Source organism: Mytilus edulis, chromosome 4, assembly GCF_963676685.1.
Source record: "Mytilus edulis chromosome 4, xbMytEdul2.2, whole genome shotgun sequence".
Taxonomy (NCBI): Eukaryota; Metazoa; Mollusca; class Bivalvia; order Mytilida; family Mytilidae; genus Mytilus; species Mytilus edulis.
Genome location: NC_092347.1, coordinates 20,229,210 through 20,301,298, shown reverse-complemented (window position 1 = coordinate 20,301,298; position 72,089 = coordinate 20,229,210). Strand labels below are relative to the sequence as shown.

The 72,089-nt window shown below is 32.5% G+C and overlaps 1 protein-coding gene and 1 pseudogene across 1 annotated transcript; one reads left to right on the top strand and one right to left on the bottom strand.

The window, feature by feature from the left end:
• Nucleotides 1-15,759: 15,759 nt before the first annotated feature.
• On the bottom strand, nt 15,760-31,105 carry LOC139519160 (sialidase-like). The gene is made up of 8 exons (XM_071310995.1): nt 30,950-31,105; nt 25,603-27,154; nt 22,767-22,811; nt 21,382-21,432; nt 20,289-20,450; nt 17,411-17,509; nt 16,397-16,426; nt 15,760-15,940 (listed from the first exon to the last, which is right to left on the bottom strand). Exons 1-8 carry the CDS (start codon nt 30,993-30,995, stop codon nt 15,880-15,882), a joined length of 2,046 nt encoding a protein of 681 aa, XP_071167096.1. The 5' UTR covers nt 30,996-31,105; the 3' UTR covers nt 15,760-15,879.
• A 4,393-nt stretch (nt 31,106-35,498) lies between these two features.
• On the top strand, nt 35,499-56,970 carry LOC139518602 (uncharacterized; annotated as a pseudogene).
• Nucleotides 56,971-72,089: the final 15,119 nt, after the last annotated feature.

Genomic DNA, 72,089 nt, shown 5'->3' with positions numbered 1-72,089 from the left:
AACTGTGCTATTACGTTTTTTCTTTTTCTTCTTTTTAAAAGTCTTTAACTAGACGTCTTTTTCAAAAATTACACTCGCCTAATAAGCTTTGTAGCAATTATAATAAACGCACAAAATGTATCATTTAAATAAAAGCAAAAAACAAAAGTTCTGATTATTGTAATAAAAAGATCTGCAAATATGTGTAAAACAAAACAAATTAAACTTCAAAAGTTACTCTCCATCCCGATCCATATCTTGAAAATTCAAACTATTCAGAGTTTGACTATTAAACACCTTTCTCCTCTGTTATAGCTAGATACGAATTAATACTACTTATTATACCTGTATCTACCCCGTTTATGTACCTGATTACGGTTAAGACTGCTAAAAATCCTATGGATTAAACAATAGGAAAGAAAAAATCTGTCAACAGAAGCAAAACTGATTACAAAAAGAAATACAATGCTGAACATGTTATGTTATGTATACTTTTAAATGAAATGATATTTAAGCGCTTACTTTTAAAAAAAATACGAATACCTTTTCCACAGACGTCTTAGAAAATCCAAAAAAAACACACGTGTCCCTTATTTCATTCAGTTTCAAGAATGGAAATCGTGAATGTTTCAAAGAAACAACAACCCGACCATAGAGCAGACAACAGCCGAAGGCCACCAATGTACATTTGTAGCTAATTTTTTATATACAAAAAAAAAAAAAATTGTCCATAGTATGCTTGAATCATTTCACTAAAATATACAAAGAAAAGGACGATTTTTCTTGTTTCCTATTGTTAATTTTCCATTTCTGTACGGTAATAGTAATTGGTATAAATAAGTTAGCTGTTTGCAAACCTTTGAATTGTTTGGGACAAAAAGGATTTTCAACCCCCAGGAATGCATTAACTTAGTTGTGTTTAGTAATCACTTTCGGAATGTTTTATCCTCAATGCTCCAAAACTTCGTCGTTTATTTGACCTTTTTACAGATTAGATTCTAGAGTTACTGATGATTCTTTTTTTTAACGAAACTTGTGTCTTGGGTACACAATAATAATCCTGGCATATTTGATAAGTCATAAAACTATGTTGATATATCAAAAACATTCAAAGCCAGTTAAAATTAGAGAAAAAAATAACAATAGATATATTGTTGACTGCTGTACCCCTATTTTTGACATTTTTACCTATTATGTCTGTTTGTTTTGTTCACGCATCGGTGACTATATAATGGAATTTGATGCGACTGTCATACAAGTGAGAGGTTTAGCTAGCTATAAAACCAGGTTCAATCCACCATTTTCTACATTTGAAAATGCCTGTACCAAGTCAGGAATATGACAGTTCTTGTCCATTCGTTTTTGATGCGTTTTGTTATTTGATTTTGCCATGTGATTATGGACTTTCCGAATTGATTTTCCTCTGAGTTCAGTATTTTTGTGATTTTACTTTTTGTTACAAAATAGAGGAACAATTTGGTGATAGCAAATGAGGTTGGTATCTTTCTCTGAAACAGGTAAGATTATATGATGGCAGTGTGATCTCTGTCTGCGGTTAAGGTACATGGAACTCTGGAAATGTCAATGTATGCAAATCCTTTATGTCTTTTTGTCATCATTGAAGTCGTATCAATGTAGATTATATGGTATTACCAGCCTAATCAATTCTTAATGAATATTAATGGACATTTTAACGGATTTGTCTGACGTCCGTGGGAACAGTATAACAGTTCTGTTTTAAGCATTGTCGCTAAAAGAAAATAATAACTTATTGATAAAAAATCTCAGTCGAAAATATTTATACCTACACATTGATAAAGCATAACAAAAATAATGTCCAAGTATTTAAGCAATACAAAAAGTACTAGTATATATTATAATGTATATGAGTATATAAAAATGCTATAAAAATGACAGTTACTGCACAGCAATGAATTATATCTCAGGTCAAGTAGCATCCTGGGCAGTAGGAGTTTTAGTAACCTGAATTTTACTCAAGCTTTTAGTAGGGGATTGATAGTCGCTATTATCGTGAAAGCGAATCTCAAGGTATTACAGGAATCATATTTCTTTATCGTGGTCAAATATTGTATGGTAACAAAAATTTAGAATCAATATAATCCTTAATAAAACGTTTAGCAAACAGTGAGATCGAGGAAAAGTATGTTCAGCAGTAGCAAGACCAAGTTGAATAAGCAATTCAGTATGGGATCCCAACCTACAAAGAAGACGAGCAAACGTTATAAATAATACAAAGAAGGTCTGCAAGGTATTAACAAACAGGTAAAGGTACCACAACACATCATTAGTTGAAACCATGATACAATGACCAACATTATAGGCGAGAATTGAAGAACTCTTGGCTATTCCTCATATATATAATTACAATTTGCAAACTAAGAAGATTGATGTTGGTGACAAACTTAATATATCACACAGATTATAAAGACAATCTAATGTTCATTCCTGTCAAATACCATTGTCAAGACATGCATCAGAAAAGAATAATTCTACCAAGAACGATAAGAGATTGGATCATCTCATCACCCTCGGTGATCACTGCAGACAGTCGTGACTCGCTCAAGAGACAACTTCGTGCTCATTCAAGTCATATTTTTAATTGCACAACCTTTCAATGATATGTGCTGCACATATTTCATGTTTTTCTCCTGTAATAAATTAATTTGGACTTGTTAAATTTGCAAGCGCACACCAAATAGTGACAGGGTAGTCAACCTATTGACAGTGATCACTTAGTGGTAGAAGTAAAAACTATCGACTAGGAAAAATCAATTTATTACTGTCACTTACAAAGGATTAGGTTCAGTAAGACCCCTTTTTGGCCCCAAAACAGAGCAGTTTTACAAAATTGTGAATATGTAATCTTTTAGCTATTTATTGGAAAGAAGAATGCTTCTGCTACACAAATATGGGCTGTTATTGACAATATAATGCACATATATCGGGTACTAGCATCATACAGTCATGCTAAATTACTGAAATCTTCACAATATCAGCATTTTAGTTAAATTTTAGACGGTTTCCGTTTTAAATGAAAGTGGCCGCATTCATGTTCATTCATAATATTGAGATGTAAGTTGTAGTTGATGATAATACATAACACATATAAAGGTTGCAATACACAGTTAGAAGTTTAGTTTCGCATTATGGCCCCTGTGAATTTTTTAAATATGAAAGTTTTTGTACAATAAAATTGATTTTTAGATAATTGAAGAATAATATAGCCTTCTTAGTGGGTTTATATGAACATTTAGATTGGTTTTAACATGTTTTATAGGCCATTTATATGATTGACAGTCCGTATTTTCCTATCCGTACCGTCCTTAGGTCCATAAATTATTGTAGTGTTTATCAACAAAGATTTTGCGCTCGATCTTTTCAATTCAATTTTATGGAAAAACGAGCAGAAATGCATATGATTTTTTTTGGACCACTTGATAGATATAAACCTATGGATTCAGGAAAGGTATCACTGTAATTGATTGAAATTTTCTTTTAGACCACATTTTGGAGACATTTGTGACATGTTCACCCTCCTTTTTTGCTATATTTTGTATCTTAAGAAATACAGATTGTTGCCATGGTTACACCCAAAAGGGATTATATTTCACCCTTATGACCATTAGAAATCAAATCTATGGAAGATTTTCTTTCTATGAGTATATACATGCATAACACAAATATAAAGCCTTCTTTGTTAGGCAGGAGGGGAAAGAGGGTTATTAAAAATTATGAGTGTCAATTTTAAGTTTTTTTCCTAACTGTGTATTGCTACCAAAGGTTGAGGATGAACACGGATGCGGCCACTTTCATTTTTTACAAAACCCAACTGAAAAGTGACATTTTTTTGGCATATTTAATAGATTTTTCATATTTAAACTTATATCGGAGCGTTTGTAATGACTAAATCAGTTAAAATCTTTCACATAAACTAATTGAATCAATTGAAATAGACACTTAAGTGATTAAAAAGTGTCCAAAATCTTCCGTTAGATGAACCTGAAATTTGAGGCCACAATCGGTCCTTACTGGACCTACTCCTTTGAACTTACCATGAAAACTAATACTGTTTCTGCGGAGAGCAATGTTTTTTCTCCATATTGTGCTCATTATTCTTCATTTTATTGCACATTTATAAATGCATTTGTTTTGTGCGATTATCACTAGACTAAAAGTGAAATTTAGTTCGATATATGTCATTTTTAAATCAATAATGGGCTACCTTTTCACTCATTTAATCCCCTAAATGCTGTATTGTATAATTTGATGAAGCAATTTATTTTGAATTGAAGCAACACATCACCCTAAATTATTGTTTTAAATTGGGGTCCTGTCACAAAATGTAGTGATGTGGATTGACCTTGTACATGGAATCTAATGAACAAGATAAATCATTATGCAAAAGTAGAAATTAATTTGTTCTTGCACAAAACATGACATATATGGACGTCATTTGGTCGTCTATTACACTTCTAACGACCTTCTAATTTACTCCACTACTAAACTCGAAGGGTAAAAATAATTCATAACAGAAAAAAAAATGGCACAAAGACAAACAAAACCAAAAAGCACTGCCATATAACTGAAAGGTAGAACAACTATAACGTCTTTTTCTGCTGTGCGGAAGTCATTTGGCTCTGTTTAGATAAGTTTAATAACATGTATTCCTAGGGGTATCAGGCTCTCTGCATTCACCAGAACATGAGTAAAAAATACCTTGCAAATATTGCAGTCTTATTGTTGAATCCCGTAGATAGATGTCTCATTTTCGATATTGGCATGATTTAGATGATGCTTAAAGTTTATCTCCAGCGTACATGTACCTGGTAAAGATAGACCCAGAAACACGCATTGGCGCAAGCCAATCACATATCATAAGGATTTATTTACTAGAACAGTGTGTGTACTTCTCTGGGTGGACTTTCAGCAAGGGAATTTAGACCATATAATTAATGCTTCGGTTTTCACATGATACATTTTTTTGTCCAATTTTTCTATTTTCATCAATGGGCGCCTGTCGCCGTCATAAACTTTCATGGCAATCTTCTCATCTGAAAACAGGATCATCTCGAGATTATTTTGTTAAGAGGTTACAATCATTTATGCCTGCCTTTTACATGACTGATGTGGCTACGGAATGGATATATAAAATTCAAATTATGTTTTTGCTTATAATATATCGGAAATGAAAAATCGATCAATCACATGCTTTTTGCATTAAATTGCTGTATTTACCAAATGTTCGCTGTTGATTTTGTTATTATCTTGAAACCCCATAATAGATAAAGAAAAATTGTCAACAATTTCACAACTAAGTAATTGACAGCCGAAATTGTCAAAGACTTCGTCGTGTTTTTTTTTTTCTTTTAACCGGTTTTATTGGATGTTTTTTTTTTATTTGTTCTTTTATATTTGTTTTTGCTATTTTACTTACTGTCTTGAAAGTTGTAAATATACAGAGAACAAAATTTGAAACAAGAAATTATCAGCAAGAAAAAAAATAAAGTACCGGGAATCACTTGACTCGATTTAGAGATGACTTTCTGTCTTCATTTAAAAATGTACTCAAAGTGGAAAGATTTCTGGCCTTTTCTCAATATTTCATAATTTAGACTCATTCCGATTTTTTTTTTGTCTCATATTTGACTTTAAACATATGAAATTTTAACCACAAATGAAATGAAAAGAGATTTTATCTGTTATGAAGAAATGAATTATTATATATTATTCCATAAAATACATACTGAATATTTTTGACTATGCATTATTGAATATTCAATTTCTCAAGCGTTTAAAGAAATCATTTTAGTGGTAAAGTTTTAACTTAACAATAGAAAGAAATCCTGGTGAGTTTTGTGTTAAGGTAAACACTAGGTTGTTGTTGATTGTTTGTTTGTTGGTTGTTTTTTTGTTTGTTTTATATTTATCGTTCATCAACATAGAAATGTTTTTCCTATCGAAGGTCGAAGGTTTCGCCGGGCTCTCCGGCTTTATCCACCAATAAATCTGACCGCCACGAAATAGCCTAAATGCGGTACTTAAAAGTGGCGCTAAAACACCAAAAATCAAATCAAATCATAAAAATGTTTTGATATTTTAGATAATTATAATAAAATCTTAGTTTGGCATGACTGTTAGTGATGACCTTCTGTGGCTTGCCAGTTTGAATATATTTGTTAACATTTTTGGTGGTTGATATTCTATATATAAGCAAATGACACTTTAATGAGTGCACTTTCTAGATCTTCAATTTGGACATTTTTGCCACAATGGCTCAGTAGATTGGAGGTTTTCTTATTATTCAATTGTCTCTAAAGATCATATCAGTCCCAGTTTCCATACCAAAAGACAAACATAAATAACACATTAAAAGGATAACACGTGAATTTCCAGAAATGTTGGATAGTTCTACAAATCACCCTTCTCAAAATTCACGGGTCCTCCGACAAATATGCACAAACATACTGGACAGACCACACCCACCTTCAACTTCCTGAATCCTCCGGTAAAAAGGCGTTCAAACCAAGATAGATTATACCCATCTACATCTTTTTGACTCTGACAAATAGGTGTGCAACCAAAGACAAATACTTAGAAAAACGCATAGTGCATATTACATGACTTGGTAGTCACAATATGTAGAGGTGTCACAAATCTCTCTGTTCGATGATAATATATATTGTAAACAAATCGAATTTATGTAAATCTATAACAACTATTAGATATCAGAAACTTTTCAATATCAAACACAATAGAAATTGGTATACGTTTTACAAGGGTTTCAACAAATAACAATCCGAACAAAAGCATGGTGGGCGAAAATAAAATCATATTTGAATCGATTATTAAGACGTAAATGTCTTCTTTTATTTATTATTTCCTGGCTTTGCATTAAATAAAAAGGGTCATCAAAACAATTAATGTATAAGAAGGTTTATGTTATTCCCAAAGATCTTTGATATCCAGTCTCGTTATAATCGTCTTATCTCGCGATAAATCGTTATAAGAATCGTTATTTCGTATTATGTTTAGTATTTTATAGATTCCTGAGTTAAAGTTCTTGTGAAAAAATACGACATTTACTTTTTTTTTCTAATCACCAGGTGACATGTCTGCCTGCGGACGGTTACCTTATGAACTACCACATTAAAATTAAGATGAGTGTTCAGTCTAGTACAAATCAGGATAAGCGTTTTGAACTTTTGCTCTGTAGACTGATGGTGTTTACTTTTCCATAATTAAAGTTCGCCAAGATCGAATACAACAAGTCTAATATGTCTGGTTTTCATTTATACTTCTATCCTCTCAAGTAAATAAAATAATTGTCAATTTTACACTAAGTTAACCTCAATCGAGAAATTAATCGCAGAAGATTCATTCCTCTGTAAGCAAACGGAAATGCTATTATCCCTGTTGGTATGTATACGTAAATTAAACACGTTCTTTGATATCCGTCAACCTTGAGCGAGATCTTAGAAATCTTTGAATAAACTCTATGACAATTACAAATTTTGTATTGTCCATTTCTTAATCTTTTTTAGCTGCTTGAAGAATAGCATATTCACTATGATTGGACTCGCTAACGAATTATGACGGAGCAAACACGTTTCGTGTAAAAATACTACTTAAAAAATCGAACACAAAATGCTCTGGGGCTGTTTCAACGAAGCTGCCATATAGGACGTGTTTTACGATGCTCATATAGGAAACGTCTTATTCCTAAGTCATGAAACAAAATCCTCCTCAGATAAGACATGTCGAAGATGTGTCTTCCACAAGTCTTAAGATTCTTAGACATAATTATCTTAGGACGCATACTTTGACATGGCCCCTGAAATACAAATGACGTGAAAACGAAGCAATCTGCGAGGTAAAAAAAAACATCGTATAAATAAATATTAATTGAACACTAAAATGAAATAAAAATGTAACTAATTTTCAATTTCTTAGTTTTGATTATCCGTTTTTAGATTGTGACGTTCCCTTAAACACCATCGTAGGTTGTTTATATATTTCAACTTGTTTGATTCGCTAATGTATGTAACCACGTTTTGATATTAACGAACAAAATCTCTGTATTACTGAATAATTATTTTTGATATCAATGAAAGATACCTCTGTATTACAGAATAATTATTACACCGGTCTTTTCGGTATCACAAAGGAGTAGGTTCAGTAAGACCCCTTTTTGGCCCCAAAATATAGCAGTTTTACAAAATTGTTAAAATGAAAACTTTCAGTTATTTATTGGAAAGTAGAATGCTTCTGCTACATAAATGTGGACTGTTTTTTACAGTACAATGCACATATATCGGGTACTAGCATCATTAAGTCATGCTAAATTACTGAAATCTTCCCAACTTTAGCATTTTAGTTAAAGGTTTCCGTCTTAAATGAAAGTGGCCGTATTTGTATTCATTCTTAATATTGAAATGTAAGTTGTATTTGATGATAATACATAACATATATTAAGGTTGAGGATGAACACGGATGCGGTCACTATCATTTTTGACAAAAATCATCTGAAAAGTGACAATTTTTGGCATATTTGATAGATTTTTCATATTTTAGCCTGAATCGGAGCGTTTTTAATGACTAAATCAGTTAAAATCTTTCACATAAACTTATTGAATCAAGTAAAATATACACTTAAGCGTTGAAAAAATGTCCAAGATCTTTCATTAGATGAACCTGAAATGTGAGGCCAAAATCGGCCCTTACCGGACCTACTCCTTTGTCAAAACATTTACTAAATCTTATCATCGTTACATGACAATCGTGGTAAATATCAGTCAACGTGCAGACAAATTGTACGATCAAGTATTTCACATTCCATCATTGATGGTAACATTCTATACAAAGCATATAAATGATAGTTATACATTTGTCAAGTCATGTATGTACCAACGCAACATATATATATATGTTGCCAGAAAAGTTTCACATACCAAATAATATAAAGGGTTTGTACAAAGTAATGTTGTCACAAGTATATGCACAATGGTTTTAATTTTTGTAGACAATTTGAGCTACCAAAACTCTAGCAAACTGTGCTGATGAAAGATCTACAACTCTTATTTGTATGTTGGGTAAAATATATTTATTTTATCTTCTTTCTCACTTCGATTTTCTTTTCACTTCAGTTTATTAGAAGGGTTTACTTCACAAATGTAAACAAATTGAATGCTTAACGAATTTCGAAGTTGTAAAAGGAAAGACAAAAACATTAGAAACAGAAATAAAACGAAAAGGCAACTAACAATAAACACTGAACTAAAACTGCGTATTGAGAGACACAAACGAAACCAAAAACGAGATTGTACTAACTTAAAGATGCTTCATGAGTAAAAAGTACATTATGATAGTCTAAGAGCGGTACACATCTTGCTACTCATTAAAAATAGCGATCTTCTTAATACGTCGCATTTGTAGCCACCAACCAAAAACAAACCTTTCTTCTAGCAGGTGTCGTTGGTAACCGTCTGCCATAATCGTATTCTGCTTTCAAAAATGTGATCGGTTTAGATCAGACAGTATCGTCTTTTAAGGTAGCACAATACAAAGATTTTATAACTTCAACTCCCATGTTTTAAAATGTTGTAACTTTCTTAATAATGCTTGAAAATTTATAAAAGTGATAGTTTTGGATAGCTAACAGATTACTTTTTCAAATTAATGCAATGTTATTATTATGTAACAATTATGTAACCAATTATAATGTTAACTATGTCTAAAATATTTTTCACCAAATTTCCACTTTCAAATGAAATTAGCTTCGGCATATGTATTCCTAGAGGGTTGATTTTATTACATGTTGTTCCTATGGCCATTATCTACAAAAGGGTGTCTCAGATTTCAAATAGAATGTATAGATCAAATTTTTCACCTAATTAAACATTATCTTCTTTTATGTGGTTAGGATGTTTACACTAATTAGAGATTTATGAGAGAATGGAATACCATAGGGACAATTTGAGACACCCTTTTGAAGTTCATGATGTGTTGATTAAGATTTTGTTAAAATTTTCTGTATAGTTAAAGAGATGATAGAGCTAAATTCATTCAAGTGAACTAACCGAGATTTTGTAACTTATTACATAATAATTGATTACATAATGATTGCATAATAAAAATATTGCACTCATTTAAAAGATTAATCTTTTATCTATCTATATATACCTCTTTTTATTATTTTTCATGCATTCATAAGAAAGTTACAGCATTTTAAAGGTTAGTGATTTGAAATCTTTGTATTGTGCTACCTTAAATGGTTGCAAATTTTGTAATCCCGTACTTCTTCTTCAACCACTAAGGGACCACCGTCATTGGGTAGACTATCTTGTCACTGTTTGGCGTGCGCTTGCAAACTTAACTAGTTCAAAAATAACTTTAACAAAAATGAAAAATGTTGTGCTATACATAACATGTATACATGGTGATAATAAAAAACATGGGACATGCAGTAGTCAAGACTTTCTGTGGCGCGTACCAAGGCAAGTAAGGTGTTCCAATCCTTTATTGTACGTGGATAGAAGGACTCTTTCCTGTTGCTGGTCTTCCAAGATAATATTTGGAATGAGTAAGCGTCCATATGCCTTGATTATCTGTCTAGTGGTTTACGTTTGTCGACAGCATCAACCCTCACTTCCTCATTTGAGATTTTATATAAGAGGGTTAGTCTAGCATTCTTTCTTTTCTCATGTCTAGTTTGTGCTCTTTTGTTGGTGAGGATCCCAAAATGAACTTGCATATTCAACTGTTGGTCTTAATAAAGCTGTATGCTAGTATGCTTTTCCCTTGATCTCATTGTTAGCTATATTAAGTTTCGTGTAAGGAATCATATTGTTCAGTTCACTTTCTGACAGATGTTATTTATATGAGCACCCCACTTAAGATCAATTGTTATGGTGACTCCTAGATATTTGGCTGATGATAAACGTCAGGTTCTTAATTGTTACAATCGAGGATGTTATTATTAAGTATTGGTTCCTTCTGTTAAGATGTCAGGATGGAACTGCATCGTTATTTCGGTCTTCTTGTAGGATATTGCTTTCTAATGATACAGTGATGTTTGCAATGGTGTCATCTGCAGATAGCCTCACTATTGATGAAATGTTTTCCGGCATATCATTGATGTACAAGAGGAAGCAGATTGGTCAAAGTAAAGATCCCTGTGGGACTCCGGACTCTACATTTTTGAAGTCAGAGACGTCTCCTCTTCAATGACAACGCTTTGTGTTCTATCAGAGAGAAAGCATTTTATCAAAACATTTTTTTTCTTTAATTCCATAATGGTACAGTCAAAGAACTCGACTAGTTGGGTTTCGCATGACAATTGTTTTATAAACCATGCTGCATTTTGTAAAGGCTGTTATATCTATCTGCGTGATTCATTATGTGGCTGGTGACAATATGCTCCATAACTTTGCAGCCGATGCAGGTAAGAGATACAGATCTATATTTGATGGTTTCAAATCTTTTGGCTTCATTTAAAACTGGCATACATTTGCTGTTTTCCATATCGTTGGTACTATTCCAGTTTCATATGATCTTCGATATATCATTTAAAACTGGTGTAACTTGTAAAGCCAACTCTTTAAGTACTCTAGGTGTCAAGTTATCTGGTCCTGCTGCTTTATGTGCTAATAGTAGCTTTTTTTATTCCATTTTCTGTTATGGTAATGGGTGTTGCTGTTTAAAGTTCCCAGTCATTTTGCATCTATAAAATTGAGAAAGGAAATGGTGAATATGTCAAAGCGACAACCACCCGACCATAGAGCAAACAACAGCCGAAGGCAACCAATGGGTCTTCAATGTAGCGAGAATTCCCGCACCCGTAGGTGTCCTTCAGCTGGCCCCTAAAATATGCATAATAGTACAGTGATAATGGACGTCATACTAAACTCCGAATTATACACAAGAAACTAAAATTTAAAATCATACAAGACTAACAAAGGCCAGAGGCTCCTGACTTGGGACAGGCGCAAAATTGCGGCGGGGTTAAACATGTTTATGAGATCTCAACCCTCCCCCTATACCTCTAGCCAATGTAGAAAAGTAAAACAATAACAATACGCACATTAAAATTCAGTTCAAGAGAAGTCCGAGTCTGATGTCAAAAGATGTAACAAAAGAAAATAAATAAAATGACAATAATACATAAATAACAACAGACTACTAGCAGTTAACTGACATGCCAGCTCCAGACCTCAATTAAACTGATTGAAAGATTATGTCTTCATCATATGAATATCAGGTACAATCCCTCCCGTTAGGGGTTTAGTATCATACTATCATAAAATATATGAGAAGAACATAACCCGTGTCATGCCAACAACTGTTTTTTTTAGAAATAAATGTGTTTAGTTCCGATGCAAAGACCCTATCAGTGAATCAATGTTAAAGCCAAAATATGCAATCTTTAATGACCTGACAACAGTATCGTAACTATATCCCCTTTTAATAAGTCTATTTAAAGGTTTTGTTAGTTTCTGAGTTTCTATGTTTGTATTCTGAGTTGGTAAATTCTTCTTTACTGGAAAATGCATCTTTGAACTGCTGATTTAATATATTGGCTTTATCAAATGAATCTTTGTGAAGTAGGCCATCTGATTTTAGTGGTGGTATGTAACTTCCATCATATTTTTTTATGTTTTATATATGACCAGAAGCGTTTCATACATTTTAGTTTTTATTTCATGACTTTCTCTCCTTAGTGTGCCTATGTCTTCCATATATCTTCAGTATGCCTTGCGTATTTGTTTCTGTGCCTCATGTTACAGTTCTTTGTTTAAAGTTGTCGTTTGCGTTATTTGATTTCTGGTTCCTTTTATATGCACATGTCTTTCTTTCTAATAAGTCTACGGACATATATGTGTTGTTATCCATGGGCAACCGTTTTAGTGCTAGCTGTTTTGTGTGGAATATTTCTTCATAGCTCAATATACGGTTAGTAAATGTTTACATACAATGTTATTTTTTTGGTCTCTAATTTATAGTTGTCTCATTGACAAACGTTCCCCGAATTCTTTTGTTTAAACGATTGTTTTGCATTATCGTTGATAATAGTACCAAATAAAATTAAATAACAACATGCCATCCTAATTAAAATAAATGGTAATTTATTGTCTTCAAACTGGAAGTACATTATTTAAATGAAATTGTTTACCGGCACATTTTTTCATAAATTCAAATCATGGTTCAAAGAAACTTCTCGTCTTGTGGTATTTCCCATGGGCTTTAGTCTTGGGTCATTTGAATGCTTTGTTATCGCAAGCCGTTTTAGTTTTACTTCGATGTACAATTGTTTTCCACTATACCGTTATAAGGTGGCATGTTAACCCCTCTTTTGTAATGTTCGAAAAAGTTTGAAATAAAAGTAAGCATGATAAAGAAAAAATATAGTTTTATGTCTACAAATTACCACATAGTCTTTCACCTTCATGTCAAATATTCAATGTTTACTTGTATATCAAAATGCACATATTCTTAAGCATAAGATTAATTAAGAGCTTCATGTGTAAAAAAACTAAGATTGATCATAGTTAACATGACAATTAATTACTTTCAGTTTTATATAACATTATAAAATTAAGTTACTGTTCTAATTTTTATATCTCGTTTATTATCATTAATAACAAGCTGAGAAATATTCTCATGTAAATGATTGTACTAAGACAAAACGTTAAAACTATGAGTATGAAAATTAAAATCAAAAGTACTGAAGTACTGAACATCGGATGACCGCAGGTTCTTGTCGATGGTCAAAAGCACATGTCACAGAAACAGATCACATCTCTTTATCTGAAGCTGGGGTTAATTTATAGAGATATTTTTTCTGCTTAAATGATGAATAAATGACAGGTCATTCAACCTCACCGTATTAACTATTATATTGTAGTGCAAGAAATCAGTATACCTTGGACTATTATACTAATATAATAAAAGTCCCAGAGAATACACTGGTTTGTTGTAATATATTATATTAATATTACGGTTGCATATATATATGATTTTCATCTATTTGTATATGATCCTTCTATTCTACTATTATTATAGTGCAGTGCAAGTGCATCGTGGACACTCTTCTGTAAAAAAAAAAATCGAAGCCTTAGAGGCTGTAAAAGCAATTGCTGCCATGTTAATGTTTGGGGACTTTTATTTTTCATCCACATATATAAGAATTAAACCTGACAGGACAGGAGTGCTGTCTAGTGAAAAGCAAGAAGGGTTTAACTTTATATCAATAAAAGACTTCAGCAGAAATCATTTTTAATATGTTTCATATTTCACAAGGAGACAAGTTTACCAGCTAAAGTTGGGGTTAATTATACATGTGCTGAAACATATAACTAAAAGAAAATAATTATGGATTATCCCCTGGAAGTGTTTGTAACTGGGCAATAATTTCCTTTATTGATTTAATTTTAACAATTTTCATAATAAATTTAAATTAACCATTCAGTTAAAACATTTCACCTTTCCAGACGGTAATGTTGAAAAACGGGACAGAAATAAAATATCTTACAAGACACAAACATGTAAAAAAATAAATATATATTTCAGCTTACTAAAAATTACTAAATATATTTTCATAGTGTTACTTTGACATCATTTCTGAAAATTAAGTCCACACATAACTGTTCATCTGATATGTGTCATGATGACATCCTCATGCGATACGAGAAGTTTTTTTGAAAATTTTCAGTACTAGATCAACAACTGAAAAGATTCCATGTTTTGTTGAAACATCGTGGGACGGAGAACAGAAATTATCGCAGTATAAAAATGCACTTTTTCACTTGTATTGACCGCAGATCTATTATTTTTACAGATCGGTTGAAAAACCAAAACTAATTTGCATAATTTATGCATAATGGAAATTTAGGCGATAGCAATTATACATCGATATAACCTCAAGGTCATCGCGATGTAAAAAGAGCCTGTTCTTTGTTCATCTCTCAATATTACCTGAAGTTTATGTCTCAAGTGTATCCAAAGATATCGACCGGGCGAGACATTCATGTGAAGTCAAGGTTGTTGAATGCCCATAGTGGTAGTGAATCTAATCCATGCACATTTTGTTATAACATTGTATGATATATATGATGTTGAAATCGTAGGATATTAACCACAAGGCCCAACATGACATGAATTGAACAGATCGCGAAACGAATAAAAAGTATGTTATGCTTTCCTAATGCAAAACATAAAACAATCATGTTTACCATATTCACTTGTTCAGTGTTTCTTGGTTAAAAACATTGATATTTTTTACGTTTTGGAAACTTATCATAATCGTTTCAGGTTCCCACCATTATGGTTTCGTTATTAACACTATATCAAATTGAAAATGTCGCTTCACGTTATATAGAAATAAATAGATTTGGTGTATTTACTGTCTTCTGATTGGTTAAAAGTATTAGTTTTATTTTCAATGTTGTCAATTTTTATGGCGACACGCCCACTCTGACGTTGTGTGTTCATTCACCAACATGTGTGTACGTTGTTATTGTTAATGTAAATAGTATAAAAAGTTCTTTGCGCCTTAATTTTAATAGAAATTTATTTATAATGAATGGCAATAATTTATTTTGAATTTATTGACCCATAAATTAATTTTATGGGTCAATAAATTCAAAATAAATAATAGCCATTCATTAAGTGATGTTGAATGTTGTGAAGAGCTGGACATATTGATACATACGAAATGCAAAGACGACTGTTTATAAAGAGGAGTGTGCTAGAAATGAAAACAAGTTTTTCTTTTCAGTTTTAGTACAAAAGAAACAAATGGAAATAATATATTATGATACATCGTAAGAAAAATATCTATTCAACAGGATAAGGCATTTTAGTGGCTGTCCGTGTAAACACGACTCAAGGTAACTGTGGTTGTGTCTGTTTTGACCTGAATGATACAGCTGGGACCATTTCCAATCTACAATATAGAAAATAATATTTCAATTTTACAAATGTCTTTAAAAAAACAAAATTAAGAAACGCCAATACGTTAAAAACAGAAATTACATCTGATAATGTTGAGAAAAAAATCCATCGTGAATCACTGAATGCGAAAGGACAAGTTCAGATATGAATTACGATATCTTCTTCATGGTAAGTTTCTTAGTTTAATCGAAGAATTAAAATCATTTAATTAACAAAAACATGTAAAATTATTATGAACTGGCTGTTCGAGTCTCGGATCCAATACAGCTCTAATATATAACAGGGCAGAAAGAGCAAGTAAATACCTCTATAATAAATAATATGTCATCAACGATAACAGACGATTAACCTGTGCAATGGATAACATTAGGCGTTATTTTAAAAAAAATTCTAGAATCACATTTTAATTTATGTTTTATCACTGAGCGTGCAACCAAAATAAACTTACAATTTTTTGTCTTGTCTTGTACTATGTTTCCTAAAATTAAGCAAGATGCATATATAATACAACAACAAAAAATATATTCAGTCATCTCAAATTTTATTTATTTTGATTTGGTTTTATTTATGTGTTGATCTTTGCACAAACTTAAGGTCCTTTACGTTAACAGAAAAAAGTTGTACGCATACGCTATGTAAAAAAATTGGGAATATAATACACATCTGGGTCTAGCCTCCGTTTCAACTGATGTTTGTTCTATTGTTTTTCTGTATAACAACTGCCCGAAGGGATTGTCTTTGGCTTCTATCTGTTATAATTGTTAACTAATTGTTAGTACAAATAAAGATTTTAGTTTTCTCCTTTGAATAGTTTCAAATTTAAGTCATCACGCGGATTTTTCTTTTTATATATATATATCTTTCTGTATCGATATGGGGTCTGCGTATTGTTGAAGGTCTAACGATATCTTGTAGCTGAGAATATCCTTGTTAAATGAATAGTTTTCAATTTGGTATGTATACTATATATCTAAATTTTTACATACAACAAATTGAAACTACAAATGATTAGGTAAACGATGAATATGACACAACATCATAATTGAGATAAATATGGTACCAGTCCAATTCACGTCAAAGTTCATAATTATTTTCATGCAACTTTACCAGCAGGAGACATACATTCTATAGAATGCACTTTTAAACTGAAGCAGACAACGTACAAGATATCCCAAATATTTTATTGTAAAAAACATTCTAATAATCTGTCCTAGTACAGTAGTAAATTGAAAATTTCGCGCATTCCTTTCATTTATACCAAAATTTCATCCAATTGACGATGATAATAATTTGTAGTTTATCGTATATAAGTTGTTACACAACATCTCGATTTAGTAGGATTCTTATACTACTACTATTTAAAGACGTAAGCGACGAAATTATAATTGAATCATCATGTGGAATACATGGAGTACGGTGTTCTTTGGAGCTGAAATTGGCACAAAGTTTTATTCATACATACTTTCCCTTTCCACCTATGTCTTTTCCACCTTTGCCTTTTTTGCCCTTTCCTTTTTTATCCAGTTGATCGTCCCTCTCAATTTTTTCTAGTTCCAGTTCTCTGCAATTTAATTAACATTAAGTTTGTCATTTTTATTTTTTATGTAACCTAATATTTTTCTGATATAATTTATTATTATGTTTATCTAATTGAATAAGCCATATATAAAACATGTCATTTACAGTATATAATAATGTGTTTCATAACGAAATTTTAACAAGTAAAATGTGCATTGGCGTATTACCTCTCAGACAAGATTTCAAACCAGAGACTTTTTAATAACTCGAAGTTTGTTCAACTTTTAATGCATTTTGGGTTTTTTTCGAAATAAAAGGTGAGGCGTAGTATCCGTCAATAAGACAGCAATCCAACGACATTAAGATATGACGACAACAACTGACGTGGTTTCGAACTTTTGACTATGAAAATTTCATTTTCTTCAATCTGCCAAGAACATATTTCTTCTACGTTACTAAGCTTGTCTAAGCATTCATTTCTGTAACCTCTTTTGTTTGTTGGCTTCTAATTGTATCAATCTGCTGAGATAAACCCCTTTCAACTGATTTTTATAGTTTGCTTTTTTGATTATTTTACTGTAGTTTCATCACCTCTCAGCCTAAGGGAGGAATTATAGTGGGCCTTCAAATTAGCTAAATTGTTTAAAGTTAAAAACTTTATATATCTCGTAATGAGAAGCATTCAAATTATTATACAGCTATGCATTTGAAATTATAATGTGAGTTATACCATTAAAATTTATAGATTTCTGTGTGATTGTTGTAATAATAAGACTTCAATTGATTCACTGACTTAATTGCTAAATAAAAAATGAAAAGGAAACAAAAGATCAAATATGAACGTTTAAACTCTGCAATGGTGTGCAATATACTCATTAGACATCTACAATCTGACTAAAAGCATTACTTCATTTAAAAAAAAAGGGCAAAGTTCGATGATGCGATAATATAATCGATAGTCGGTTGGTTGCTGTCAACTGATAGTCACAAATAATCGATTGATAATTTCAACCGATTACCCAACACTGTTATTTTGTACATATCATTTCGGGGCCTATCATAGCTGACTATACGATATGGGTTGAAGGCCGTAAGGTGACCATACATTGTTAATTTCTCCATCATTTGGTCTTCTTTGAAGAGTCGTTTCATTGACAATCATGTCACATCGTCTTTTTTATTTAGATTACACAAATTCACTTTTATGGTCTTATAATTTATTTTAGAACTGGATGCTTCTTTTAGTAAATTTATTGGGTTATTAAAGTGTTGACCGAATATTAGTGTGTTTAAAAAAAAATTGTGTGTATGATTACACATTAAAATCCCAATACCAAAACAAGCATTCATTTCGCATAATTATATTGGTATGCTATTAAGACCATGAACATTTTTTGTCCTTTTTTTTTACATGTGCACTTTTTTGTTGACGCACGTATCATCACGAAAGTAAATTAAAGTTCATTTTGATATGAATATTAATTTTTAATGACGCGCGCGATTGCTGTTAGCCAATCAAACTGACAGATTCTCGTTAAACATGCATATCATGTAATGATAAGTACATGAACATCTAAATATTATATAACTGTTTTGTGCGTCTTTGAATTGTTGTCTTATTTTAGTATTATATATCATGTTGTTAAATTCATGTTAAAGGGTGAGAATTATTTAACAGCTGATGTTTAATAATTCAAACCTTTACATGTATTTATAACTAAAAAAAATAACATCATGACATATGTTCTTTAATGAGACAGTAGTTCAAAGACGCACACAAAAGTTCTTTATTTAGACGTTCATGAACTTATGAATTATATAACCATAAAAGTGAAGTATGGAATTATAAATGTAAAAAAGAATATTTTACTTTGGAATACCAGTATCGTAGGAACAATACAAATACTTAATGTGAAATATCAACATATCAAAAGCTGTGATTCCTGTAATCATAATGAATCGAACAAATCTGTGATCAAAGGGGCACAGTAAGTTCCCAGTCGGAATGCAATCTTACTTGACGTATTATGTTTACTCAAAACGAATTTATGAATATTAAAAAAAACCACTGTCAGATGGACCTTACAAATTCGAAATTCTTCTGTATATACATATTTAACATATGAAAGCCTTCTTCAATAATAGCCAACTGTCCAACGAAATCAGTGTATTAAATAAAAAGTAAATTTCTTCTCTTAGGTGCGCTGTTATAGTGAAAAACTAGTATTAATAAAAAAAATAATAATAACTTCTGCCATGTGCAATTACAACTAACTAGACAGTAAAAAGGATATTACTAAATGAATTTTACGAGTCTAAAATATGGTATTATTCATAACAGAAATCGATATGTAAGAGCTCTATCAGGATGTTATCTAGTAACTATATGTAATAGTAAGCTTGCTTTGTTTCTAGTGTTAGTAAACAAGACAGCTCTTGGTGCATTCGTCAGCCGATCGAATACAAGTGTGTCGTGACGAAAATATATGTCACTTGAGTTTACAGGAATAACTGTTACAATCAATTAAAAAAATTGTACTTCTTTATTTTCTTAACTTTTACTCGTCATGTTCAAAAGATTTATTATCAAGTTATTCCGTAGAGTATAAATATATATATTTGTTTTTATATCATTTTATGACATACCACTTATTATAATTAGTCTAGTACATTTGTACTATTAAAGGTATTAATGTAACATACATCGATGATTATTATTATCGCGTTAAATTTTGACAATAGAATTTCTAAAAAATTGAAGGTTCGTATAGAAAATGTCTATAGAAAAGAAGCTGTAATTCCTGTTCAGAAAATATACTTACATTTCACATTGACCTGGAATCAGTTCTATTGTTACTACATTGAACACACGTTTTGTTGGTAATTCTGGACAGGACCCGGATGAGACCACTGTCTGGTCATCATTCAATTGTTGGTTTGCTTTGTTGATATATTTAAATGTTGCCTTTGGCCGGTATTCTTTCCTATAATGGAAAATTGTGAGAAAGATTTGTATACGCAATATATAAAGCACCTTATCCTAAATGTTAGGCGATTCAATTTACTTTAATTTTATTAACAATTCAGTTTTACTATTAATTTTCTGCAGACATGTTGGAGTGTCTAGTTTTCTTGCTTTATTCTCAAAATTAACACAATAGAATTTATGATTCAGCATAAATTCGGTTATTAGTGTAAGCAATGTGTGTCATTGACCGTGCTACTTTTTGTCTAATGTGGGTTATCACTTATCCGATTGATCACGCGCAGTATGACTGCGAATGCAATCTTTTCAATAGCTACATTCAACAATAGCAGATGTATATTTGTTTTGAGGATTTCGCTGCGTTTACTTTAGATATGCGTCATTTTGTCGCATATTTCAATTAGCATCCAAAACATTTGATATTGGGGGTCTCTGTATCCCAGGACCCACCACACAAAAAATAATGAATCTCTGTATCCCAGGATTCATTTTATTTTATTTTATTGGATGCTTCATTTATTGTAAATATTTAGTTATCTATCTAGTTAGTTATCTAGTTATCTTTTGTAGTCTGCCAATATGAAAGGTGACTACGTTCATTTAATTATCTATCTGTTTGCTATATATATATCTTAACTGTTTATCTAGTTATATGTGTTTATAATTTTGTAGTTTGTAATAAAGCTGTGGCCAAATACTGCCAAAACTGTGTTTCTGATATTTGCGCATCAATAATAAACATTTATATAAGCGTATGAAGTTTTACGTTCATAAATATATTAACGGGATAGTGTTTGTTAAACAAATACACATCAAACACAATGGATTTGATAGTTGCTGTCAATGAGTGTTTATTATTATTTTTTTTTAAATCACCTAATAGATATTTAGGAAAGTTAGTTAGTTTATTACTGAATAGTGGTACGTACATGTGTTTCTTTGGTTTGGATTTTCTGCCTTTGACTTTTCCTCTATTGTCTCTGAAATACATATAAACATGATAATATTCAATAACCTATAACTTCTAGTTTAAAGGGGCACTAGCTATGAGATATATAAAAAATCTAATTCATTATTTTGTTTGCTCAATCATTAATGAAATGCAAATATCGAAATAATAATTCGCTTTTAGCAGCCAGTATGGTTCAATTTTGTCAAAATAAGCTAACAAAACATTGATTATGAATTATTCACTTGCAAGTGAATACTTCGACTAAAGTTATTTAAAGGCAAAGAATGTCAACATTGAATGTGAAACAAAAGTAAATCATTTGATTGACTGACTCGTTTCACAAAAACTCATTCGTATACAGGTAAAAACGATGATAAACATATATATTTCATCTATAATATGAAATTAAATAGACCTAGAAAAATCAAACAGCACGAGTTTGTTTAATCTATTTATAACTATATTTATGTTTACATCGCTTATATGGTCATCGGATGACTTTAGAGGTCAACTCGATATTTAATTAGATGGCATCTAGACTAAAATACACACGAAACGAAGCTACGTATTTTCATGTCCGTGCCCTGTTAAATGGTTATTTAAGACTTTTAATAGTTTGAATAAATGTTTTACATTGTTATAAATCTAATATTAGAATTTGATTAAAATCGGTGAACATGAATTCGACAGCTAGTGCCCCTTTGAATGAACGAGTTAAAACACGATCGAAATAATTTGGTTTATATCAGTTATCTTGTGGATCCATCGTCCTGAACATTCATGAAATATTTGTCACTGGAAGTTAAGCAGTCAACAAACAATATTGTTCGTTTCCTGTTTAGCTGACTAACTAACTCCGGTAACGCGAAAGCCTAATAGTCTGACATTAAAAAAAACTACAAAGCTCAGTTGCTGATAGATCATTACACCAACGTCCCGTTAATTCAAAAACCTATTAATCCGACAATCCATTTGTCCGAAGACCGATTCATTCCAGATAATTATTATTATAATAATTAATTTTGGTGATCACTGATTTTTTCACTGTCTAAGTAAACCTTCTAAAAATTCTTCTGTGACCACATTCTTATCATATATTGAGATTCTTCAGTTGTTTTGCAAAGTGTGGATACATTTATTGCATGTCGATATTCAAAACGGATAATATATTTATGTATTATAGTTTGGAAAAAAATACGTTACATGTTTCGTCTGAATGAGATTGAACGAGAAAAACGTTGATATGAAAACGATGGAAGCTTTATTTTGACATACAATTGTTTGGTGCATTAATGTGTATGCAATACTTCATTACATTCTTGCTCAAAACTTTCCTGTTTTTATCTGTTAAATTTGACCTACCTGTCGTCTAAATCTACGTCTTTAATATCTGCAGGTTCTACCACACTGTAAAAATCATCATTGTCTTAATACATATAACAAAATTCGTGTGTCTTTTTAAGTTGTTAATTCGAAAATACAAAATGTACCATACTGGTTTTACATTTGCCGTTTCTATACGACATTGTTTTTCTTCACATGTATGCATACGGACGAACATATTTTTTAAATTATTTTCTTTTTGTCGCATCTTTTCTAATTATTTTCCATCGACTATCATGTACATGTAGATGTACATAATAATATCGAGAATATCATCATCTTGATTAATAGTAGTTCTGGAAATATAAGTTAACACGCATTTACATCCGAATCTTTTTAAAGTTATGTTAAGGTCAGCCTGTGGTTGACAGGCTCAGACATTATTTGTTAATTATGTCCCGTCACTTATCGCCCCCAGTTTAGACAGGCTATGAAAAAAACGAAAGTCTGAAACATACCCAAATACTTAGTCAACAGAAATCATTGAATACTGTCGATAGTTTAGATTTGGAAATATTAGCTCAGAAATATACTGTTTGGTGATTTGAGCTTTTTGTTTGTATCTGTTGAAATTTTCTTTATATTTGTCAAGACTCGGGCAGCTTTTGAAAAAGATAATGTAAATTATGTAAACAATTATCAATATATGGTAACATTAGATGTCTTGTATGGCCTTTATTGTACATGTGTTACAAATGTTAATGTCTCATTGATGTCGCTTTGTATAAAAGAACACACAACATAATTAGATTACCTGATTCGCAATATGTATATTCATCAATATATATGTCGTGTACAAGTTGCGATTTTGTACAGGTTATAACATGTACAAAAATTGTGTACATGTTATAATTTGTACAATGCCAAAATACCAGATATAACATGTACAAAAGTACCTCATACATGTTATAACATGTACGAAATATTGCTTAAAAACGGTTTTAACTTGTACAAAATTTGAAGAAGAAAAAAATACATGTGTATGTATCTAATATTATAACACATGCCATTAACCTCAATAATATTTTCACTTTTTTTTTTATATTGTCCATTCATGAAAATGTCTGATACCTTTTTGATACAGTTAATGACCAGTTTAAAAGTTTTTTAAATAACTTAATACCTTAAAGACTTTAAAATACACAACAAGTTATGTTGTCAATAAACATTATTCTGTATTCTTAAATGGGTATTCAAACAGAAGAAGACTTAGAAGCAATATTTGGAGCAAGTTCTGTATCCAATAATACTGATAGTGAAGACCCCTTTACCGAGACAGAACATATCGGCACTTAAATTTAAATACTGACACAAACACTGAAACTGATGGTGAATTGAATGGACAACAATATACAAACAGTTGAAACAATGGTAATTGAATGAATTGATGCTAACATAGTTAGTGAGGAAGTATCAGCATGACCATCTACTGCTATACTTTCTCAAAAGAGGGCGCTTTCAGGTGGTGATATTCCTGCTTTCAATACCAGTGAGGGTTTATCGAAAATTTCAAATATTGACATCAAACGTGAACGAAAGAGGGCTTTTTGGGGTTAGTAGGTAATAGCTGAAGCCTTGACAAAAAACTCAAAAACTAGATTAACTGTTCTCTCCCAAGGCGTTATCATTCCCATTCCTTCTATTGATATGGGCCCTGCCGATGAGAAAAAACATAACAGGCGGCATGTTTATGAATATTAATGAAATTGGTGCATGGCTATAAAATTGGAACTTAGACCTTAGTTGGACAACTGGAGTAAAAGAAACAGGTTCAATTTCTTGGAAATGCAGCTTTAAATGTGTCTGAAGTCCCAATGAGTGATATGAGTGTGAGAGAGATGGTGCGCAAGATATCATTAATTCGAGGGCAAAGTTTTGTGCATTGTCAGTGTTAGAAAGGCAGTTGTAAGTATGGTAGGTTTAAATATAGACGAATAAAAGTTTTGTGCAACTCAAAGGTGTCACATGTCTCTATCTTGTAGCAACAAGTAAAAAAATCTTGTTTTTAAAATGTATGAAAATGAGATATTTTATGCAAAGTGTAAATAATGCACCTTCTTTTGCATTTGATTATTGTTCCTAATTATTTGATAAATTTTACGTGAATGTATATTCTGCTTTATTATTATTTTTTTAAATTTTGTACAGGTTAAAACCATTTTTAAGCAATATTTTGTACATGTTATACATTTGTAACATGTACGAGGTACTTTTGTACATGTCATAACTTGTATTTTGGCATTTTACAAATTATTATAACATGTACAAAATTGCATCTTGTACACGACATACATACTTTTCTAATTGTTTTCTCATTACACTATTTATAGCGGAAATGTCGAATTTCCAAAACATAGCTTACTCTTTGACTCTTTTAATTAATGATGCAAATAATAGATGAAAGTAAGTAAATCTCATTTTAAATAATAGGTTTTGAAAAAGGAAAATTTCATACCTAAATGAGGATATTATAAATCTCAAATCAAATTAAAAAAACATATTTCTATCGCCATGAAAATTTATAAACTCCTCTGTGAATTAAAATTATTACATTAATTTTATTATTTCAGACAAGTGCACATTTATAAAGGCATTTACATAAAATGATTTTTACAAATATCCAGAAAGTGCTTTAATTTATTATCATTTTTTTCTCTGAAAATAAAATTAGGATCAATACAACCTCTTTCGTTAAAAAATAACTAGTGTCAGATTTAATTTACGCAAAGGCAAGAAATTTGTTGTATTTTTCTGGTCGTTTGAGCAATGGAAATATATTAACATTAATTGATTATACAGTATTTGCTATACTTACATTTCACATTCTTTTGATTCAATAATGAGTATGTTATCCTCATATCGTGTTGGTAAATTGGGGCATTCTGTAGTGGCTGATTGATCTACAGAAACAACTGGCTTAGGTCCTTGTTTACTTCCGGTATCGTCTGGCGTAGATCCTTGTTTGCTACCAGTTTCAGCTGGTTTAGGAGGAATTTGTTGATTACCGGGATCAGCTGGTTTAGAAGGAATTTGTTGATTACCGGGATCAGCTGGTTTAGATGCTGGACTTACGCTATTATCTAGCTGTGATCCTTGTTGTTTGCTGGTATCTACCGGCTTAGAGGGCTGTTGTCGATTACTGGGATCAGCTGGCTGAGATCCTTGCTGTTTTCTTGTATCAACTGGTGTAGAGGGCTTTTGTTGGTTAATTGGATCAGCTGGTTTAGCTGCTTGACTTCCGATATCATCTGGCTTAGATGCTTGTTTGCTGGTATCTACTGGATTTGCGGGAATTTGTGGAGTACCGGTATTCGCTGGCTTAGTTGCTTGACTCCCAGTACCATCTGGCAAAGATCCTTGCTGATTGCTAGTATCTGCTGGCATAGAAGGTAGTTGGTTAGATGGATCAGCTGGCATCGATGCTTGACTACCGGTATCAACTTGCTTAGATGCTGGACTGCTTATATCATCTGACTGAGATCCTTGTTGTTTGCTTGTGTCTACTGGCTTTGCGGGATCTTGTGGACTGCCAGGATTAGCTGGTTTAGGTGCTTGACTTCTGGCGTCATCTGCCTGAGACCCTTGCTGTTTGCTGGTTTCCAGTGGTATAAAAGGTTGTTGTTGGTTAATGGGGTCAGTTTGTTTAGATGATGGACCTCCGGAATCAGCTGGTTTGGATGCATGACTTCCAGCATCATCTGGCCTAGAACCTTGCTGTTTGTTTGTATCAACTTGTGTAGAGGACTGGTTAACGGGATCAGCTGGCTTAGATGCCGAACTAATTGTATCATCTGGACGAGATCCTTGCTGTTTGATGGTATCTATTGGTTTGGATGGAACTTGTAGACTATTAGGATTAGCTGGTTTAGATGCCTGACTTCCAGCTGTATCATCTGAATGAGATCCTTGCTGTTTGCTTGTATCTACTGGCGGTGAGGAACCTAGTGGATTACCAGAATCAGCTACATTTGATGCTTGAATTCTAGTATCATCTGGCCTAGAACCTTGCTGTTTGCCTGTATCTACTGGCGTAGAGGGCTCTTGTTGGTTAACGGGATCAGCTGGTTTAGATGCTGGACTTCTCGTATCATCTGACTGAGATCCTTGCTGTTTGCTGGTATCTACTGGCTTAGAAGGTTGCTGTTGTGTAATGGAATCAGCTGGCTTCGATGCTGGAACTCCGGTATCAGCTGGCCTTCCGGTATCATCTTGCTGAGATCCTTGTTTGCTGGTATCTACTGGCTTTGAGGGAACCTTTTGAGTACCGGTTTCAACTGGCTTAGAGGCGTGACTTCCGGTATCAACTGTATTAGATGTGTGTGGGGGGTCGACAGGTTTTGTCCCAATTTGTTGTATTAACATCACTTCTGGAAGTAAGATTCACAAGTTAGGAAAAGCTGTTTATATCGTTCCCACCCTCTCTAAATTTTATCTGATTGTACTTGTAGTTGTATTTTAGTCTTGCACTTCAATAAAGCTTTTGTTTCACACTATATTTCCAATCATTCATGAAGGTTTGAAAACTTAAAATGTACATGCAGCTTTAAAATAGTCTTTTATTCACTACCAAAATTATAGGTCATAGCTTTCATGTGATATGCTCGGAGTTGCAAAAGTATTTTGAGTATGTTGCCAAATTAAAATTACATATTTATAAAAATGTCAAGAAAATTCAAAACGATGTAGGACAAATTTCGAATATTTTGTAACCAATTATAAAACGTATGGTAAGATCTTTATTTTAATTGTCTGTAATTTTCAATTTATATGTAGTAGATGTATTAAGATAGAGAACACTTTTTTTTTACAAAATGTGAAAATGTTCAATTTTGTAACCATAATAATTTATGTCCGCTGTGTCCAGGACATGTACAATGCAAAGACCAGTATATAAAACCGTCCAGTTTAACGACTCATGTTTCATGAATTAATGAGCAAGTGTCCAATAGCAAAGCAATGAACCCATTAGTAGAAATCTGTGCAGTATAACAAGTCAACGATACTTAGGTATATGTCAAATATCAATAAGAATCTGGTAAATCTACCACTTCAACGATGACCAGGTGTCCGTCAAATATCGATTAGAGTCCGACCAGTCTACCAAGTCAAAAATCAGTAGAAGTAAGATAAGTCTACCAAGTCATGAGCAACGGTTAGCATGTATATATATGAAGTCTAGAAAGTCAACGATCAGGTCTTAAATTTAAACGATAAAATTCTGTCCGTATCGCAAGTCATTGATATGTAAGTATCAGTGCACTCTTTAGATACAGTTAACTACTCGCCAAAAGTTAAGCAACACCTAAATTTTTTTGCTCCTATTTTTTGTTTTAAAATTAAATTTGATACTGCTTTGAATCCACATATTTCTTTAATCTATTGTTAATCGACAGGTAAGAATTCAGGTACAAATTCTATTCCTAGGTACCTTAAACTAGAGGCTCTAAAGAGCCTGTGTCGCTCACCTTGGTCTATGAAGGACACAGATGGATTCATGACATAATTGTGTTTGTAGATCTTACTTTACTGAACATTCTTGCTATTTACAATTTTCTCTATCTATAATAAACTTGGCCCTTTAGATACAGAAGAAAATATTTTGTAAAAATTTACAACAATTTACCAAATTAATGAAAATTGTTAAAAATTAACTATAAAGGACAATAATTCCTTCAGGGGTCAACTGACCATTTTGTTCATGTTGGACTTAATTTTAGATCTTACTTTGCTGAACATTATTGCTGTTTACAGTTTATCTCTATCTATAACAGTATTCAAGGTAATAACCAACAATGGCAAAATTTCTTTAAAAATTACCAATTGGGGGCAGCAACCCAACAACCAGTTATACAATTCATCTGAAAATTTCAGGGCCGATAGATATTGACTTGATAAACAATTTAACCCCTCGCCAGATTTGCTCTAAATGCTTTGGTTTCAGAGTTAAAAGCCAAAATCTACATTTTACCCCTATGTTCTATTTTTAGCCATGGCGGCCATCTTGATTGGTTTGCTGGGTCACCGCACACAATTTTTTTAACTAGATACCCTAATAATGATTGTGGCTAAGCTTGGATAAAATTGACCCAGATGTTTCAGAGGAGAAGATTTTTGTAAAATATTGCAAAAATTTACGAAAAATTGGTAAAAAATGACTATAAAGGGCAATAACTCCTTAAGGCGTCAAGTGACCATTTTGGTTATGTTGACTTATTTATAGATGTAACTTTGCTGAACATTATTGCTGTTTACAGTTTATCTCTATCTATTATAATAATATTCAAGATAATAACCAAAAGCGGCAAAATTTTCTTAAAATTACCAATTCAGGGGCAGCAACTAAACAACCGGTTGTCCGATTCATCTGAAAATTTTAGGGCAGATAGATTTTGACTTGTTTAACCAATTTTAAACCGTCAGATTTGCTTTAAATTTTTTTGTTTCAGAGTTATAAGCCAAAATCTATATTTTACCCCTATATTCTGGAGATGCTTTTCATATGACTGCAAAATGGACTTTTATGTTCTGGATTGGACTATGACGTGTATAAAATATCACGATAACATACCCGGGATATCGATGAGCCACATTTTGACTATCACAATCTTGCAACTAGACCAATATTCATTGACGATAATGCTAAGCCACACAGAGCACGCATTGTTTCAGATTATTTACGCAAGGAGGTAACTGACACTATTCCTTGGCAACCAATGTCACCGGATATGAATCTCATTGAGCATGTCTGGGATGATACTGGTCGAAAAATCAACAACAGGATTCCTCCTAGTAAGAATTAACAGGAATTACGAGCTGCAGCCTTGATTGAAGAATGCAAAGAATTCCTGTTAGAACATTAACGCGGCGTGGTTCAAAGCTTGAGACGACGTGTAAATTAACTTGTCCGGAAGCGTGAAAGATACACTCGCTAGTGACCTAAATTTTACAAATTGTCAGTCTCGAGTTTTAAAAAGAATTTTGTGTATAGTGCAAAGCAAAGGAGTAGGTTCACTAAGACCCAATTTTGGCCCTAAAATATAGCAGTTTTAGAAAATTGTGAAAATGTAATCTTTAAGCTATATTTTGGAAAGTAAAATGCTTCTGCTACATAAATATGAGCTGTTTTTGACGATAAACTGCACAAATATCGCGTTCTAGCATCATTAAGGCATGCTAAATTACTGAAATCTTCAAAATTTTAGCATTTTGGTCATATTTTAGACGGTTTCCGTCTAAAATGAAAGTGGCCGCATTCGTGTTCATTCATAATATTGAAATGTGTAAGTTGTATTTGATGATAATACAAAACATATATAAAGGTTGAGGATGAACACGGATGCGGCCACATTCATTTTTGACAAAAACCATCTAAAAAGTGACGTTTTTTTGAAATATTTGATAGATAGATAGTGTCCAAAAACTTTCGTTACATGAACCTGAAATTTGAGGCCAAAATCGGCCCTTACCGGACCTACTCCTCAAAAACGTCAGTATAAGTTGAAACTTCATCTTGTATTTTGTTTTGCCATTTTACAACCATTTGCCCAAAATGAAATAGTAAAAAATACAATCATAAAAAACAGTCCAATCTTTTACTTTTCAATTAATATAATTATATATGTTATCTTATAAAAACACACATTTAGTTCATTGTATCAATATTTCGATAAGTTATGAATTCAGTAAAAAACGATTCTGGAAAATTATCAGGTGTTATTTTACTTTTGGCGAGGTGTATATATAGCTAGTATATCAACAATGAGCTGATGAATACCAGAGGAACATTCAAACTCATAAACTGAAAACAAACTGAAAGCGTCATGACTAAAAAAGAAAAAAAAGGCAAGCAGACAAACAAAAGTACACAAAACATAAATAGAAAACTAGCTAAAGTCAAATATAAGCAGCTGTCGGTACCATGTAGCAAAGCAAAGACGAGCAGGTATCCGTGCAGCAAAACAAGTCAACTATAAGGAGGTGTCCGTACACTGTTCCATAATCATTGATCAATTGCAGGTTTAAGGACAGTTTTGATACTACTAAATTCAATAAAGATGGGTATCATGCGAATCAGCATTCGTCAATGCTTACTTCTGATGCAAATATTATGTAAAACAGCGCTTGAATTATTTACGACACAAAAACAAGTAAAAAACACTTACCCCATAACACAAAAAGAAAAACAAGATTTCCAAACGCTGTCTTCATCGTTCAAATTATTTTGTCGGTTAATTGCTTTATTTTTGTTGTTTTATAAACAAAAATATTTGGCCCCAGAAAGGGTACGCAAATTCATATTCATAAATTGAACGTCGCACTGTATAACATTTCTTTAGTACTAATAAGTAGAAACGAAACGTATGATATTGAGCGATATTATAACAACTTTTGATGGAAAAAATATTACAAGATCGTAAAAGTTTGTGCAAGATTTTCCTTCTTTGAGCCTCATGACGATGACAAATATTCTTATTTACTGAAAGCTTAGATATATAGGTACAACATATAGTTACATTACAGAACAGATTTGTATTTATTTTTTTTACAAGTTTGATATATACATGTTAGAACCTTAAAATGAACTTAAGCGCAATAAATGACAGATGATTGTGTCTGTTTTCGGACACTTGTGTTATAAAAGTGACTATTTATTTTGTCATAGAATCTTTTTATAGATATTTGACAGCAGACTGATGGCAATGACCGCCAAGTCGTCAGTGGACAATATTACTTGATCATTTGAAGGAACACAAACGCAAATGTTATATGAATATCAAATCTCGCAAGGAACTTCTTCAACAAATACATCGTAAACATATGTGACAGCTACCCATAAAAATGTCATTATTTGACAACGGTCATGACAACTTGAACTTCCTGTAACTTTAAATAATTTATAGCAAGACTCATGATAGAAAACGTAATGATTCAACATAAAGATATATAAGAATACACTTAATAATTTTATATAAATATGTACATTTATTTCAGTATAAATATGTATATTTATTTCAGTATCATTGTGTTCATGAGCTTTTATCCGACATAAAAGACATAACAATAAAATAACGTAATGTACATGCAATAAATTGCATAACACAAAAATGAAACGCAACAAATATAATATATTCGAACCCGAGATTTATCTACAATATAAGAATATTTAGAATTATATATAATACAATCTTTTAATACAGCTTAATCGTCACAGTGTATACATTGTGGTGACAATTCATATAAAGTTTTAAAACATTCGATAGCCATGTTAAGCATACGTCTAATTTTCAGTGACGAAAACTTTGCTCGTATAAGTAATTCATCGTACGTAATAGCGTAGTTTAATCGTAAAGCGCTTTTCGTCAATTTTTATCTGATTAAGAGGTATTATTTTGTTGCAAAAATGCCATGACAAAGGACAAAATTTAAATTAGATAAAATAAAGATGTGAAAAAATGTAAGTTTATTTAATTTAGTAAGATATAGTTAAATAAATGGTCAATCTCATCACGTGATATCGTCCTGAATATGCATGAAATATTTGCCACTGGACGTTAAGCAACCAACAATCAATCAATCATCACGTGATATTTAAGCTGACTGTTACAGTATATCAAAATCAGGCTTCTTTGAAATTGTTTTATTTCCAACCACAAAATCTTGTAATTCATTAGGATTTTCGTATTCAATTAAATCTAAAAATATCAATTAAAACAGCACTGTGTCTTTCAAGTATACATAATAAATTTTCAATAGTATAAGTGTCGGCATTTTTATATACATGGTACCATGTTGATATCAAAGTACTGAAGTATTGAACATCGGATGACCGCAAGTTCTTGTGGATGGTTAAATAAAGCACTTGTCTTAGAAAAAAATACATCTCTGTACCGGAAACTGAGGTTAATAAACAGAGATATATGAAAAAAAAATTCTGGGACTTATTTCGTGCATGGATGATGAATAAATGACAGGAAATTCAATCTCACCTTAATAACTATTATATTGAAGTGATACAAATCAGTATACACTGGTTTGTTGTTATATACCATATCAATATAACAGTTACATGTATACATTAACGGATATAAAAGAGGGCGATCAATGCATTTGTATGGGAGCATAATATAGTGGGAACCCCCTCTTTACTCTGGGTTGCGAACCCCCCTTTTTAAAATGGCTGGATCCGCCCCTGTATATATAATTTTCATCCATTTGTATATATTCTAATCTACTATTCTAATAATAGTGCAGTGCAAGTGCATGGTGGACATTCTTCTGTAAACCTTCGATTTTTCTAAAAGATTGGATATGATTATAGACATTCATATTTCCCCGCAAAACCAATATTCCATGCAGAGTTACCAGTCCTTGCGGGGATGACCAAAAAACGTTCTTGAGAGGATCTTCTGCAAGCATTAACACACTTTTTCGGGACGTGTGCATAGAAATTTAAAAAATGACTGATTTGTTACTTATATATACATGTATATATATATAAAGTCATTTGTATATACATGTACATATCTAACGAAAAAACATTTTCATATTACAAGTATTAATTTATGTTCTAAGTAAAAATATTTTTATAAGTATTCATTTAAGAGATGTATTTATAACAAACGATAAGGAATGTTATTTTGTACTCGTTTGTGTGCGCGTATTTATAATGTTTATAGATCGGTTACAAACCCAAAACGAAAGTTACGTAATAGAAATCTAGGCGGTAGCAATACATCGGAATGCCCTCATGGTCATCGCGAAGTAAAAATAAAATATGTAATTTATAAAAAATATTAAATAATAGAGGTCCGATAATTGAGTCTTGATGTACCCTTTTATGGATGTCAGTTCAACTGCTGAATACTCCATGAATTGTGATGTGTTGTCCCTGTCAATTTTGAAGTAATTTCACTGATTGCGAAGGAAAATCAGAGGCAGGTTATTAACTTAAAAGAATGGCATGAATGTGGTAGACAGTCAAAACGAATGATCCATCAGTATTGTTGCCACATACATATTGATATTGTTATTCAGAGCTATTTTCACATCTTAATTCAAGTTGTCTGACTTCCATGACCTGTTCTAAATGCAAATAATAAAGGCGTGAAATAGATTTAAAAAACTATAAAATGGTCAGAAATAACCACTTAATTCATAAACTTTTGAAATTGTGGAATAAAATGCTTTAATACAGGTCTGTAGATCTTTTTAGCAAGTGGATAGTTCTTTTTGTGTAGAGTCACGACCTAAGTTTATTTGAGTCTGTTTAGAAATTCACTTTATTCTATAATAGTACTCTTTATATGTTTGTTACATATTTGTTCAGTACTGGTGTACCAGCTCGTACTAGCTTAGATGATATCTGATCTACTTCTGTACTCTTTTTTTAATATTTTTTTTATCTTTTTTACCAATCTGTCTATGTGTGGACATGTAACATGTTTGAAATCAAAACGTTTATTGTGTTGTATTATCTTAGACCACAAAAAACATGTAACAAGTGAGTAAATCAAATCGTACAGGTTGATCGATTCGTTAGGGCGATCATAACACCTATAAACCGACTATTTCTGTCGTTTGTTCTCGTTTACAATTAGCTCTGTTAGAGTAGTTTTGATGTAGGAACAACTCCCTTTTAATGACTTCCTTCTAGTGAAAAGGCACGATAGTAACGTGTCAAAATAAATATATAAGAGCCATATGATGGGACAGACGGTATGTACATGTAACTACTGAGAAATAGGATGTAGAAAACAGATTATAGTATGAGGTTGACCATCTTTAAATATATCAAATTTAACATTTGAAGTTATGCATCTTACAGTGAAATTATTGAACTTTGTTAATGCTTTTTTTCTTTATTTTTCTTTGTCATTGGTTATCTGCCATATTTGGTTTTACGTTCAATTTTGTGATATAAATCTGGCAGTTTGTTTTTCTTTTTTAACAGTTTGTCATACCGGGGTTTTTAAAGCTGAATTTACGGGACGACGACCTGTATTCATCTACATTGATAATTGTCTGGAGTGGTGTTCTCGAAGCTATACTTAGATTCGTCCTAAGTCATAGATAAGACCAAGTTTAGGGTGGACTTAAGATCAACTTAAGACACTCTTAAGTTGTGTCTCGAAGCTATCTCAGGCGCATCTCGTGTTAGGACGTCCTGAACATAATATTCTAAGTGTGAAATATAAATATCTAAATTAATGTTCTGATAAAAAAACAGTATTAATGACGAAAATAATTAATAAAATAGTTTACGAATTTTATTATTACATGTGACGTATAGTTTTAAATGCAAGATTTCAAATGCAAATAAAATTTTTAATTCTTATCTAAATCTATAAATTTATATCAAAAAGGATTGTAATTTAAACTTGAAAACAATTCGTTTCGTGTCGCGAAACACTAAGTTCAAAGATTAAAATCATGCACAATTTCTTCATATATATTATAATATATACGAGTTTATAACCGATGGTGCGTTTCATTTGATGTTCATATTCACATACCAGAATGAGCAAAACACGAAACCCAATTTTTACAGAAACAGATTTTGGATCAAGTGGAGGGCCAGAAGGGCATTTTATTCAGCAAACACAGCACTATAACCACAAACGCCGCTTAAAAAAGAGCATGGGAGTCTATTTGCAGTAAGGTAAATGCTTGTAACTTGAACCATAAACGGACAGCCGAAGAAATAAAAAAGAAATGGTCGACCTACACAAGTACCGTGAAGAAGCAGACATCATTTGTAAGACGAGAGGCAAACAAGACTGGTGGGGGCCCTCCTCCAGATGGTTTGACACCACTGCAAAACAAGGTTGTGGGAATCATCGGACAATTGACGGGATTGCTGCAAAGAAAAAGGCAATGCACGGAATCTCATTGTTAGTTTGTGTAAGTCATTGTCAAATCTTCTGCACAAATCAATAATCATTGGACGCGACAATCTGTACCTGTTCGTATGATATCAAAGTCATCTAAATAGTCCAAATGGTTGTCGTAGTCTCTAAGCAGTCTATTTCTACGAATATTCTGGTGCACTCTTCTCATGTACACATAAGCCGCAGCCGTATTTGTCTGAGACGTGTCCTAAGGGTAGGATAAAGATAGGATGATCTTAGGACACCTAATTAGGTGTCCTAAGGAATTAGGTGTCCTAAGGTTAGGACGAAAAATACGATATATCCTAAGTTAAGAGAGCTTCGAGAACACGACTTAGGACAACGACTTGTCATAAGTTGGTCTGAGGACACGCCCTAATCCTAAGATAGCTTCGAGAACACCACCCCTGGTTTACAATCACACCACTCCTTATCTTTAAGAACTTTTATGTGTTTTATTTACAGAATAGTCAATATACATAATTTAAAGACAAGTCAGATACCAAAGATCTTAAAAATATGAATATATACGTCAACACAACGTTGGTGACAAAATTTAACCTCATATTACATTATTAACATATTATAAACTGTAATAAAACCTAGAAACATAATAAAAAGAAGGCGTTCGCCCAAAACTATGTCAACTTCTTAAAAAAAATACAAGACTCATTTTAAAATGATGGAACACAAGTTCAAGTTAATGAGGAGAGACATTCACAATAATAACAACTTACCCACGCATCAGGTTATATTTGTTTGTTTATTATAAAACCGCAAAGGTTATAAAAAGTGCATGTTATCATTTATCAGCAAACTAACATTTTTTTGCAATTAAACCATATTAAGATAGGATGTAGTTGTGATTCATTTATGTTCATAGACCAAGCTGTGGCAAGGTACAGAAATTGTTTAAATCAATCAATTTGATGACAGTAACATGTGAACAGCCGAAATTCCCGCCCAAATAGTTTGCATCTTCGGTGATCATCAGCTTTATAGTTTTAAACATATTTGTTTATAGTGGATTGGTAAACAAGTTTTGCAACTTATATTAATCCCTTTCAACTTTTCGGGTGCGAGTGCTGCCTTGTAGCGGCATTAGCATGCTCTTTTTCGATATCTAAAAGGGTATCTTTAACGTGCAAGATATATGGCTCTCTCTTAACACGGGTCATCTATTTATCGTTCCCTTCCGACGAACTATCATCGTTTCCTCAAGACTATACTCGCAAATGGTGTCAAGGGAGAGCCGAAAATTCAGTCCTTGAAATTTTCATCCCGAACGGGAATAGAACCAGGAACCTTTGTGTTAGTAGTCCGATGCACTAACCACGACACCACGGCACTCAGTTTAATATATCAATACAGATTCCCGCTGATGATAAGATGCGTTCGAATCCAATCTTAATTGACTAGGATTTCGTGCCGACGGTTGATAGTTCGATTTTCACGTATTTAAATGGAGTTAAAATCATTCAAACAATCGAATAATCATTTCAAACAGTTTTCTTTAAAACAATGAACTAGGTTTTATTCTAACTTTTTTTTCAAAACTGCTTTTTGAAGTTTACATGATACCAGTATTGAAATATAGTTCATATAATTATAAAAGTGAAAATTTTTATTATCTAGAGTTATATACATGTACATAAGATAAAATTGAATTTCAATAATATGGTAATGGACAACCTATATTTAATTTACGAGTTTAAACCCAGAGCGAGTCTGAAACTAGCGAGCAATAAGGCGATATATCTGAGTTAAGTCTGAGTACATAAACAGATATGGTTGACCTTTTTATGTCTTCTGGAGAAACAAATGGGGATGTCATGGGTTATAGCCGTATAGGTATTATAGAGGAGACAAAGGCGTTTTTTTTGCACAAAGTTTCCAGATGATGTTTTAAAATTTGAAATAAGGCCCCAATATTTGAAAAAAATCAAAACCCCAAATGGGTTAAGATCAAATATATTTAAACTGGTTTATGAAAAAAAAATAGCATGAAAAACTAAGTCGACAAAACAGGTCGAAAAGGGGTTGGTTGGTCTATTCCATGTATTCCTGAAAAAAATAGTTGGATAGTCAAGGCCAGTAGTATGGCTATAAAGCTACTGTAGAGGAGATCGTTTTTGCAAGTTTTCTATAGAGACTATATGACACTGTGCGGGACAAATTTGCCATTCCAGAATTGGCAAATCTGACTTTGTCGGTTTACAAGATATCAAAAATATTTTTTGCCCAAGTGATAGATAATAAAAAAAAACAATTTCCCCATATGTCCCACCATGTCACTGTTGTCACCACAGCTGATAAAAAGGACATTTTCAGTGGGAAATTTACAATTTCCCATGGAACATTAGTAGAAAGTTTCTTCCCATGGGAATTTTTGTAAGAACCAGGCAGCGTGCGATACATGAAGGTTTCAGATTTTTTCTATAATTGGTCCAGTAGAAGCAATAAATGAAAAATGCTCAAAAAATAATTTTGAGTGGGAAAATATGAGTGGTTGCCATGGTAACGGACACACAATTTTTTGGTTGTTAAGCATGGTAAAATCTTTCAAAAATCAGCTAAATCACCACAATTCAGAGCCTGATTATGAATCAAATCGTGCATTTTTCATTAATTTTCATATGTAACATTGATAGAACTTGGTTTAAGCTTCATTTTGGTGAAGATTGCATGTCAACCAAATTTGTAACTTTTTTGTAAAATTTTGTGACAAAAATGCATATTTTCAACTTTTCTGAAAATGGGATTTTTGCTGAATTACCACATTTTCTCTGGTGTTTTTCAGAAAAGTGCAAATGTGTACAGAATAGTTAGCACTGTAGTTATGAAGTTTGGATACTACTTTACCAAATTTAATAGAAAAATGTGTGGGATTTTTTTTAGTTTTATCACCATAGCAACCGATTTTTTCCTTGGAAACGGAGTTTTCTTTTGCAGAATATTGCAGTTTAAGAGCTTAAATGTCCTGAATTTTTCATAACCGATAAGAAAAATACATAAAAGCTAATGCAAACTTTAAATTACAATCGTCAAGTGTTGTTGACTTCAATTGTTACCACGGAAACACATATAATCCATAGCAACATTCACTCTGAAATTGCATAAATAGAAACTTATATAAGATATACATGTAGATTCTTGAAAAGATTATGTTTGGTCGGAGAGCCTGATTATAAATAGAATCATTTTTTTTTCAGAAATTTTATATATACAAGATCGATTATCCATAACTTGGGTTTAGCTTCAGAGGTTTGTAAAGGTATATTGCAGTTCGCTTGTCAGGGTTTTTGATTTTTTGTCAGATTTTCGGAAACCTCAGGTTTTATTCATTTGAATACCAAAAAAAAAATGGCATTGACCCCCATTTATCTTTTTATAAATCTTTTACATGTATAATGATATTAAGCAATCTGTAAAAGTCTTATAAAATTCAAATTATTCTTTGATAGTTTTGAGAATGTAAACTTGTCAATGAAATAGCTATGAAAAGTCAAGAGAATATTTTCCAGCCAAAATTTCAATGGCTAATATCTCGAAATCAAGCACATTGATCTCTATATTTTTTGACTCTTTTGATTCCTTTATTAATCCCCTATCGATATTCACTTATATTTAAATTGAAAGATCCAAAATAATGTCATACAATTGTGAAACTCCAAGTCAAATGGACAAATTTATCTTTCTGCTTTAAAATGAATTTTTAATAAGGAAACATTTTTTTTTGGAGTCTCAGAATATGATCAAGATTCTTTGATAGAAAGTCATTGAATTTTTATTTCAATATAATGAAGTATTTTTAAGATGCTTGGATAGCAATTTAAATAGAGAGAACCTAATTTTATTAATAAAACATCTCCATTCTATATATATTTCTTGCCAACCTACTTTACACAAACGAGAGCTTACTTTGGTAGTATATTTATATTGGGTTATAGCTATATTAGCAGGGTTGATGTTTTGGTTTTCCGTATAACCGCAATTTACTCAATTTTCTTTGTAATATATATATATATATACTAGTAGTAACAAGGATATCGTTTCTGGGGGGCCTTTATAGTTTGTTGTTCATGCTGTGTAAGCTAATGCTCCGTGTTGAAAACCGTACTTTGGCCTATAATGGTTTAATTTTAGGAATAGTGACTTAGATAAAGAGTTTTCTTATTGGCATTCATACCACATTTTCTTATATTATTCTGCTCATTATTGAAGTCAATGATATATATGATCTAATTATTCAATGATTTTACTTTGCAATGACTACGATAGTGATACATTTTAATATATATATACAGCCTCCTCTATTAATAACAACTGTTTCCTTTGAATCTTAAATAAGAAATAAGATAAAACAAAGGTTTGCATTATTTCGCAAAGGTTTGCATTGTAACGCAAACATTGGAAGAAATATTTTTAAAAATGTGTGGCGCTAATACGTTTCCGTAGATTTTAAGAAAGGTAGTGCATATGTTAGTTAAGAATCAGTGCTCACCCATTACATTAAGAATTGAAAAATCGTAATGTACAGCTGATAGAGTTGAGGATGAGTGTCATTTTTCAATCGAATGCTCACTTCATAATAATTTGAGGGAGGAACTCTTTCAGCACATTTCTAGCACATCTCGATGTTAACACAAGAAAACTTGACTATTATGGGGGATACTGACGATTGTATTGTTAAAAAATAGTTCTTTTGAATTATGTAGTACATGTCTTCATACTGACTGTTATTTGAAAAATATGGTTGGGTTTTTTTCTATTTTGTTTTGGCTCAGATTGTGACTGAGGCTTATGGTGCTATAAAGATAATTATATCATATTATTATTGTTGTAAAGTCTTTATGTTGTTCCAATCATTATACCGCCGCTTCAAAAAAGTGTGGTATACTGTTTTTCCTCTGTCTGTCTGTCCGTCCTTCCAACCGTCCAGTTCATCCATCCGTCCCATGAATATTTTCGTTGAATTTTTTCATGAACTACATTACAAGGATTTCTGAAAGGTTTATTGAAGTCGGCTATATCGTGTGATAAGTTTTCAGATTCATCACTCAACCACTTCCTGTTTACCGAACACTTTTCACATAACAGCCAAGTTAAAAAAAAATCGTCATATTTTTCTGAAGAACTACAATTTAATACAAAGATTTCTGAAAATTGGTTTCGGGGTTTATATTAGTCAGCTATACTGTGTGATGCTTTTTCAAATTCAAAACTCAACAACGAAATATTTGGGCGAGGTATCATCAGTAGTTTGCACCATCATTGGTTGTTTATATGCTCTTTATAGACCATTTAATTTGGAAAAATGAAATATTCTGTTCTGTTTTATTCTATATACAGATTTCGAATTGAATATATAGAAAGTATTCGAACTACCTAAGCCTGATGTTATATATACGGAGTTATTTCTTTAAAAAACATGTTTTTATATCTAATAATACACACAGACATTTTTTTTTATCCTGTTACCCTTATGCTTGACTTGATAAGTATTGGACTTATGGATTGTGGGAGTATTGGGCTGTCGGAACAATGGATTGTCGGACTATTGGGTTGTTGTACTAATGGGTTGTCAGACTAATTGGCTGTTGGACTAATGTGCTGTTGGACCAATAGGTTTTCGGACTAATGGGTTGTCCGACTAATGGGCTGTCGGACTAATGGACTGTCGGACCAATGGGCTGTCGGAATAATGACATGTAACCTATATGGCCTGGTTAACTAATGAAATTTATTAAAATTTACCATTTGATCTTAGGAGAACCTTTCTGGAGCCCTCTTTTCGTCATACATACACTACTATATTGTTCGACTTTCATATAGATTTTTTTTTATCTTTGTTGTTAATTTAAAAAAGAAGATGTGGTATAATTGTTAATGAGACGGTTACATGCCATTATTCCGAAAAGATAAAAAAAAAATCTACATGAAAGTCGAAAAATATAGTAGTGTATGTAGATTTTTCTTTAGTTAACCAGGCCATATAAGGCAAATTATACAGTTAACAGTGACACCAATAAAATTCAAACTTGATCTCTGTGTATACATGTTTCATAAGATTTGATTGAGGTAAACAAAAATTATAAAATATAAACCAACTTTGTGACAACTATTAATGTACTGACGAACATGAGTTAAACCTACTACAACTCCTCCCCGCCCCAAAAAATAAAAAATTGCGGCACGAAAGTGTTTATTTTAGTTTTTGCCCTTGTACCTTGAATCGATCAAATGTGTGCATAAAGAGTGGGACATTGGAAATTTACTTTTTTTATTTCACATGGGACACTTAAGTCTTGTATTCATGAATGTTTACAACTTGTTGGGACTAGAAAACATTGATAATTACAAAGAACAATAAGAATGGTATGTACTGCGCTGTTTCTAGTGTTGCAGTTAATTGAATGTGTGGAATTTGTATTCAAATTATTACTGTTATTAATCTTGTATTTATGCAGACATTCTCAGCTTAGTGGTTCCATTCCAAATCTCGGGATTAATGCAGTCTTTTGTAAAGGTTACAGAGACAAATACAGAAAATAAGGGCGTAATTCATGTAAAGGTTAAAAAAAAAACCTTGAGAATAGCAAAACAATTTTTTTGAAGATTAATCCTAAAAAATGATACTTCTATTTACCGGTTTACTATCTTAAAGGAGAGGAGGGGGATTTCAGAAGGATAAGAAGTGTGCTTCAGCTGAATCCCCCTCCCAAACACACACACACACACAACAAGATATTAAGTTATCGGAATTTAGAACTTGTGAGATATATGTAGAACGACGCATAGTAAGGAATGATTCCTTATTGATAAAATTATATTGCTTGATAATTCTGATTTGATAGTTTTGCCGGTAATAGCATAATTATTTTACCGGGATTAGCACAATTCCAACCTAGCAGATGTATTCTATTTGTCTATCTCGGAGATCATGAATTTCATTTGCGGGATAGTAGTACAACAAAGCAGTTATTAATGATATGTTAATAGCTACATGTATATATTAAGAGGATTCCATTATACTGGACTTCCGATATTAGCTATCACCCATTGCCTATTATATTTTTTTTAAATCACCATCAACTTAAAATGTGTTCAATTTGCCTGTCCCTCTTTATCCACCCGTCCATCACACTTCAGTTTCAGTTTAGAAATGCTTTGACCATGCCCAAATGATTCTATTATTGGTTTGTTAATATTATGTTACGGGTCAATTTTGTGATTCATGCTGGTGGAATAACATCTCAGACGGATGTGTGCCATAAGAAATTAAGAATTTTCTTACGTTTGTTATGGCCATATATATCTTGCCTTTCCATAAGCCAGGTTGGCCCGGCTTTTGCAATCCCATGAAGTTCATCACCTGTCAACCTTAAACCAGATGCTCCACAGAGCACAGCTTTATACGACCGCAAAGTTCGAATCCTGAACAGTATGGACACAACATTAAAGCTTGATACAACTCTGAATTTGAATTGCGAATAGTTGACACAACATAGTTTTCTGACACAGAATGAATGTGGTCTAAGAACTTAAACTTACCTATTATGGTCCAATATCCCAATTCTAAATACATGGTTAGATTCTTCATTTCAAAGAACCCCAAGAATTCATTTTTTGTTAAAATCAAAGTAAGTTTAATTTTGGACCCTTTGGACCTTAATGTAGACCAATTTGAAAACGGGACCAAAAATTAAGAATCTGCATTCACAGTTCAGATTCGGCATACTAATATTTAAGAACCCCAATTATTCAAGTTTAATTTTGACCCTTTTGGTCCCTAATTACTAAACTGTTGGGACCAAAACTCCCAAAATCAATCCTAACCTTCCTTTATGGTCATAAACCTTGTGTTAAAATTTCATAGATTTCTATTTACGTATACTGAAGTTATTGTGTGAAAATCAAGAAAAATGTCTAAATGGGCCCTTTTTTGGCCCCTAATTCCTAAACTATTGGGACCAAAACTCTCAAAATCAATCCCAACCTTCTTTTTGTGGTATATAACCGTGTGTATAAATTTCATAGATTTCTATTAACTTAAACTAAAGTTAAAGTTCGAAAACCAATGTTTCTTCCCAGACAAGACTGTGAGTGAAGCAAAGACTTAAGTCATATTCCAATTTGAACGCTTTATTTATATGTTTTTTGTACATAAATTTCTATTTATGCAGTTTTTAGTGGATGATGCTATGGATAATGTCTTTCCGTGGTAACAATTGAAGTCAACAACACTTAACGATTGTTATTTAAAGTTTTCATTAGCTTTTATGTATTTTTCTTATCGGTTATGAAAAATTCAGGACATTTAAGCTCTTAAACTGCAATATTCTGCAAATGAAAACTTCGTTTCCAAGGAAAAAATCGGTTGCTATGGTGATAAAACTAAAAAAAATCCCACACATTTTTCTATTAAATTTGGTAAAGTAGTATCCAAACTTCATAACTACAGTGCTAACTATTCTGTACACATTTGCACTTTTCTGAAAAACACCAGAGAAAATGTGGTAATTCAGCAAAAATCCCAATTTCAGAAAAGTTGAAAATATGCATTTTTTCACAAAATTTAACAAAACAATTACAAATTTGGTTGACATGCAATCTTCACTAAAATGAAGCTTAAACCAAGTTCTATCAATGTTACATATGAAAATTAATGAAAAATGCATGATTGTATTCATAATCAGGCTCTGAAATGTGGTGATTTAGCTGATTTTTGAAAGATTTTTCAACGCTTAACAACCAAAAAATTGTGTGTCCGTTACCATGGCAACCACTCATATTTTCCCACTCAAAATTATTTTTTGAGCGTTTTTCACTCATTGCTTCTACTAGGCCAAATGTAGATAAAATCTGAAACCCCCCATGTATCACATGTATATGGCACACTACCTGGTTCTTATAAAGAGCTGTACTTAAGAATGAAAGTTATAAATCTGTTTTAATCTATATACATGGGGAAACATGAATCGTGTTTAAGATTGTTTATAACTATAATCTTATAACTTCATGAAATTGACATCGTAATTATTATTAATATACTTTTCTTTTTCGTCGACGTAACTCGATATGCGTGGTTTTCGCCACTATACATATGTGAACTAACTTTTTTTCATTCATTTGGTCAAATTTACTTATCATGTTAATTCAATGTTGTTACTCGTTTGCACAAAAATCTTTTATTTCAAATAATTTTTGGCAAACACCTTTGAGAGTCTGGTTAGATTTGTATTTTATGATCTCTCATTTTTTGGATTGCTGGTGATTTTTTTTGTACGAATAGACTACTTAGACTACTATCATATACATAGAGAAAAATTCGAATTAGTTTTTTTTTAATTTGTATTTTTTCATCACTAAGTAGCTGAAATTTATTGGGAAACTTGCATTTCGGGAATATTCTTTACTTCTAAGTTCGAATTAAGAGTTTATAAACATTTTCAAATATTGAATACGCAACCAAATCTCCATGTATTATTTATGTTTCTGGTAAAGGCGTTTGATTGGGTATTAGTTTGAGGTATGCGTGTTTTCGGTAACATTCCTCCAATCCTTGGGTCCCTTACTTTTTCTCATCTTCATTAATGACCTACCTGCAGCAATAACATCAAAAACACGCTTGTTTGCAGATGATTGTATCTTATACAGAAACATAACAAATCACAAAGATTGTACCATACTACAAAATGACCTAAACTGCCTAGCCAAATGGGAACAAACTTGGGGTATGCAATTCCATCCAGAAAAATGCAACTCTCTCTCTGTGACAAGATCCCATTCACCATTCAAACATGACTATGTATTAAAAGGCCACATTTTAGAATCCGTCAGCACTGCAAAATATCTCGGTATCACCCTTTCTCACAACATATCTTGGGACACACATATCAACAACATTACTGCAAAAGCAAATAAGATATTAGGCTTTCTTAAAAGAAACTTAAAAATAAACCAGGAAGAAACAAAAAGTTTGGCATACAAATCAATGGTACGTTCCAACTTAGAATACTGCTCTTCAGTTTGGTCACCTCACACCCAAAAACAAAATAAACAGCTGCGCCATGAGCGCATGATACGCCCGACGTCTTGTGTGGAAGTTTTATGCAATAATCATAAATAGTTTCTGAGAAAGTTTTAAGCAATAACCATATATTGTTTTTGAGACACGGCGGGACATGTGAAACCCCCAACCCTGTTTTTTTTTTACAAAAAACTAAATATCACTAAAATAAAATTTTGAATCAAAACAAAAAAGTATACAGATCTTTAGATTAATATAACAAAGAAGTGGGTAAAGTTTTAAGCAATACTCATAAATTATTTTTGAGATACGGCGCGACATGTAAAAAAAACCTTCCCTGTTTAACAAAATACTCAATAACTCCAAAAAAAAGTTTTGAATCATCACCAAAAAGTATACAGATCTTTAGATTAATATAAAAAAGAAATGTGTAAAGTTTTAAGCAATAATCATAAATTGTTTTTGAGATACGGCACAACATGTATATAAAAAAACTCCCCCTTTTTTACAAAATACTCAATAACTCAAAAATGAAATTTTGAATCATCACCAAAAAAGTATACAGATCTTTAGATTAATATAACAAAGACATGTCGTTTTAAGCAATAATCATAAATCGTTTTTGAGATATGGTGCGACATGTAAAAAAAACCTGCCCCTTTTTTACAAAATACTCAACAACTCATTTTCCGTTTACAGTGGTACTGTGGAACTCACTTCCACAAAACGTCTTCAGTGTTAACTCCCTGGATCAGTTTAAAATACTGAACACACTATATATATAGAAATACATTTTTCTTTCAAATATCAATCACCTTTTGGACAGACTTGCTTTTTCTTTTTATTCGTAAAAATTATCATTCAGAGACATAAATTACAAGTTATATGTCTCTGGTTTATATATATTTGAACGCTTCAAAAATGCTTCAGAATACTATAAGCCTGTATTGTTGTTATTTTTTTAGGGTCAATGACCCCCTCCCCCCTCCTGAAAAAGGTAAAATAATTGTATTATTTAATTTGAATAATTGTTTTAAAAATATAATATCAATTAAGGTCAGTCAAACCCAAATTCAACAAAATTGAGTGTCATTCACCGCGTTTATTTTCTTTTAGCGGATTTGATCTCAGTTTTAATTCATTCAATAAATAATAGTAAAATCTACTTTCAATATGCATATTTGACTTCTAAATAACACTTGGAAAATAATTTTGAACAACGAATTTGTCACAATTTCGCTTTTGACGTCTGCCAAGCTTAGTTTGGTCTTGCAAATGCATGCGATACTTGTCACTGAACGTTGAACAAACAGTAACTATCCACCAAGCCATCTGCAATTGCGATACCTCTGTTACATACATGTACCCGTCATTTTGTCAAATGCTTGGTACTATAAACGAAGTAACGAAGAATCACCCTGAGAAATACCAAAAAAGGGCATCAACACACATCCTAAAATCAGTACCTTACATATCACATCAAAAGGAATCGAAAAGCTATCAAACGAGATTAACCCTCATAAAGCCACAGGCCCAGTTAACATCACTTGCCGCTTACTCAAAGAAATGCAGACACAAATCGCACCACTGAATTCTTTGCCTAATTTTCCAAAAATCTTACATCACCGGAATTACCCCTAACGACTGGAAACATGCTAGAGTCGCACCAGCATACAAACAGGGGGACAAACATAAACCGGTCAACTACAGACCAATCCGTTTACTTGTATTTACTGCAAGTTAATGGAGCATATAGTCACCTCGAACATGAAACATCTTAAATCCAATAACATCTTGTAAGACCTCCTACATCACTTTCGGTACTATCTATTTTGTGAAACATAACTTCTCTCTTTCATTCATTAACTTCAAATACACAAACAGAACTCGTAAAAGTGGACTTTGCAAAAACCTCTGACAAAGTTTCACATCGTCACTAACTTTACAAATTAAATCATTTTGGCTTCACTGGAAACACATTTAATTGGATCTCTGTATTTCTCTCCGAACGTACTCAGACAATTGTTCTGGAAGGAAAATCATCAAGCACAGTCCCATTCACCTCTGGGGTTCAATAAGGTACTGTCTTAGGACCAGTCTTATTCTTGGTCTTTATTAACGACCTTCCAGACTATCTTGTTCATAGCAAACTAAGATTATTTGCTGCTGACAGTATCATATACATGCCAGTTAAATTCCAGGATGACTGCCTCAAACTTCAAGCTGATCTTGATGCAGCAGCGAAATGTGAAGTAGACTGGATGATGGCCTTCTACACAGACAAGTGTACTGTTCTCTCTGTCACAACTAAACATCAACTTTTGCAACATAGGTACATTCTTCACAATCATAAGTACCTAGGCATCGCATTACAATCCAACCTCAAATGGGAAAAAACCTACAGATGATAATATCTCTAAGACAATAAAACACTTAAACATATTAAAAGAAACATGAAAACAGCAAATCAGAACATTAAAAGCAAGGCATACTTGTCCACTTCAAACTCGAGTACTCGTCTGTAGTATTGCATGGTCTTATTCAGACACTGAGGTATAAATAACCCGTAAAAGCCCATAGAAATATAAATAAACAACGGCGGTTTTATTCAAACCCAAATGTTGATTATGTCTTCTACAGAGCTAGGCTTTAAACGATAAAGCGACCGAATCAATAAAATATCTGCTTTAAATACCACGTACAGTTAAAAAAAAAAGTAACAACTTTAACCTGGGACTATTATACTATAACAGTCCCAGCTTTAACCAACCGCATACAATTCAAACTTGTATATAAAGAGCACTCGAAAATGCTTTAATCTAAACAACTATTGGTTATTACCGAGATGAAAAGAAAATACTATGTAAAGACACTGAGAGTCCTTACTGATTAACCAATAAAAATCTACTACACTTTTTGGTTTACCCTCGATTCGAACATGCAAGCAAAATAATAACCATGAAAATAAATTTGAAAATATAAGCCATTCTGCACATAACTTTGAATACAAAAACCCGATTACGCAACACTCCTATCATTAATGGACTGTTTAACAAGGCACGCCTAAAGACCTACAGAAGCTTGTTTCTACCATGTCAGTTGCTTAATAGACAAAAGCAGCCGCCTTGCATTTGAAAATTATTGTCTTGCATAGAAATATCCATCAAACTGCACCCAAAATATTTTCAAGATTTTTCACATAGACAATATGGTCGTACCAAGATTAATCATCGAATGACGTAATCAAGTCATTCAGTTCCTTACCATCAACCATGGCACTTCACGCATCAATGTTAATTTGGGAATCTTTTATCGTGGCTAAGTTCTGGGTTTTATTAGTTCAGCTGTTCTCGGTAAAACAATATACGGAGGTTCACACTCACCAACCTTTCAAGTATTGTGAAAGACCCATTACATATCCTCTTTTTAAGAGTTTTCACAATTAATTCCTTATACTCATAGCATATCTTAGCATTAGGATATTGTCTTTTTGGAAGAGTTTGAATTATAAGACTCCCCTCTAAAAGTTCATCAAAGTGTTTGACAAAACTTTAATATCAACACCAATTTTAATCCAGTTAAACATTTTTAGTGCGCATTTATTTTCCCATTCATTTAAATTTAAATTGATATTCCAAGCTACAAATTTATTAGGGTCTTTAAACCGCAAGTCAACGACTGGTTGACACGGACACTACCCTCTGTATAACCCACTGAAGCAGCCAAAATTTGGGACACGGGTTGAGCCTATTCACCGCTGTAATTATCTCAGCTCACTTGTGTTCGCTTTTTTTCTTTAAAAACAGAAGAAAATTCCCATTCTGACCTCATGTAGATAGCTTTCGCCTTCTATATTCTAACCCAATTTCTTGGATAAAAATCAAACCTAAGAGACAAATATATTTCTTGTTTTTTTTTCCTATTCTTTTATATTTCTTTCTTTTGTATTTCTACTCAACAGGAAAATTACAGATGTGGATACTCAACCCTCGACCCGCGTGAAAATAAAATCACTAGGGCTGCAGTGTCCCTCGAGTCAAAGGTTACATATCCAAAATAAAAAAAAAAAACAATATTATTAATCTTTAAATATTATTACCCTGAAAAAGTAACGTAAAAATTACAAAACATGCTTTACAGCATTCATTCTTTATCTTTGATCAGTCTGCTATATAAAGGCCCTCTCTTTTACAATAGTGACAACTTTCTTTTCTTGCATAACTAGGTTAGACATATTTGTCATTTTGCACTTTGTATTCTAAAACACCGAAGTGCAGACAAACAAACCATTAAACAAACCAACAGGCTATGCCATGCACCGTTTTCCCTTTCACAAGTTGTCCAACTGCCAAGTTTGATAAATGTTCACTTTATCGGCCTCAAACTCAAGATACTAAAAATATCTAATTGAACCATCAAGCCCCTTATAACAAACATACAATCATGTACATGTACCAGCAACATTACTCGTATCTGTAAATGTTCAACTGAATGACAATTTACTTCTTGCATTTGTCATCAACGCAACACAAATGTTTGCCAACCCAGTGGTAGTAAGCTATGCACCCCTTTCTCTCGAACGGTAAGTAAACACGACATGAAAGATGTCGCTAAGAATGAAACTGCCTCAGTCCCACCACCAATTTAAGCAGCCGTACTCGGTGATCACGTTTGCACATTAGATGTTTTCTTCAAGACTTCCAAACTGCAAAATGCAATAGCATTCAGACATTTTCCAGATGTATATCTTTCCCTGTCAGCACCATCACGCTATTCGCCGTTTCTCCTGTTAAACCCCCATACTCCTAAACACGTTTCTCTACAGAGTAATCTATTAAAATATTGTCCCTTTTCAGTTTTGTATAAACTTGAATCTGATATCGGCTCCACTTGAGACCTCACTACAGGATACCCGGGATTAACAGCTTCCCTATCAGCGAATGTCTAAGTTTCAACACACCAGCTATATAAATCAACTAAAAGAAACAAAAAGCTAAATGTCATTAAGCTATTCTACAAAGTTGACAAATATTAAAAGTCTGTATTCGTTAAGACATAATGCAAAATAAATTATGACACATATCAAGTATACAACAATCAAAAATTAGTCTACTCGACTAAACACACATCAAATGAAAATTCTAGTTCTAAGTATACAAGGTATAAGTTCCCTTCTAAATTATGTAATAAAATCAGAAACATAAAGTTATACTACATATTTATTTTTTAAAACAAAAAATCCAACCTTTCGTCATTTTCATAAAAAAACAAACATTGTAAACATATATAACTACCTTCTATGTCTATGATACCCAAGTGTAAAATAATTGCAACAAATATTAAACAAACATCACAACCAATACAACCTCGAACGTTGTCCCAAAAGTCGAACGCACCTTAGAAGTTGTACTTGAAAATGTGCAAATTTCACTTTAATAAAGAAATTAAACTAGGGAAATAAATGCTACTTTCATAAATTATTTAATATAATGCATAATATAAATATAATTGTGAAGAAAAGGGCTGTTGATTTTCGATATAATGAGAACAACAGAATGATGCATGATAGTCTGCCGTAAAACGCTTTTCCACCACAGTAAAATAAAACAACAATATCCTACGACATGCGAATCTAGAAAACAATTTAATGTCCGTCACGCATTCAAAATGGACAACATAAAATGCATTCAGCTTTCTGACAAATACAAAACGATTATAAAATAAGTGAAGAACAAGATATTAAAATAAAGTTACGTTTTTTCCCTCTCCCTATGTTTTAAACAACCTATAAATACCATAACATAATAATATACGTAAACAATTTAACGCTACAATTGAAACAACTTCTTACCACATGCCAACACTCTGCACGAGAAAAAATGGCGTGCCTCAACAATATCCGAAAATGTAAACAGAAATACCGAGCATAGCCCTTGCTATCTCTTCTATGTCTATACATACTTTCTCTTCCAATGTTCAACTACTTTAAAATAAATTCCAATGCACATTTTTCTTCCAATGTTCAATCATTTTAAAATAAAGGCCCTAAATTGCCTCGTTCGACTTTATCGAATACACCTGTGACTACATTCCGCATGTACAACAGCGTGTAATAAAAACACTAGTACTACTCGACTTAGTACACACCTATTACAATTCTTATGCCACACCTAGCTATCTATTGCCAATAATTAATTTAAAAAACTTTAATACACCTGTATAGCTACATTCAACATGTACAACATCGTGTAATAAAAACTCTAGAACTACTCGACTAGGTACACAACTGTTGCAATTTTTAGGCCGCAACTATCTATTGCCAACAATTAAAATAAATAACTTACTCAGTTAGTGCACTCAACACAATGTCCCAAATGAACAGAATGACAGACCAACTGTTCAGGCCGACAGTTCAGCAAAGAATGACAGGATAACTCACCTTGTCTATTCTCGCGAGATCTCATTTAAGATAATGTGCTAAATTGGATAGTGGGTAAATTTTTAATTAATTAAAAATATTTAATTCCATCTCGGATTCTTTCGACATTACTCGTTACCTTTCGACATTACTCATTACATGTACCTGTTTGTACACAATTTATCGTTCGTAATTTAATCGCCTTTGATTGGTTAATAGAAATACCTGTTCACTTGAGGTAAATTTTCATACAAATATTCCCTGGTCATTTCGAATAGTTTATTGGTCAATTCAACACGTTAAGTTTAAATTTCAATATGATCATTATTACTTATTTGTTGAGTTTTTATCCACAGAACTGTCCGCAGTCAAAATTACAATTAGAATATGCAAACAAAAAGATAAAGTTTGAGGATTTGAAATTCCACCAATTTGTAGCGGGGGAGATGGAAATAATTGTATCATGTAAAAGCGACAAAGAAAAGAATGGTCGATTATTTTTATTAAAGAAATTTTCGTATTATTATGAATTGTATGATTGGAAAGCTTTGTTACATTTCTATGCTGCCTGGATACGTCGGGTTGAATCTGGTCAAAATAAGTGGTCTGATGATACTGCGGACATTGAGACTCCTTTTTTGGCCAGTTCCGTCAGATCTAGACAGAATAGAACAGGTAATAAATCTTCTACCATTGTAAAAGCACCATCTGTTTGGTTCTGCTCTGATTTTCAGTTCTTTTTCCAGTGCTCATGATAAGGTCATTAAGGGGGTCACAAGGCATGTTCAACATGTTTGTGCGTCTTGTCTATTGAAGGATAACAAGCAATTGCCACATGCTGAGTTAGATCTATCGTGTCCTCGTCATGCGTCATGACTACATGGCAGTAAAATTGATAATGTTTGTGCTCTAGATTGTTGCAATATATGTGAAGGTTCAACATGTTTAAAACATATTTTTGGTGAGCATTGTATTGAAAATCTTGTGTATTTTCATAATCAAGTTAAGAGTTCAGGCGTGCCAAATGTATTTGGTTGTAAAATTCCTGTTTACTCAAAGCTGAATGTCAATTTTTTTTTTAGGTCTATGTTATCTATGTATAATGATTCAGATATAGCTATTTTTTTAGAGTATGGGTTCCCATTGAGTTGTGAAGGTTCATATTCAGGTTTGTCTGAAGAAAAGAATCATGCTGGAGCCAGAAGTCATCCAGATGATATGAGAAAATATTTGAAAAAAGAGTGCACTTACGGTAGCATAATTGGGCCTTTTTTTTAGTAATCCCTTTAATACGGACATGATTATTTCTCCATTAAATTCTGTGCCGAAGAAGGATACTCTAGATCGTAGGGTGATTTTAGATTTGAGTTTTGGTGTTGATGGTGAGGACTCAGTAAACAGTAATATTTCTAAAGATTTGTATTTGGGTAATCCTATCAAGGTTTCTTATCCTTCAGTTGACTCTTTGGTGGAGTTAATAAGGAGAAAAGATTCTGGTTCGTTATGTTTTAAGAGGGACTTAGAGCGGGCTTATAGACAAATTCCAATCTGTCCTGGTGATTGGCATTTGGTTGGATTTTCATGGGAAAATCATATCTGTTTTGATCGGGTATTGTCCATGGGATTAAGGTCAGCTGCATATATTTGTTAAAGGGTGACTAACGCTGTTAGTTTTATATTGGACACTCACTATGATTTACAAATTGTTAACTATCTTCATGATCTAGCGGGTTGTGATGTACAAAAGAAGGCATTTGACGCTTATGCTATTTTGGGTGAAGTATTGGACAACTGTGGTTTAGAGGAATCTGTAGAAAAGGCCGCTCCTCCTTGTACATCTATGGGTTTCCTTAGTATACTCTTTGATACAGTAAGTTGTACTCTATCTTTTACTAAGGATAGGTTGGAGGAAATACTTTATTCGGTCAAAAGTTGGTTGCAAAAGGAGAGATGCTCTTTAAGAGATTTACAATCTTTACACCACTGGGTCGATGCCACTGCTGGTGGACGTTTCGTCCCCGAGGGTATCACCAGCCCAGTAGTCAACATTTAGGTGTTGACATGAATATCAATAACATGGTCATTTTTATAAATTTCCTGTTTACAAAACTTTGAATTTTTCGAAAAACTAAGGATTTTCTTATCCCAGGAATAGATTACCTTAGCCGTATTTGGCACAACTTTTTGGAATTTTGGATCCTCAATGCTCTTCAACTTTATACGTGTTGGACTTTATAAATATTTTGATATGAGCGTGACTGATGAGTCTTATGTAGTCGAAACGCGCGTCTGGCGTACTAAATTATAATCCTGGTACCTTTGATAACTATTTACACCACTGGGTCGATGCCACTGCTGGTGGGCGTTTCGTCCCCGAAGGTATCATCAGCCCAGTAGTCAACATTTAGGTGTTGACATGAATATCAATAATATGGTCATTTTTATAAATTTCCTGTTTACAAAACTTTGAATTTTTCGAAAAACTAAGGATTTTCTTATCCCAGGAATAGATTACCTTAGCCGTATTTGGCACAACTTTTTGGAATTTTGGATCCTCAATGCTCTTCAACTTTATACGTGTTGGACTTTATAAATATTTTGATATGAGCGTGACTGATGAGTCTTATGTAGACGAAACGCGCGTCTGGCGTACTAAATTATAATCCTGGTACCTTTGATAACTATTTACACCACTGGGTCGATGCCACTGCTGGTGGGCGTTTCGTCGCCGAGGGTATCACCAGCCCAGTAGTCAACATTTAGGTGTTGACATGAATATCAATAATATGGTCATTTTTATAAATTTCCTGTTTACAAACTTTGAATTTTACGAAAAAAACACTAAGGATTTTCTTATCCCAAGCATAGATTACCTTAGCTGTTCTTGGCACAACTTTTTGGAATTTTGGATCCTCAATGCTCTTCAACTTTATACTTGTTGGACTTTATAAATATTTTGATATGAGCGTCACTGATGAGTCTTATGTAGACGAAACGCGCTTCTGGCGTACTAAATTATAATCCTGGTACCTTTGATAACTATTTACACCACTGGGTCGATGCCACTGCTGGTGGACGTTTCGTCGCCGAGGGTATCACCAGCCCAGTAGTCAACATTTAGGTGTTGACATGAATATTAATAATATGGTCATTTTTATTAATTTCCTGTTCAACTTTATACTTGTTGGACTTTATAAACATTTTGATATGAGCGTCACTGATGAGTCTTACGTAGAAGAAACGCGCGTCTGGCGTACAAAACGTGTACCCAAGTATATTAAGTTGGATTTAGTTTGGTGGAGCAAGTTTCTAGACATATATAATGGAGTTTCTATGACGTTTCTTATTGACTGGTCTAGTCCAGATTGTGTGCTTTCTTGCGATTCAACTTTGATTGTTTGTGGAGGTATTTGTAATGGGAGGTATTTTCATACCGTCTTTCCAGCATTTATTCGCAGGCAACAGTTGCATATTAATGCTCTGGAACTACTTTCTATTATGGTGTGTCTGAAAGTTTGGGCAAGTGTACTTAAAGGTTCTAGGATTGTTATTTATTGTGATAATTTTTCCTTTGTCACTGTACTAAATTCTGGTGCTAGCAGAAACACGTTCATGCAATCTTGTCTCAGAGAAATCGGTTTTCTGACAGCTAGTCATGAGTTTCAAGTAAAAGGACGGCATTTGAGTGGCGAAGCAAATAGAATTGCTGACATGTTTTCTAGGTGGGATATGGATCCCGGTGTGAGCACAAAGTTTTTAAAGCTGGCTCGTGTCAATGCGTGGAAAGAAATTGAAATGGACGATGGTTTGTTTCGTTTTACGTCAGTTTTACGTCACCTTGGTGAATTTTTCTTTGATATTGTTTATTGTAGATACTGAGCTATGTAAGTTACAGAAAGACACGGAGTTGTGTAAAAAAATCTGCTTTTGCAGAAGGAACTTACAAGAATTTGAAAGTGCAATTTGTTTCTTATTTTTTATTTTGCACATATTTTAATATGTCACCTTTGCCTACTTCTGTAAATATGTCTGTATGGAAAATTTTTGAGTAGGAGTTTTAAGAGTGTAGCTTCTATTCAAAATTATATTAGTGGTGTCAAGACTTTACATTTGCTATTAGGAGTTGAGTTTCCAACGGAAGATTGGTTTTCCATAAAGTTATTGTTTAGGGGTTTGTCTCGTCAAAATCATCATATGCCTCGCAGAGCTCTGCCTATTTCACCACAGATTCTTTTTCAAATGTATGAATTTTTAGATATGCCTAATCCGTGAGATGTCACTATCTGGTGCTGTTTTCTGTTTGCTTTTTTTCTTATGGTTAGAAAGTTAAATTTAGTTCCAACTTCGGCAATGAATTTTGATCCGCACAAACTATTATGCAGAAATAACGTTATTTTTTTTAGTAATTATTTGTTGGTTAGAATGGAATGGTCAAAAACCGTTCAATTTGGTAATAGGAAACTGGAGTTACCATTGGTCAAGATAAAAGAGTCTCCGCTTTGTCCGTACAATGCGTACAATCGTATGTGCACTCTAATACCAGCCGATGGTGATGAACCCGCATTTTTAGTTCCGCAATCTAAAGGATATAAAACTTTATGTTATTCATTTTTTCAGAAAAGACTAAGGGACATTTTAGAAATGTGTGGTTTAAATTCTTCCAAATTTTCCTCTCATTCTTTTCGCAGAGGAGGGGCTACATGGGCTTTTCATAGTAAAGTTCCTTCCGAGTTAATACAATTTCACAGGGATTGGCGTAGTGACGCATATAAAGTTTATTTAGAGTTTGACTTACATGACAAATTGTCTATTTCACGAGCTATGGGTGATGAAATTCTGAATTAATATTGTTGGTTTACCTTATCTTATTTTATTTCTTGTAGACTTTGTGTCAAAAAATAAGGTTTTGTTGCTGTCAGATTCCACATGTAAATATGTCAATAATATTAACTGGCTGGATTGCAATGCTATATCTGGTGCTAATATATACACTCTTCAACAATTTGTAAAAGACAACAAATCACTTTTAAGAGAATACACACATTTGTTATTGCACGTAGGCACAAACGATGTTGGGAATGGTTTTTCCAGTAAATTGATTATTCAATAATAAAATAATTTAATTGATTTTATTTGCAATGTTTTTCCTTCTTTAAAGATAAAAGTTTCAGCAATTTTGCCAAGACCCATAGATTTTGATGACACAAAACAAACTGTAATATACTGTAATAAAGCTTTGGCCAAGTTATCTTTGAAGAAAAATATTTTATTTCTCAAAACTTATAAGCAATTTGTTCAGAAACCAGGATCAATTTATAAAAGTAAATGTTTTTGTAAAGATAGGTTACATTTAAGTTATTTTGGTGTTTCAGTTTTAAGAAACTTTTTTATAGGTGTAGTTAAACATTTGTAATTATAGAATATTGTATTTATATGTATTTTTGGTCAAGATACTTTGTGGTTTTTAATTTTATTTTTCAGAAGATGATGGTCAAGAAAGCTGGGCTAGACCATTACTTATACATCTGGTTTACCTGTGAACCTATATTTAGTTTGCAGGATTCCAGTAGTTGTTGCTTGTATTATCAGGTATGTTTATATTATAATGTAGTTTTTTCTTTAACACTGCACACATTATAGTGGTTGTTGATTTGGTGCATTTATATATTTTGGAAATTAATAATTATCAAGAATATGGACTTAAAATGAGAAATTATTTATGACATATGTTTGATTGTAAATTTTTTATTTATGCCAAAATATGATTATCATTACTTATTTGTTGAGTTTTGTTTCATTACATCGAAATGGGAGTAGAGGGAATTTATAGAAAGGTATATACCATGAAATTTCATAGTAAATACAGTTCTATACTTTAACCGAGACTACTGTTCTTTAAAATATACAAATGACCATGCACTGTAGCAAAAAATGCCTTAGGACATTTGTTCAAGAAAGAGTGCTGAAAGACGATTTAACAACCCCTTGCTATTTGAATATACATTAATTATTTGTATAAATTTAGAACATACTCACCCCTTCTCGTTCAATGAAAAATCAGTTTTTTGCCCTTTATTTTTCATAGTACATGGTTTTCCATGCACTATGAAATGCTATACATGAATGACTTTTCATTGTCAGTTAATTATGAAAGTGAACTCTTAATAGCTGCACTAACGAAGTGTATAATCCCCTTAGGCATTTTCCTTGGGAAAATAGCATGCCCTACTGACTAAAGATGAAAGAGCAAAGATTAAAATAAAAACATTTTGAATTTTGCAAAATTTCATGCATTTTCTTATGGTACACATATATATAATACACCAAAAACTAGAGGCTCTAAGGAGCCTGTGTAGCTCAACTTGGTCTATGTGAATATTCAACAAAGGACACAGATGGATTCATGACAAAATTGTGTTTTGGTGAAGGTGATGTGTTTGTAGATCTTACTTTACTGAACATTCTTGCTGTGTACAATTATCCCTATCAATAATGAGTGGCCCAGTAGTTTCAGTGGAAAATGTTAGTAAAAATTTACTAATTTTTGAACATTGTTAAAAATTTACTATAAAGGGCAATAACTCCTTAGGGGGTCAATTGACCATTTTGGTCATGTTGACTTATTTTTAGGTCTTACTTTGCTGTAAATTATTGCTGATTACAGTTTATCTCTATCTATAATAATATTCAAGATAATAACAAAAAAACGGCAAAATTTCCTTAAAATTCCCAATTCAGGGGCAGCAACCTAACAACCAGTTGTCAAATTCATCTGAAAATTTTAAAGCAGACAGATCTTGACCTGATAAACACTATCAACCCCTATCAGATTCGCTCTAAATGCTTTGTTTTTTGAGTTATAAGCCAAAAACTGCATTTTACCCGTATGTTCTATTTTAAACCATGGCGGCCATCTTGGTTGGTTGGCCAGGTCAACGAACACAATTTTTTAACTAGATACCCCAATGATAATTGTGGTCAAGTTTGATTTTATTTGGCCCAGTAGTTTCAGAGGAGAAAAGATAACTAAGATTTAAGAAAAATTGTTTAAAATTGACTATAAAGGGCAATAACTCCTAAAGGGGTCAATTGACCATTTTGATCCTGTTGACTTATTTGTAAATCTTGCTGAACATTTTTGCTGTTTACAGTTTATCTCTATCTATAATATTATTCAAAATAATAACAAAAAACAGCAAAATTTCCTTAAAATTACCAATTCAGGGGCAGCAACCTAACAAACAATTGTCCAATTCATCTGAAAACATCAGGGCAGATAGATCTTGACCTGACAAACAATTTTACCCATGTCAGATTTGCTCTAAATGCTTTGGTTTTTGAGTTATGAACCAAAAACTGCGTTTTACCCCTATGTTCTATTTTTAGCCATGGCGGCCATCTTGGTTGGTTGGCGGGGTCACCGGACACAATTTTTAAACTAGATACCTCAATAATGATTGTGGCCAAGTTTGATTTTATTTGGCCCGGTAGTTTCAGAGGAGAAGATTTTTGTAAAAGTTAACGACAACGGACGACAGACGACGGACGCCAAGTGATGAGAAAAGATAGGTATTTAAAGGATAAATAAAATGATATTTAATTAATTTATATACCTTACATTTGAGGGAATATTATTCTTTTTCTGTCAAAAAAAACTTAATGCCAGACTGCTGATATATAAAGCAAAGGATTGTTTTCGGAGAAACACAATACATTTAAATTTACCAATAAAAAGTAAGCATTTAATGTTGAATGGTCTGAATTCAAATATTCATACAGAGTTTTTTATTTATTAAAAAAAAAATCAAATTTCAAAAAGGATAATTATATAACATTGTGTTGCTTTTTAAAATAAAACAAGAGGCTGTCACAACGACAGCAAACCGGATTTATTAATATTTATTTGTGTCCTGGCAATATCACAAGAACCATTACTGATGAATGGTGAAAGTGAAAATCGTCAATATCAAATTTGACCTCCGTTTTGTCATCAGTATCAACATATTAAAATTTGAAAAGCTTAGATTGAATGGTTCATGAGTAAATGCAACAACGTGAATGGAAACGCCATTTTACAATCTTTCAAGAACCATAACTCCTGAACAGTAAAAGTCAAAATCGTCATTATTGAACTTGACCTCTATTTTGCCATCAGTAACAACACACAAAAATTTCAAAAGCTTTGGTTGAATGGTTCATGAGAAAATGCACGGACACGACTGGAAACACCATTTTTCAATCTTTCAAGAACCATTACTCCTGAAAAGAAAAAGTCAAAATCGTCATTATTGAACTTGACCTCTATTTTGTCATCAGTAACAACATATTAAAATTTGGGAAGCTTTGGTATAACAGTTCATGCGTAAATGCACTTACACGACTGAAAACTCCATTTTTCAATCTTTCAAGAACCATAACTCCTGAACGGTAAAAGTCAAAATCGTCATTATTGAACTTGACCTCCATTTTGTCATCAGTAACAACATATTAAAATTTGAAAAGCTTTGGTAGAACAGTTCATGCGTAAATGCACGGACACGACTTGAAACTCCATTTTTCAATCTTTCAAGAACCATAACTCCTGAACGGTAAAAGTCAAAATCGCCATTATTGAACTTGACCGTCATATAGTTGTCAGTAACAACATATTAAAATTTTAAAAGCTTCGGTTGAACGGTTCATGAGTTAATGCACGGACTACATTTGATTGCCGCCCGACCGACCGACCACCCGACCGACCGGCCGCCCGACGTACATCCCCAAACCAATAACCGACATTTTTGTCACAAAAATTCGGTTAAAAAAACCTAAAGATATATAAGTATTAAATTTTACCTGAAGCAGAAGAGAAACAATTTATCCTTCGCAAACTATGTCAGTGCTATTTCATTTCATCCATTGAAATGATCATTACCTATGTTTTACATTTGGTTCATTATAAAAAGTGAACTCTTATTTAGGTTTGAATATAACAATGGGAAAGGATAGTTTTGTAAGGTCACTCGAAAGTGTGAATATGTTCTAAATTGGTCAGACAATACTTGGTCATGTTTTATGAAGATTTAAGCCCTCGGCTTCGCCTTGGGCTTAAATCTTCATAAAACATGACCAAGTATTGTCTAACCTATAAATAAACAAAGATGAATAAATTTTTAATACACAAGAAGTTCAAATTTCCAACAATATCTTTTTTCCATTTTTGATAATAACAACTTGGTTAATTGAATTTGGCACATTTATCGTCATTATATTGTCATCGTTGAATAATTCCTTCATTTTACTTGATAAAGTGTTTATTCCTATAGACTGTACACTGAATCGGATTGAACCATTTAAAGCTTTATGGGGTAGAGGCTTACGGTAAAACCTACCCTCACGTGGATTTAATGATAAATACTTTTTAAAGACCTTTACTAAGCATCTATATGGATCACTTCTGAGTTATGCGTTTAACATCAATATTTCTATTGTTAAGCCCACCTTGTATATTCTTGCACAGCCTCCCGGTATAAAGCAGTAACTTTCTACCATTTGTAGACCAACGGAAATGCGATATTGATTAGCGTCAAGTTCTTTGTGTTTGTCGAGAGCACGAAACCCAGAGTTTGCAATTATAGAAAAAAATATGTTTGTTAGGCCATTTGCCGTTTCACAATTGAAAACCCCACTATCCCTCATGGTTTCTACGTCCGATATCAATATAGGGTCTGCTCTTTTTACATCGGTGTCAATACCATTATTTGTAAGTTCCTTCATTCTTCTATCTAGACATTTTCTAAAAAAAGAACATGGGACGGAATTTTTTGATATATGTTTATGTCATTCCTGTTACAGTCTGTTTCAGATACCTACAAGAATATGCAGATTTGTAATTCTTGTTGCTATATAACAACATGACAATCCTAGTCGAATAAAAGGTTAAGGTACAAAAAGGCGGAAAAGGGATGGGCTGGTCTATATTCCATGACTTCTTGAAAAGACAATGGGATAGTCAAGGCCAGTGATATGGGTATAAAGGTATTGTAAAGGGGATCGTTTGCGCAAGTTTTCTAGAGACTATATGTTCCAAAACCTAGAATCGGGGTCCAAATTTTCAGTGCTTCTATACGGTAGGTGTCAAGGTGTTAAATTTCAAAATGTAATCATGAAAGTCCGAGCTCCCTGAAACTTTAAAAGAGAAAAATGTTAAATTTAAAAGTGAAAAAATAACAAATGAACAAGAGTTATTGCAGCAATTAAAAAAAAAATAGCTAAAGGTTTTGTTTCTAAAACTACTCAACATAGGAAAAACATTCTGATTCTAAATCTCAGAAGGTAGTACAGTTGCCTGAATCTGTATTGAGAGGAAACAGTAGTACCGAGTCTGAATCTGAAACAAGTTGAACTTCCAGCTCTGAGGACTCATCTGATTATGAATTGTCAGCTAAATTATCGTCAAAGAAAAAGAGTAAAAAAGTCAGGACTTAAAATAAAATCTGCAGATAAAGTTATAACGCAACAGTTTTTTCCACATATTTTTTCACAGTATGAGTATGTGAGTAAACATTTGGAGTTTAAGAAATTAAATTTTAAAATGGTTGTTGCAGGAGAACTTGAAATTAAATAATTTCTGCAAAACCAAATCTGAAAAAGAAGGACGTTTAAAATTATTACAAAAAATTACCTATTTTAGCTCCATTTATCACTGGACATTGGTTTTAGAATTTTATGCTGCCTGGTTAAGACTTATTGATATGCGTATAAACATGGTCTGATGACTCACATATTGTTAGGAAACTCCAACTCCTCTTTATTTACTTGTAACTCCGTTTGAATATAATATAATTTGACTCTGTTAATTGTTTAATGACTCCTGTAATTGTATGTTTTCTTTGTTATTTACTCATTGTAAAATCAATATAATCATTATATAAACAAGAACATTTATAATATTGATTAGATTTGTGATTTACTCATTATAAAATCGTGCAACGGAGATATATTTTCTATATAAACAAGAACATTTATAATATTGATTAGATGTTAACAAATAATAAAATGCAGTAACATGATACAAATGGATTATTAAAGGATATATTATTCAGTAGAGTTTGTGTTTTACTCTAATGTTAGTGTAACAAAATATTTCACAACATTAAATGGTGCCGGAACCCGGGAATTTAGTCTATTCCGAAATTGGATCTTAATTCAGGAAATTCAACATGTCAAATGTGCGATTCCTCAAAGGTGTGCGAACAAGGTACAGGAACAATATTCAGACAGAAATACTGAACGGGAAGAAAATCTTATCCTCGGAGGTAGATAAACTCGATGAACAACGTTTTGTGTTGGATGCAACGAAATGTGCGGACAAGCTGAAGATGTATTCCGAAAAATTAGAAATTCAAAGTGGGAAACTTGCTAGTGCTTTGGAAGATGAAGGGGAAGTCATAGATGATATTGTGGGTGAAGATTGTGAGCTGTGTTCAAGTGTAATGGATTGTTACTTAGATCTGATACAATTTAAAGAAAGGTTAGTTGACTTTATTAAAAAGGAGAGCATAGAAGTTAAAGAAAACGAATTATCTAACCAAATTTTAGAGTTACAAAGGGAAATGAAAGATATTATGCAAAGTCAAATAAAACAACAACATGAAATCTTTAAGAAACAGTCGATAAATGAAAAGGAAAATTCTACGTGTTCTATAAAATTACCAAAATTAGATCTTCCTTTTTTTAATGGTGAGAAAATAAAATGGATGGAGTTTTGGGATTCATTTCAAAGTTCCGTACATGCAAAAACAAAGTTGACAGATATCGAGAAATTCAATTATCTTTGGAGCAAGCTACAAGGAGATGCTAAACGTGCAGTGTCAAGTTTAACTTTATCTAGTGATAATTATTCTTTGGCCATTAACATATTAAAGGAAATATTTGGAAACAAACAAAATGTGATTGATATTCATTATAATCAATAAATAAATCTTCCAACGCCATCGAACAAAATTTCTTGTTTGAGAGATTTTATAGATAAATTTAACAGACATATTCGAAGTCTGGAAGTTTTGAAACAAGACGTGAACCAAGACGTGTTTGTATCTATTATCAGATCAAAACTCCTCGAAGATGTGTTGCTTCAATTAGAAATTCAAAAAGGAGCTAAGGCGAAGTGGAAAATATCAAGTATTTGTGAAAAATAACCAGATTATGTTGTAGCAAGAGAAAAATCTGATAAAACGGAAACAGAAAAGGATCGTTCAAACTCACAAGGGAGTTTAAATGGATCATTCAATTCCTTCAAGCCATGGCAGAATAAAAATGGAAAACAAAACGGAAATTTTAGAGGTGGAACACAAAATAGAAATATAAATTCAGCAGAAGCCTAAGTCGCTTCCACAGAACGAAATGTTAGTTATTTCGATAAGTGTAGATATTGCCAGGAGCAACATTGGAGTGATGAATGTAAAAAATTTAAGAGTGTTGAAGATAGAAAGCGACAGTTAAAAAGCTGTTGCTTTAAATACCTGAGATATGGTCACAAATCCATTGATTGCAAGAAAAGAAAATTATGTGTTCATTGTGGCGAAAAGAATTCGAATCATCGAAGCTTATGCCCAAAGAAATTCAAAATGAAAATGACAAGTGTACATTTATCAGAAGAAAACAGTCATAGTTCTATCGAAGAATTAAGAAGACAGGAAGAATTTTCTGTAAATATGGAAAGTAATGAAGACCCTAGAGAGAATATGTTAGTTTCATCAAGTGAAATGGTACTTATGCAAACAGCAAAAACAGACGTGGTCAATCTAAAGAATAAGGAAAAGGTGGAGACAAGAAGTTTGTTTGACTCAGGATCACAGAGAACTTATATTTCCTAAAGTCTTGCATCAAAGCTGAATCTAAAAGGAGACATAGAAGAAGAATTGAAACGTGTCACGTTTGGAAGTGAGAAACCTAAAACTGTATAAACATCATCGACGAATCTTTCGATCAAATTGAATAACGGGAAGAATTTCAACCTTGTAGCGAACATTGTGCCAGTGATTAGTGGATGTGTACATAGGAAAAGTCTAGATGCTTCAGCAATGGAGCATTTAAAAAACTTTGTGAAAGAAGTTGAACTTCCAGATGAATTGCCATTTCAGAATAAATCATCCTCCATTGAACTTTTAATTGGAAATGACTATAACCTTGATTTGATTCTTTCGAACACAGTAGAAATTCAACCAGGATTATATCTTCTAGCTTGAAAACTTGGATGGATTGTAACTGGTAGGACTCATGAAACATATGAAGAGAAATCAGAGACTGGTTTGCTTGAAATATCGGACATTGAAAACCCAGATCAGTCGATTGTTGCCCAAGCAGGTATATGTGATTTATGGAACCTTGAGTCGATAGGTATTATTGAAAATATGGAAACATCTAGTGACAAGAAAGCTATGGAATATTTCAAAGAAACTTTAAAATTCAAAAATGGAAGATACTATGTTAAATGGCCATGGAAGGAAAATACGCAAGAACTTCCGGACAATCGTGAACTAGCTCTTGGTAGATTGAAGTCTATGTGTAGCTCGTATGAGAAAAAAACCTGACCTATTAACAAAGTATGACACTATCATACAAGATCAGATACAGAAAGGTATTGTTGAAGAAGTGAATGAGTTTAGGACTGGTGGAAGAAAACATTATATTTCCAATCATGCAGTGATAACCCCTCAGAAATCAACAACAAAAGTGAGAATAGTGTACGATGCGTCGGCAAAAACCAACAAGGAAATGCCAAGTTTGAATGAATGTTTATACCAAGGTCCCGTTCTTTTGAACAATTTATGTGGGATATTCATGAGATTCAGACTACACAAGATTGCTATGGTCGCTGACATAGAGAAAGCGTTCCTACAAGTAGGATTATAGGAAGATGATAGAGATGTTACACGATTCATTTGGCTGAAAGACTGTGCTAATATGTATGTAGAGAGACAAAATATACAGGAATACAGATTCTGTAGAGTGCCATTCGGTGTAATTTCCAGTCCATTTCTATTGGCAGCAACAATAGAACATCATCTTGATATGTATAATACACCAATAGCAGAGAAAATCAAGAATAATATATATGTAGATAATCTCATTTCGGGATGTGAATCAGTTCCAAAAGCTTTGAAATTCTATTCTGACGCAAAAGATATCTTTAAAGAAGCGGCAATGAATTTAAGGGAATGGATTTCAAACAGTAGTTCTATAAATGAGTTATTGCCAGCGAGTGATAAGACAGATGCTTTACAAGTTAGTGTTCTCGATCACATCTGGAATATCGAGGATGATAAAGTAGCAGTGAAACCTTCCAAATTTACAGTTTGTCCAGGAAAGACAACTAAACGTATAACTTTAATGGAACTAGCAGAAATATTTGATCCCATTGGATTGTTTTCTCCTATCATTATTGGTGGTAAAATGTTTGTACAAGATCTATGGAAAAGAAATTGCAATGGGACGATGAACTGTCTACAGAAGACCTTTCAAAATGAATTAACATCAGTACTGAGCTGAAACGAGTCTCTGAGGTTTTCATTCCTAGATATTTGTATTTACATTCAGACTTAAATGATAAAACATGCAAACTTCTGTGTTTCTGTGATGCATCTGTCAGAGCTTATTCAGCAGCGGTGGATTTACATCATACTTGTGGACAATCATCTAAAAGTGATCTCATCTTTTCGAAGTCTAGATTAGCACCAGTGAAGGAGATGAGTATTCCCCGACTGGAACTTATGGCCGTCTTGATAGGTGTTAGGAGTTTAATATTTGTGAAAAGTGAATTAGATATTTCCATTGAGGAATTGTACTTAAGGAGTGATTCGCAATACGTTCTCAAGTGGATTTCTACTAAGAAAGAACTAAATGTGTTCGTGAAAAATATAATAGCTGAAATCAAAGCGAACAAGGATGTCAAATTCATGTATGTCAATACAATGGAGAATCCAGATGATGTAGCTGCATAAGGAACTACAGCTTCTAAGCTTAAAAATGATAGTCTTTGGTGGCATGGTCCCAAATGTTCGAATTATGATACACAGAATTGGAAAAATGATTCTTTTGGAGATAATTCGTCTGTGGAAAAAATGTATCAATCTGAGATAAAAAAAATAAAAAAAAAGATGAAAATAGTAGATGTAGTACCTTACTTTGTAATCAGATCGAGGAAGAAAACAGATCACCTGTAGGCATAGACTGCAGAAAGTTTTCGTCTTTCACAAAAGTAATACGTATAACTGCCTGGATTCAAAGATTTGTTTCAAGGATGAAAAAAACAAAAGCAGTACTGGAAAAGTGTTAAAATAAAAAGAATTGAAAGTTGCCGAAATGAATTGGATAAAGTATATTCAAAGGAAACATTACTTAGATGTTTTTAAAGCATTAAACGAGCACAAAAGAAAAAATCTACAAAGACAACTTGAGTTGTTCATTTCTCAAGATGGAATTCTGTGTTGTAGAGGAAGACTGGAAAATGCAGATATTTCTGAATCTGCTAGACTACCCATTCTTCTTCCCCGTGAAGGAGGTCCTTATCTAATGCCTGATATGCCTCCGTTTCCAAAATCAAGAGTTTCACAGTCAACTCCTTTTTCTTCAACTGGCTTAGATTATTTAGGACCCTTGATTACAAAGTCAAACGGTGAAAACAGCAAAAGGTGGATTTGCCTTTTCACATGTTTAGTTACACGAGCAATACACTTATAGGTTATCAATGACATGATTACAGAGGAATTCCTATATGCATTTCGAAGGTTTATCTCGGCAAGAGGTACCCCGAATACAATAATAAATGATAATGCAACTCAATTAAAATTAGGAAGTGAAACATTAAAGTCAGTATGGAATCATGTGATAAAAAGTGAAGATGTTCCAAATTTCACCATGAATAAAGGATTATGTTGGAATTCATTACAGAATAAGCTCCCTGGATGGGAGGTTTTTATGAAAGGTTAGTCGGAGTTGTGAAACGTTTTCTTAGAAAATCTTTGAATAAAAGACTCATATCTGATGTACACATGAGAACTATTATTAAGGAAATCGAAGCTGTTGTGAACTCTAGACCACTGGTTTACGTAGAAAAAGACATCAATTCTAAAATAACATTGACACCAAGTCATTCTTTAACGGTGAATCTAACCACTGGGATACCAGACGTTGATTTCGATCTTGACGATCCAGATTATTAACCTTTAGAAAGTTCAAAGGAGAAGTTATTAAAAGCTTGGAAAAAAGGACAGAAAGTCTTAGATTCATTCTGGAATTTATGGAGGAATGAATACTTACTCAGTTTAAGAGAAAGAACGCAAACAAAATTAAAGAGTTGAAGAGTCCAGTCATCATTTCTACCACAAATTGGAGATGTTGTGCTTATATAAGACATTTTACCCAGATCAACATGGAGAATGGGAAGAATAGTGAAACTTTATCAAGTAATGATGGTGAAATTAGGAGTGCAAAAGTACAACTGTCTACTGGACTAATATAAGGAAGACCATTGAATGTTCTTTATCCTCTAGAATTGGATTGTCATAATGAAAATAAGGAAGTCAAGAAATTTGACAAAGATCCAGTTTCAATTGCTAGACCTAAACGATTAAGTGCAGAAATCGCAAAAAGGAAAATTAAATCGAATTTAAAGAAATAAGTACTTCATTCTGAGGTGGATTTCTTGGAATTCGTATTATGTGTTTGATTCGTAATTTTCATTTGAAATTAGCGTGTTATGTTTATCATTATTAATATGATAACAAATTAGAATAATATTATTATAACTGATTAAATTGTGTTTGAAAAGTTTTTAAAGTTTACCTGTGTATTATTATTGTTTAAACGGAGTCATTTTCATTTACCTGTATTGAACCGTGTAGTTCAACGGAGCCTTTAAGTATTCAACGGAGTATTTAAATGTTTAACGAAGTCGTTCCCGCTCTTGCACGTGCAACTCGTGCACTGTTGTTATTTAAATAGAATATATATTGAGTCTTCCCAATGAAGTTTTATCAGTTTAAAATAAAACGAAAGATGGCATACAACTGTGAATTCTGTCCAAAGATATATAAATATAGGAAAAATATGTTGAGACACGTTAAAACAAGATGCAGCACGCAGTTTATACGTAGAAGATCTGTTTCGTCATCTCATAAATACGCACAAGATGGAGGAATGTACAGCAAGAGTTAAGGCAATCAACTCTTCCAGAGGCGATACTCATCGGGAAAGCTACTATTCTGACGTTAGTGATGATGACACATTCTGGACTTACTGGATAATTTTAGTAAAGTGGACGAGTCGATACTGGTCATCATTTTGATGTTGATGATTTTTTATCCACAGTAGACTAAAACAATAATATAGAAGACAAGTGTGATGATGATTTTTTATCCACAGTAGACTAAAACAATAACATAGAAGACAAGTGTGATGATGATTTTTTATCCACAGTAGACTAAAACAATAATATAGAAGACAAGTGTGATGATGATTTTTTATCCACAGTAGACTAAAACAATAATATAGAAGACAAGTGTGATGATGATTTTTTATCCACAGTAGACTAAAACAATAATATAGAGACAAGTGTGATGATGATTTTTTATCCACAGTAGACTAAAACAATAATATAGAAGACAAGTGTGATGATGATTTTTTATCCACAGTAGACTAAAACAATAATATAGAAGACAAGTGTGATGATGATTCTTTAAATTCAGAGATGGTAGACATCCAAGATTATTCTATTAGTTTAGAGATGGTAGACAACCAGAGCGAAAGTGATGATATTATTATCATTAGTGATGTTGAAGAAAATATAGTAAACAGTATGGAACATTTTATTGGGACGACAAAAGAACAGACTATAATTTTAACTTTTAAAAGAACCATTAATACTGTAAATGGATGTGAATATGTAATGAATAGGGACTTTATATGGGATTGTTATGAAGAGACAATTTGAGCACTTTCTTTTTGGTCGGGAGTGTTAGGAAACTCCAACTCCTCTTTATTTAACTGTAACTCCGTTTGAATATAATATAATTTGACTCCGTTAATTGTTTAATGACTCCTGTAATTGTATGTTTTCTTTGTTATTTACTCATTATAAAATCGTGCAACGGAGTTAACGGAGATATATTTTATATATAAACAAGAACATTGATAATAATGATTAGATGTTAGTAGATAATAAAATGATGTAACATGATACAAATGGATTATTAAAGGATATATTATTCAGTTTGGTTTGTGTTTTATTCTAATGTTAGTGTAACGAATTATTTCACAACACATATGTTATGTTAAGTGGACAAAGTTTGCCAATTTTAGACCAGTATCCAAAAATCAAACTGGTAAAGAGCAAATTTTGTTTTGCGTTAAATATCAATGCAATAAAAAGTAAAATCACAAAAATACTGAACTCAGAGGAAAATCAATTCGGAAAGTCCATAATCACATGGCAAAATCAAATAACAAAACGCATCAAAAACGAATGGACAAGAACTGTCATATTCCTGACTTGGTACAGGCATTTACAATGCAATACATGTGAGCATAGCAACTCAACTGACACAGCAGTCATTAAAGATATAACTAGAACTACGCATCATATATGTGCTTCATGTTGTCAAAAAGATCATATCCAAAAACACATTCTGAGTTCAGACAATTGCCCAAATAAAAAGCCTGACTAACAAATGCATGTTTACATAGGAAAGATCATTGTAAATTTTGTATAGCAGTATTTGAAGTAATTTTACCAGAACAAAATTTTATTTTGAATTTGCATAATTCCTTCATTTATGTATCAGGATATACTTTTGATTTATTTAAAGTTCCAGTTTTTTTCTAAATTATGTATTAAGTTTTGGAGACAAGAATTATGTGATTATGAAGACCAAGAAGTCTGTGATATGTTAAAATTTGGTTAGCCTTTAGGTTTTGATAGAAAATTTGAGGAATTAAGAAACAATAAAATTGTAAAAAATCATAGTGGGGAAAGATAATTTGCCAAATATATTGATAAATATATCAAAAAGGAGGTAGGCTACGGTGCTGAACTAGGTCATCTTGCATCAAACCCATTTAATGATCATTTGGTAACATCTCCTTTGAGTGCTATGCCAAAAGTAACATCGGAAGAAAGGAGTTATCAAGGATTTGGGTTTTCCAAAGGGTAAATCAGTCAATGACTGATAAAAATGTTTATTAAGGTAAACATATAGAACTACATTATCCTGATGTGGATAATTTTATAGAAATTTTTAAAGAGAAAAGGAAATTCTGTAAAAAAAATTTAAAGAGACTTACTCGGCGTAATTCAAATTCCAGTTGACCCAAAATATTACAATTGAATTGGTTTTAACTGGAAAGGTAATTATTTCGATAGAGTTTTAACTTTGGGTTTAAAATCAAGTGATTTTATTTGTCAGTCAGTGTCAGATTTAAAGCCAAAAACCACGATATATCTTTGATAAATTATTTAGATGATTTTGCTGATGCTGAAATTAGTGAAAAAGTATATATTTCATATAAACAATTGAAATGGGTTTTAGGTAACAGTAGTTTGGAAGAATCTGTAGAGAAAGCTGGTAGTCCTTCTCGGATACTGAGAAAATGACAATGGAAGTCACTCCTGATAGATTGGTGGAGATTTTTTACTTAGTTTCATTTTGGTTAATTACGCCATTGCATCTGTAATAGAAGTACATTGCTTAATAGGAAAACTGAGTTTTATTGCAAGTTGTGTTCGACCAGGTCGTATTTTTATATCAAGAATTTTAAATTTTCTCATGGAGTTTAACTAGATGCTCTCAAGAGCCTGTGTCGCTCACCTTCGCCTAAATGCATATTAAACAATGGACACAGATAAGTTCATGACAAAATCTTACTTTACTGAACATTCTTGTTGCTACAATTATCGCTATCTATTATGAACATGGCCCAGTAAT

Bases quoted from the DNA above. Each gene is read 5' to 3' on its own strand.
- LOC139519160 (XM_071310995.1), bottom strand. From the start codon at position 30,995: ATGAAGACAGCGTTTGGAAATCTTGTTTTTCTTTTTGTGTTATGGG. The intron at 22,812-25,602 runs GTAAGTATAGCA...TGATTTTTACAG, and splicing joins GAATCAAAAGAATGTGAAAT to TGTGGTAGAACCTGCAGATA. The intron at 16,427-17,410 runs GTATGTATGAAT...GCTTAATTTTAG, and splicing joins GACATAGGTGGAAAGGGAAA to GAAACATAGTACAAGACAAG.